General features: G+C 47.4%; 1 protein-coding gene across 1 annotated transcript; it reads left to right on the forward strand.

The window, feature by feature from the left end:
• The first annotated feature begins 1,440 nt into the window (after nt 1-1,440).
• On the forward strand, nt 1,441-32,972 carry Lgi2 (leucine rich repeat LGI family member 2). The gene is made up of 8 exons (XM_052199381.1): nt 1,441-1,783; nt 3,631-3,702; nt 5,555-5,626; nt 7,519-7,590; nt 11,875-11,946; nt 12,985-13,154; nt 20,547-20,711; nt 27,658-32,972. Exons 1-8 carry the CDS (start codon nt 1,596-1,598, stop codon nt 28,473-28,475), a joined length of 1,629 nt encoding a protein of 542 aa, XP_052055341.1. The 5' UTR covers nt 1,441-1,595; the 3' UTR covers nt 28,476-32,972.
• The last annotated feature ends 38,859 nt before the right edge of the window (nt 32,973-71,831 follow it).

Below are 71,831 nucleotides of genomic sequence, written 5' to 3' on the forward strand. Positions count from 1 at the left end.
AGCCCACTTTCTATCCTTTGGCCAGTCTCTTAGATCCACGAAACCATGGGAAGGTCCTTCTATTGGACTATCTGCCCAGCTACACAGAGGGACTGTTTTTCTCCTTTCCCACAGTAGGAAGCCAGATATCCCCCCCCCCACACACACACACACTGAATTGTGCTAAAACGATTCAGGAATAAGAGGCGGTGTCGATGAATCTCCACATCTGCATTGGTTGTACTTGTCTCAGGTGCAGGTTAACATCAGAGTGGTTTGCCCAGGTTTGTAGGCTGATGGTCAGGTCTGAGCTCAGAGCAGTTGCAGGGGTGGGGTGCGGGATCTACAATGCTTTGTTCTGCTTTGGCATCCCCCCCCCCCACCACTATCCTATGACAACATTCAAGCTTCATAAGACAGATTCCAGAAGTAAAGAAGGGTTTCCCTGGGGCCAGTTACAAATCCCCACCTCAGGCTCCAGTCAGTCTTCCGCTTTGGTGCTGGCTGTTACACCAGACTCCACAGATCCCCAGGCCTCCTGGGCTTCAGTTTTCTCATCAGTTAAATTCTGGAAGATGGATAGCATCTGCTAAGGGTTAGAAAATGACAGGCCCAGTGCTCAGAGCAGCAAACTCTGCCTCTCCTAACAATCTATGTCCCCTGTCATTTAATCAGGGCATGGGGGTGGGGCCTAGGTTACCGCGTTGAGCCAGAGGAAACTTTTCACAGGACTCGTTCTTGCAAGGCCCAGCAGCCCGGCAGGGGATACCCTGCTGTAGCAGTGCTGCGATTCTTCTTTCCTTGGGCAACAGAAAGTGGCTGGCTTCGGTGAGCTCAGGTGCAGTAGAGACTCAAACCCCACAGTAACACAGTCCGGCCAGCCAAGGTGGCCCAGTCGGGCCCCTTTGCCACAGTCATTTAGGTCCTCTCTAAGATAAATGAAGTCTGCACAAAGGTCTGTCCTCTTCGGGGCACTCGGGGACAGAGACCTTTCTCCCAGGTCAAGACAGAGAGTGCTTCCCCAATCCTACTTTTCTGGGGGTGTAGAGGCTCCAGTTTTTACTGTTTTTACTTTTTAAAATGTTTATTTATTTATTTATTTATTTTTGCGGGGAAGGAAGCTCACGTTTTGGCCCCGTTGAAAGGAGTCCACTCTCTGAAATTCTTTGCAGCCCACAGAATGATTGCGGGGTCCCTGCTCCCGCTAGGCTCAGTCGGCATCCCAGGGGGTCTGAGCCACGGCCGGCCCCTCCCCCAAGGTCATCCAACTTTTCCCTCCCCCTCCCCCGCGGGGCGGGCCCCCGCGTGCATTATTCATTGGTCCGGCCCGCGGCGGGCGCGGGTGCTGATGTAAGGCCAGCGCGGGTGAGGCGGGTGCGGCGGCCGCCCAGCAGCCCGGGCGCGGGTGGGGGGGCGCCGAGTGGGGGTGGCGGCCAGCATGCTGCTCGGCTGCGGCTCGGCCTCCCACACCCGCGGCGCCCGCGTTCTCGCCAGCAGTGCTGGCGGCCGATCGGCAAGCGGCACCCGCGTCTGCTGCGGCGCTGGGTCCGAGCGCGCGGCGCGGGGTAGCTGCTGCTGCGGGAGTCCGGGCTCGGGCGGGGACCCGGGGACCCGGCATGGCTCTCCGGAGAGGCGGCGGGGCGCTGGGGCTACTGCTGCTGAGCGCCGCGTGCCTCATCCCGCCGAGCGCGCAGGTGAGGCGGTTGGCGCGCTGCCCCGCCACTTGCAGCTGTACCAAGGAGTCCATCATCTGCGTGGGCTCCTCTTGGGTGCCTAGGATCGTGCCTGGCGACATCAGCTCCCTGTGAGTGGGACCCCTCCATCTCCGCCCCGCCCCGCCCTGCGCCGGCCGGCCGCCACTGGGGAGTTGCGGCTGGTGCTGGGGCAGCTCCACCTGACCCTGCTACTCAGTCCCTTTCTTTGCGTTTGGGTTGGGGGCACAGAACGTGGGTGGAGTCTGTGTGGAGTGGAGGATATGGGGACTCTAGACCCCAGAGTACGGGAATCCAGACAGGTCCGCGTGACAGTTTCTCATTGTGGCCCGAGGCCACCTGCGTCAGATCTACCTGGGGGAGCTGATGCAACTGCAGACCCAGGGCCCACCGTGGGGTAGGGTCTCTGCACCGGAGTCCACAGCCTGTATTTCGGGCCTCGGGGTGTTCCTTGGGGTGCCTTAAAGTTTTGAGTGGTTCTGTTGTGTTGTTGAGTGGGTGGGTGTGTGACGAGAGAGCAGCTGTACGCGCCCAGATTGAATGGCTAATTAGGAATGGGTGAGGCCTCACCGCAGCGGGCCTCAGCTATGCTGGGAAGTTGGCCCCCTCCTGACCTCTCCACACTGCAGGCTAGGAAATGCCTAGCCTGTGCAAAGGCACACAGCTTCTGGAAGTAGAGGGGTTGCTCCACGTGGCTTAAAGAGGGGGAAACACAGAGGGCTTCTAAGTGCTTTACCGTATATGGTGTCTAGCCAAGTCTCTAGTGAGGGACACCTCCCAATTTCTTGCCTTGAGTTCAAGAGGGCCTCTCATTTACTACCTTTCTCCACGGTGGGTTGTATTGCCAACACTGACAGAACTAACCAGAGAGATTCCTCTGTCCACTTGCTAAGCACTTTATACTAGGTCTCACACATTGGTAGTGGTGATATGTTATGGAAGGTATCTGAGGGCATTGTGCTTAATTGCTGGGCATCTCTTATTAGGATAGTCTCTTATTCCAGGCTGAGGTGCTGGGGTACCCCTGCAGATGTAGAGGAGGGAATCCTGAGGGCGAGGGAACCCTGGGTATCATGTTGCTTGTGCCTTCTCCTGCGTGTCATCGGCCCTGTGCTTCTTCAAGGAAAAAACAGCATCATTGTTCAGGGGAGGGAGAGGGTCCGGGTCCTGTTTACATCTGTAAAAAGTTGGAAGAGTCTGGTTGTGGGGAACAGCAGGCCTGTTTGACTCTTGTTATTGCTAAATTAGATCACAAGGAGGATTCTAGAATTTCTCTTGTTAAACCCTTTGGATGTGATCAAAGCTGAAGCGTTCTGCATGTTAACTCCAATAATGTCTAGAAGTCCTGCTGTGGCCAGAAAGGGTAGGAGACCCTGAGGCGGAAGAAGCAAGCTGGGTTGACCATTTATCGGGGCAGATGGTCTTACCTCTCCCTTCCTGGGCAAGTTCAGGTATCTCTGAGTTCCCCCCAAGGCTTTCACAGCGCATTTAGTCAGAAGTGCTCCGAGTGTCTTTCAGAGACTTGTGCTTTCAAGGGGAACGCATAATCCTACCCCAGAGTTTAGTGGGCCCACATTAACTTCGAGTCTGCTTAAACGGAATCCTGGGTGAAGCAATTCTCCACCTTCAGTGGAGGCCTCCTGTGGTTAAGGAAGATCGGGAATTGATTTAAACTGACTGAGCTAATGTCTGTGCAGGGAGCCAGACCCCGCAGCACAGGTTTCTGTTAGCCAGACTAGATCTCCTATTGCTCAAGTCTACTGCGGAGCAGCACTCCTCTTCCCATCTTGCTCCCTGGGAAGACGGTGGCCAAACACGCGAATCTTCACCCCAGAGAGGAGGCGTGTGAAGTTCAGGTGGAGGAAATGCCAACTGCCCACTTGGCCTGGCACTTCCTGAAAGAACCCTGGGCCTCACTCTGTCCCTCTCTTGCCCGTAGGAGCCTAGTAAATGGAACATTTCTGGAAATCAAGGACCGAATGTTTTCCCATCTGCCTTCCCTGCAGCTGCTGTGAGTATGGGGCCTTCTCTGCAAAATGGGGGTCCCTGAAGTACGGGCCTTGAAGGGCGGTGTGTGTCTTGCTGGTGTGGTCTTCCTATAATCAACAGCCCTCCGAATCACCCTGGCTGGTTCTTAGCTTTAGTTTATCCTGTGGTGTCCACATTAAACCACTAAACCATTAAACCATTCTCCTGCTCCAGGGCCTTCCCTGACTTACACCAACTTCTCCCCTGAGACTTGTGATAGATCCCAATCACAGATCAGGCAATTGGGAGTTGGCTGCATTGACCATACCCAGAGTTTCACCTCAGAAAGAAACTTATCTTGAAAAGAATCCTGACATTGCTCTTCGATAGCAGCACTTCCAGTTTTGTCTCACATGCATGCAGCAAGCAGCACAGATGTGTGTGTGTGTGTGTGTGTGTGTGTGTATCTCGCTGGCACGGCATCTCTTCCGAAAAGGTACTTTTGTTTTCCCATCTGACAGATGAAGAAACTGATGCTCAGGAAAGGTAAATACCTTGCCTTGATTCACAGAGTCAGGATCTAAATCCAAAGCCCAAAGCTGTGCTTGCCCCAGCTCCTCTGAGCGGACCATGTCCAGGTCACCATGGTGAATGCCCGTAGAGGGACCCCAAACCCAAGTCACTTGATGTATGATAATGAAAATAGTCGTCCCAAAGTCACTTTTCGAAAGTAATTCACTAGGCTGAGGTGTGCGTGTGGAGGGTATGTAGCTCAGTGGTAGAGTGCTTGCCTACCATGAGAAGCCTTGGGCTCCAACCTTAGCACTACACAAACAAAACAAAGACCAGCAGGCGGTTGTGAATATATAGCACAGACTCTTCACCATATTTCTTGGATGTGGTGAGACTATACCTACAGCAAGCAATGCACTGAAGAAAAGTTCAGAGATAGATATCTCTACCTAGTCACAGTATGTTGTCATTGTTAGCTTTGTTTTTAATATGTTGTATACCTACTATAACATTAAACTTACCACTAAAAAAAAAAAAAATCTCTGTTCGTATGCCAGCAAGATGGCTCAGTAGGCAAAGGTGCTAGCTGCCTTGCCTGATGACCTGAGTTTGATCCCTGGGTCCTGTATGGTGAAAGGAATGAACTAACTCCAGCAAATTATCCTCTGACCTTAAGTATGTGTTGTGGCACACTTGTACCCACAGATATGTCTATGGACATACAACTTTGCAATACATACATACATACATACATACATACATAAGCTTAAATCTCAAATCTTTTAGACTAGAAATATAGCATAGATGTTATTTGGTCAAATAAACATAGATTGCTTTGTAAATATTTATCAAATGGATTTACCTAGCTACCCAAATTGAAAACTACATACAATAATCTTCTATAGATCTCTTACCTGTTTAAAAATGATTATTTCTTATAAGAATGTACAGTGTGATAGAAAGGATTTTTAGGTCCCCACTGCGTGACTTTAGTCAAGTCTCTTAGCTTCTTGGGGCTCAAATATCTCTAGAATACAGTTGTAGGTCTGTAAGTCCATGTGGGTTTTTTTTTTGTTTGTTTGTTTTTTGTTTTTGGGTATCATGAAGTATTTATCGGCTGCCCCGTTGTGCCTAGCAGAAAACTGTTTTTAAATAATGGCCATCAGTTCCTAAGATCCTCCAGGAGTGAGACAGGTTGTATTGGAGACAGCAGAAAGTCCCTTCCTTGATGTCCCTAACACAGTGGAGAGTGCTGTAGGGACCTAGGCAGTTGTCCTTAAGCTGAGAATAACCCTCATTTGCATAGGGACCATCACCTAGCAAAAGAGAAATGGCCTCTTCACATGACACTACATCTCTGTTAAAACCTGTCTTGTTTTCAGATTGCTGAATTCTAACTCATTCACGGTGATCCGGGATGATGCCTTTGCTGGCCTCTTTCATCTTGAATACCTGTAAGTGTTGTATGGCGTCTGCTGAAAGTTGGTCACCTCTGAGAGATTTCTGAGTTGTGTCCTGTGGTGGGGATAGGGGGGGCAGCAAACCCCATTCTCATGCCAGCCCTGACCTGTGAGTTGACTTCGCAGCATGCTAGGGCAGGAGGAGGCTGGAGACAGCCCAGGAAGGGAGACACTCACTCATTCATTCTCCGCTGACCTTTAATTTGTCATGTAGCAAGCACGGTTGGAAATCGCGTTGGATATTTTTACCTCCATAACTAGGCATGGATTTGCTGATGGGCCAGAAATAGAGTTGGACGGTTCTGGGGGTTCTGTATTTTTAAACAAAATTTCCCTATTTGGGGGTAAACAGCCTGAGTTTTATCCAGCTGTCCCATATTCCATTTGCTCTGTCTCCTGTGAGTCGTGTTGAAGGTCTAATTAGATTTTTCCTTTTTTCTAAAAATGAAAAACCAAACCAAACCACAACAAGGAAAGCAGGAGAGGGAACTCTTTCCCCTTGAGCAGTGAGCTCAGCTGTGGTTCTTACTTCAGCCTTTCTCACATCCAAACCTTTCTCTCCCCCCTTAAGTTGTCCTAGCCTTGGTAAGTCTGTAATAACGTTAATCCTGCTATCAGTTTGGGATTTCCTTGCTTAGCATTTAGAGGATTTGCAAAGCCTTGTTCCTGCTGTCTTATCTGAGGTGCACAGGTAGACGTTGGAATTCTAGTCACATCCCAGGTAGAAAAAGCTCTCTGCTGATATGAACTCTCGGGGAACGATGTCTCCCCAGGAATTCTTTCTCCGGAGAACCCTCTTATAATCCGGTGTTTTGACATGTGTTTGATGTACAAAGAGTGTCACAGCTGCAGGGTTGAAGCCACCAGGGTCGCCCAAAAGCCCACGAATAGCTGTGGGGTACTTGGGATTTTCTCTGGTGGGGGGAGTTCACAAGCTGCCCAGGCCATCGGGGAGAAAGGCAATTTATCAGGGTACGCTAAAGTCTAGTACTAAACAGACACCAGAGTTTTTTAAAACGGGCATCAGAGAATGCTCACTATGAGACCTAACTCATCAGTTGTGGCCCAGATGTAGCAAAGCCTTTCCTGTGAACCATCTCTTCAAAGACCCGGCTAGCATCTATTTGACTTAGCTCCTTGGCCCTGGAGAGCCGTTACAATGTATCCCTGTCATATCTGGAGAGTTTATGGCTTAGTCGGTGTCATTGCCACAAAGTCTCTGCGCAAGCCCTGTGCCATTTCAGCCCAGAGCAAGTCAGCCTAGCTCCGGATACTGCCCTTTCTGCTCCTCAGCCTTGTCCGGAGCTTGGGAACACCCCTACCTTGTTACCACTTGCCCAGATACGAGGCTGTGTGGGATAGGATGAGCTCAAGGTTTCTGGAAGCCGTGCTTCCTGAACTCTTCTTCAGCAAGAACTAAAATATGGAGAGATGTAAAAGAATGGGCTTTCCTCTAGGGACTACTGTGTTAACAAAAGTGTGGCTAGCAAGGCGCAGGGCTGTGTAAGCGGAAGCGAGGAGATGGAAGCGAGGAGACGGCCTGAAAGCTTTCCAGTGTGGCAGAGATGGGAGAATTCCCGGCCTCAGTGCAGTCTGTTCTCCGCCCTGCTCAAACCCAAGATGTGATTGCCCGTGTTGCCTGCTCTGCATTTGGAGATACCCAGACTGGGCTGGATGGAGGGAGAGCACGTGTTCTTGCTCCCCCCTTTCCTTCCCCCCCCCCCCCCCCCCCCCGCTTCCTCCCAGAGGTTAGCGTAGCTAGCTGTTAACTCTGGAGTGTCTATTCCTCAGAAGTGCTTTCCGACTTTATTGCCAGAGCACACTGCGTCCTCTGTCAGAGATGTTAAGGAGAGGGAATTCAGTCATATTATTGCTTCTCTCCTTAGGTTCATTGAAGGGAACAAAATAGAAACCATTTCAAGAAATGCCTTCCGGGGGCTCCGTGACCTGACTCACCTGTAAGTCTTATGAAGTCTCTCGTACCGGCTGGCTGTAAAAACAGGCTTCTGGCTTGACTTGTAAAACCCATTCAAAGAGACAGGCGTCATGGTACATACTTGCAATCCCTGTGCTAGGGTAGCGGAGACAGGAGGATCCCTGTGACTTCTTGGACAGCTAGCCTTGCCTGAGCAATGATGCCTAGGTCCCAGGGAGGAGCTTGGTCTCAAAAAAGGTGGATGGCTCTTGAGGTCACCTGTGTACACATATATATAAACGCGCGCGTGCACGCGCACGCACACACACACACCACATATACACACACCACATACACACTCACACGTGCACACATGTTCATGAATACACACATGCACACACACAGTTGTTTTTCTTTGGTGTTTCCATATTTACAACATCTCTCAAAGGAGTCTCATTTCCCGACTGCCTGAGAGGTTCCTGTGCTCTCAGACAGCACTTGTTGGGGTGACCAAATACACATTGCTCTCCATCATCCCATGTCACCATGGGGACCACATGACTCCATGTGAAGTGGGAAAAACTTCAGTGCTGTGTGCTCATGCAGGAAGAGGGATAGAGGCATGATTCTTATTATACCCACTTGGTGCCAGCTGCCAGGCCTGGTACCCGCAGGCCTTCCCATGTTTTATGATAATTTGTGAGTTCCCATTCTGCAGACTTGGAAACTATGACTTAAGAGACTCAGCAAAAGACATCACCTAGAGGGTAAAGTGGTATAGAGACTTGGAGTGTCCTCCTTGTAGGATCAAAGTTGTTTTTTCTTTTATGTTGGATTAATCTGCAGTTCCAGCTAAACTCTTCAATTCCTCAATAGCGTGCCAGAGACCAAAGTGGGGGTGGGGGGAGGGGAGGGATTGATCTGAATCAATTGGCATATCAGAATGAAGCAAGCACACACACTTAGAAAAGTTAATAAGATTGGAAAAAATAATGGCTGTGTTTGTGAAAATGCAAAATCAATCATTGTCATGGTAGATGGCATTTATTAGCTAAGATGTGGGTTTAATTTGAATAATCATTTTTGTCTGAGGAAGATGATGGGTTTTATATATATATATATCCATAGTCACATTGTCTACAATAAAAAGAAGAGTTGGGGAAACTGGAGAGCACTGAATGTAGGTGCTGGGCAAAGCTGTGGTACCTTTGAGTGTGACCCTGACCATAGAGTAGGGCCATAGTCCTTTAAAAAAGAGTCTTCTTGTTGGGTGGTGGTGCACGCCTTTAATGCCATCACTCAGGCAGAAGTAGGTGGATCTCTGAGGTCACTCTGGTCTACTGAGTGAGTTCTAGGACAACCAGGGATATACAGAGAAATCCTGTCTTGAAAAACAAACAAAAACAACAACAAAGACTCTTCTTAAGCTGTAAGAGCCTGGTGAAGGCACCTGCAGGCGGGCCCAGTGAGCCTGGGTTCTGGGGCCTCCAGACAAAAGTCCTGCTTGAGCAGGAGACTGGAGGGTAAGGAGGTAGGGAGTGACCATGGCGATCCAAACAGTTGTCAGCACAGTGCACGGAGGAGAATGTGCGTCCCTGGCGACAGTGTTGTTGGGTTTCTTCTCTTTCTATGGAGGTACAGAGTCAACCTGTTTGCTGGAGTCCTTAGTTCCTGTGGACTAAGACTTCAGGTCTGGGTTCATAACCCAGTGATTACTTATTGATAGTACTTAGCTTTTCTGACACTTAGTTTCCTCATTCTCAAGATAAGCATTATTTTACTGACTGTGGATGATAGGATGTACATAATGGGTTTATGATGTTTGGCTCCAAAGACGGCAGCCATATTCTCCACAGTAAATGTCGAGGCCCAGGGTTTGGCTGGTATCACCATCACCACCACCACCATTATCACCTTCATCATCATTGTTTTTCTCCTCCTCCTCTTCCACTTCCTCCTCCTCTTCCCCCTCTTCTTCCTCTTCCTCCTCCTCCTTTCTTCAATGACAATATCAACTCATCCTTCCAGTCATTAAAAAGTCTTGGTTTTCTCTCTGGATTGCTAAATTTTCTTGGTGATTTGAATGTCCAGATAGACTGCTGAAGGACAGATGTGATTGTCTGGAGATGAGCAACTGAGGCAGATTAGTGTGAGTCACAAACCTTGGGAGGGAAGGAGGGCCATTGCTGTCGATCACAGGCTGCAGGCAGAACTTGTGGGTTGTTTATAGATGGACCTGTCACCTTCCTCTTTAAACTTCTCATGCAGAGGAAGCTTCAGCTCTAGCAATCACTCGCTTAGGGAAGTCACTACCCAGAATCTTCTCACTTAGATGAGATATTCCATGTTGGCCTTCTGTGAACTTTCCCAGCATTAGATAGATGCCCACATTCATATTAAAACACAGGTTGGATTCCAAAGCAGAGGGAACGGTGCCAATCTGTAACTAAAATCTAGGACATTTGTGTTCCAGCACTCTTATAGAACCCAGGGGACAGGAAGCTATTAAATAGTTTGAGAAATGAAGTAAGTGCTATGGGTTTGTAGACAAAACAAAATTAAAAGGAAGATGTTAAGCACTTAGCCTGAATAGGGTAGATAACTCATGACAGTAGCGCTGGCTTATGAGATCTAAATTACAAGCTTGGAACAATTGCAAAATATATTTGTTTGTTTGATTTCTTTGACCAGTCTCTATATGTTGTTACATTATTACCATTACAGTGCAACAGCTTCCAGGTAGCCACATTAAAAAACAAACAAACAAGACAACTGAACAATGAACCGATATTTAGCTAAAGTCTTTCTGTGCTTTATCTATATCAAAACAAACACCTCCTTTAAATTTTTTCCAAAAATTACCCCCCAGTGTATGTTCAATATGATTATATAATCAGCTTATTTCCCAACACAACAAAAAGTGTATAAGTACTTTGTTACAAGGTAAAAGCAAGGTAAAATAGCCCATGGAATGGTATTCTAATCCATTTATGGTTACCTGAGTGGGAAGGGGAATAATTAGAAATTACCATTCTCCCCATTCACAGTCAGTATTTGAAGGAAGAATGTTTGCAGTAAAAATGGGCTAATGATTTCTACTAGATGCAGCTGACTGTAGACAGGAGTCTGGGTTGCCTGTCATTCTGGGATGGGCTGTGATCATGCTATGACTGTGAATGACTAACTTCATACGTGTTTATCAGTTATATATGTTGCCATTTGTACTCATGGGTAGAAGAAAACTCTAGAGGAAGGTAGACATTTCTTGACCACATTACTTCAGTGTCTGGGGAACCACAGACTTGGTATGCGTCACTTCCACTCAGTACCTTCCCACAGCATCGGTGGCCACCCATCCTCAGTGGGCTGGCATCAGGGCACTGCAGAATCCCAAACAGACAGGAGCTGAGGCTCTTCACAACCTCTGTTTAGCTGGAGGTGGGTGTGGGCTAGCATCTCAGAAACCTCTGCAACCCTAAGAAGAGGCAGGGAAATGAGAAGATGATATTGATCACAGTCAGTTCTTCACTAAGCTAAGTTCTCCCCCCTTTAGTGAGATTTTAGTGTTATCCTGGTGTGTCAGTGCAGAGTGTCTTCATGTAAAAGAGTGCTGAGTCCGTTTCAGAAGTTCAGATGATCACACACACTTGGGTGGACCACAAGAGGACTTCTTGGATGAAGAGGATTGTGCATCTTCTGTTGTTTGTCTTATATTGATGCTTCATTCATTTTTTAAAAAATAGTATATCCATCTTCTTTATTAGCAAAAGTTCCACAACTTCCTATGGGTGTGCCCTGTTCTAGGGATGGGATAAAACCCTGGACAGACAGCAGTCTCTGGATGTGTGCTGCTTTTGTGTTGAGAAGTTACACAGCCCAGAAGCAAACAATTAAAACATAGTTCTGAAGATAAGATGAGCTGGCCTAGAACTCACCATGTACACCAGACTGGCCTCAAGCTCACAGAGATCCGCCTCCCTCTGCCCCGCCCCAAGGGTTGGAATTAAGGATGTTGCTCCGTTAGACCTGGCTTAGGACCTTGGCTTTTATTCCAGCAACTGTAGAAGCCAACTGTAGTTTAATAGCTGTGCATAAAGAGCTTACTTAATAAAGTGCTTATTTTCAAAGAAAAAAAAAGCTTACATTTGAATCCAGTTGTCTGTGTGTAATGGAATTTGTGTCTCAGTGATAATCAAGCTATGGATCGAGGCATGTTTTGATGAGGAGGCTCAGAACTCTCCTTGAATCATTAGATGTACTTAAAGGGACTTCAGCATGACTGGCAGGAAGGTAGTAACCACATTAAAATGTGACTTTGTTTTTCTAGTTCTTTGGCCAACAACCACATTAAAGCACTTCCAAGGGACGTGTTCAGCGATCTGGATTCCCTGATTGAACTGTGAGTAATGCAATTTAAATTTGTGTATGCTGCCACAGGCCCTAGTCAATTATGTCTTTCAAATCCCTTTGCTCTCGACTGTTGACCACAAGGTAGTATATACCGGGAAAGAGTGTGTGTGGTGTCTTGTGTTGATTTCAGCCATTAGATACTGTACCCTGCGTCTGATAGTAAATTAGGCGTACTGGCTGGCTGGTCCCTATGTAGTCTATCCACCTGCTTTGCCTTCTCAAATTTCACTGGAAACATCGTGACCACAGTACATCTAACTGGATGCAGGTTAACAAGACCTTGAATGTTCCAGTTGTATTTGTGAATACTGTCTTCCTATCATGTCCTGTTTTTATTTATGGGAACCTATGCTGGGATTTTTTTCCTTTCATCCTTTCCCACTTCAAACATTGCTCTGAGACAATTTTAAGAGGGCTGAAGTCTCAGTTTTGAGAACCTTTTGTATGCCATTCAACTAAACTCACCACATCAAGGAATATTCAATAAAGACAATAATATCCATGAAAAACAACTATTTTTTTTAAATTTTACATTTAGATTGTTTTAGATCTATCAGGCTATGAATAACTCCAGTGTTTCATATTACTACTGTCTTAATCAGGGTTTCTATTCCTGCACAAACATCATGACCAAGAAGCAAGTTGGGGAGAAAAGGGTTTATTCAACTTTCATGTTGTTTTCCATTACCAAAGGAAGTCAGGACTGGAACTCAAGCAGGTCAGGAAGCAGGAGCTGATGTAGAGGCCATGGAGGAATGTTACTTACTGGCTTGCTTCCCCTGGCTTGCTCAGCCTGCTTTCTTATAGAACCCAGGACTACCATCCCAGGGATGACACCACCCACAATGGACCCTCTCTGCATTGATCACTAATTGAGAAAATGGAGGCATTTCCTCCAGGAGTATCCTTTCTCTGTGGTAACTTCAGCTTGTGTCAAGTTGACACACAAAACCAGCCAGTACAATTACCAAAACCTATCAGATATGTCTGCTTCCCTGTGCATGTGTATGTGTGTTTTGTATTTCAGAGACTTAAGGGGTAATAAATTTGAATGTGACTGCAAAGCCAAATGGCTGTATCTATGGCTGAAGATGACAAATTCCACCGTGTCTGATGTGCTGTGTATCGGTCCACCAGAATACCAGGAGAAGAAACTCAACGACGTGACCAGCTTTGACTATGAGTGCACCACCACAGGTAGGCAGAGCCTCCGTCCTCAGAGGTGGGTGTGCAGAACAACCCTTGGTTTTCTTTGTAGACTGTTGAATGTGCAGGAAGGAAAGTGAATGTAGATATTTTCTATAAAAATCATTTTAGAGAAAGTGTAAAGATTTTAAAAGAAATTAATTAGGGCCGACAAGGTGGCTCATTGAGTAATGGTGGCCTGAGACCTATGTGACTGAAGGAGAGAACTGACTCTCAACCAGCTGTTTTCTGAGGTACACACGAGTACCTCACACGTATACTCAGGCAAAATAAATCATGTAAAATGTTCTCAACAGTTGGGTAGGATTTTGTTAGCTGTACTGGCTCTAATTTCAACTTTTTAATTTTAATTTTTTCTTTATCTTTTTCCCCCTTTTGAGACAGGGTATTGCTATGTAGCTCAGGCTAGCCTGATTCTTGTTATGCTGAGCAAGACCTGGCTTTGAAGTTGAGACAATTTTGTTTTCACCTCCCAAGGGCAAGGCATCGCAAGTGGTTTTTTTTTTTTTTTTTTCACCAAGCCTGATTTAATTTTGATTCTTTGCTAAATTCCAATTCTCCCGTGTTGTTTTCTTCCCTCTGATTGTATGTTTGTGTGTCCAAGTGTGTGCACGTGTTTTTCTGTGTGCACGCGTGGGTCTGTGGATGCTAGGGATCAAACTTGGGTGTCATCCCTCAGGATTGCTTTCTGAGGCAGCACCTCACCTCTCGTTGGTCTGGGGCCTGCTGACGCACCCGGACTGGATAGCCAGAGACCCAGGGCTCTGCCTGTCTCTGCTGCTCCAGCACGGAGCTTTTGTGTGAAGTTTACCACAACCAGTTTTTTTAAATATGCGTACTGGGGAAAATGATTTGTCTTCACGTGTAGAAAATGCTTTTCTGACTAAGCTAGCTCTCCCAGACTGCCTGTCTGTCTGTTTCTTTAAAGATTAAAATGCAGACTTGAGAATGTGGCATGAGGACCCTCTTCAAACAAGCCTGGCCTGCCTTCTGTTGAAAGCCAGTGCAGGAGGGGTCTGAATATTTTTACTGTCACAAGTTTTTTTTTTTCTCTAGTAAGATGATACTTACAGTAAGTTTAATATCATATTTTTATATCTACAAATTATTTGCCATTTCAAGTAGTCCAAGATAAATGATAGCCAGTGGTGAAGCAGAATATATACTTGAAAAGTGCTTGCTGGGGGGTGGGGGGGGAGAAACAGTCACATGGAGGGGAAACAGTGAAGGCGGTTTGGCTTTGTTTTTTCAGAGCCTACCTTGGGTTTTGCATTTCCACATTTTTGAGGCTATAGAATAAAATTAGAACACCGACTGCCTCCAGGTCCCTGCAGGTAGAGGGCGACTGGAAGGGTGCCTCCATTTGAAATGTTCAAGCAGGTTTCCGCTGCTTCTAAAGCCAGCTTTTCAAGGAGGGTGGATCAATCCACAGTGTGTAGCCGGCTTTCTAGATGTTTGTGGAAATAAACAGTGAGGTTAGGAGTTGCTATCTACAAAGCCCGAGGGCATGTCAAGAGAACTCAGAAAAAAAAAAACATTTAAAGAAACGCAAAAATCATAAAGATCCGAAGGAACAAAGTATTGTATTTAGGCCAAAATATACTACTGCCTTCCAAACAAATGAGTTGAAAGCCACCAAGTAGGAATGAATTCCAGGTGTTTGTGTGCATGTGCCCGGGTGTGTTTGCAGCTAGAGAAACTCAAGTTCTGCTCTCTTATGGGAAACTGGAAATTTCAAGGAAGAAGAGACGGCTATTGAGCTGTGTAATTGGCAGGTACCTTTACTGGACCAGGCCACTAAGAGGTTATTTATCATGCTATCAGGCCAATAAATCAGAGGTCATGGTCAATGACATTTGTGCAGAAAGGTGTCACTCAAGACCATTTGACATGCATAGGAAGGCATCTGAGGCGCCTCGGCCTTCAATTCCTTTCTGGAGAGTTCTCTAAACTCCAGAGTGAGGTTGGCATCTCCTATCATTCCCCTTGACCTGGTCACAGTGTCTCTCTGAAAAGATGACATGGGTTTGTAGAAAGTGAACACTCTGGGAACAGAGCATCATTTATAACCAAAAAACAGGATTTCTGACCTCAGGGCCTTCTGGATGGTTCTAATCGCATTCTGGGATTGAGAATTGTCATCCGAAAAGAGACAGTTTGACACTAGGACAGCCAGGTCCTGAGTCTCAGAACCCATGGGGCAGTGTGAGTGTTAACATTTGGGCCATCTGGGTTTATTTGTCTTTGCCGCGAAGGTTCCTGCTCCACCTGAGGCTTTCAGGTGAGACCTCGCTGACTGCTCTGTCTCTGTTACCTTAAGGCTCATGGATACCCTAGCTCTGCTCCAGTGTTTTTCTGTGTGGTGGGTGCATGGGTGAAATGACACAAGATGACCTGTCCCCAGATACTGTCCCTGCCACATATCTTCAATAAATTATGAAGTATGACTCTCCTGTCTTCTGTTCATATCAAGCCCTGGCTTCTGGTGCTTTACCAAAGACTTTGGAGGGTGGAGAGTAGATTCCTAGAGAGAGAGAGAGAGAGAGAGAGAGAGAGAGATTCAGGGAGACAGACAGAGAGACAGAGACAGAGAGACAGAGACAGACAGAGATAGACACACACACACACACACAGACAGAGACAGAGACAGACAGACACAAACACACACACATACAGAGACAGAGAGAGAGACAGACAGACACACACACAGAGAGACAGAGAGACAGACAGACACACACACACAGAGAGACAGAAAGACAGACAGACACACACACACACACACACACAGAGAGAGAGAGAGAGAGAGAGCACACACGCTCAGGGTCACCTTATGGCTTCCTTACTGTGGAGTCTTTCTCTTAGCTCAGATCTCTGTTTGGCCCAAGAGAGGACGGCATTGTTACCACGCTGTTCCTACACAGAGGAGAGTAATGAGCAGGCAGCCTTCACCTCGCTGCCTCAGCAATTCAGATTAATCACAATTCTTCCACACCCTCCCCTTCAAGTCTATTTTTAACCAGGCAGAGATTCCTGTTACCCATCGATGATCCCATGTTAGGTAGATAATTCGCTAAACTCCTTAGAGGGAGTGAGCTGTGCATCCTAATTGTCCTGTTCCCGTCCCTGTTTCGGGGCTGATGAAAATGCAAAGAGAAATAATGCATTAATGTGCACTCTCTCTCCCCATGGGCTCGGCATCATGTATAATTTATTTTCTACAAGTTCTATAAATAGCTATGTAAAAATCCATGGATTCCAGTGGGAGAAAGGCTGAGATTGTAAGAGACCCACTGACATCATGAACTTGATCTGGTGTGAATGGGAGCGGTAGTGCTCATGGAGGCACATGCCATTAATATTTTAACGCTGGTAAATTGATGCCACTTCGGTAGGCGTGTCCTCTGAGGTCTTTCCACACAATGGCCGTGCCTTTGGCTTTTATAAACAGTTCAAATTCAGATATGGGGTAGGACAGGGTATTTAAATTTGTCTGGTGCCTCTCTCCAGAATGTGTAGATGCCCGCGTCTCATCTCAGTCACTGTCCCTTTGGTGGTCGGCATGGGACTAGGGCTTCTGTAAAGGATTAGTCATTTTGGTGATGAACAGTGTGTGTCATGCCAGACAGTCAGTGTATGGGAAATATTGTGAAGTGATAAATTCAATTTGGGAAAATAAATTAACAGGGCCAGGGAAGCTTGATTTGTACAACAAATCTGTGTTCTGGTAGAACTTTTTTTTTTTTTTAATTTACTTTACTTCCAGATGGCCATTAACTCCCAGTCCCTCCTCTCCCAGTCCCTCCTCCATCCCAACTCCCTTCCTCCTCTGAGAAGGTGGAGGCTTTGCTGGGTATCCCCTCATTCCTCTCCCACTCTCCCACTGAGACCAGGCAAGGCAGCCCAGTTAGGGGACGGTAGTCCACAGACAGGCAACAGCTTTAGAGTCAGGCCTCACTCCAGTTCTTGGCGGACCCACATGAAGACCAAGCTGCACGTCTGTTACATATGTGTGGCGAGGCCTAGGTCCAGCCCGCGTGTGCTCTTGGTTGGTGGCTCAGTCTCCGAGAGCCCCCAAGGACCCAGGTTAGTTGACTGTTAATCTTCCTGCAGAGTTCCCATTCCCTTTGGAACCCTCAAGCCTTCCCCCAACTCTTCCATAAGAGTCCCAGGGCTCTGCCCAATGTTTTGGCTTTGTAACAGAGTATCATTAACAGTGTCAGAGATTGGTGCTTGCCTGTGGGGTGGGTCTCAAATTGGACCAATTATTGGTTGGCCATTCCCTTAGTCTCTGCTTCATCCCCGACCCTGTATTTCTTGTAGACAAGGTAAATTTGGGGCAGGGGGAGAACTATTTTTTAACAAAAAAATAATTTCTTTTTACTTTTTTAAATGTGTATATACCTATGGATTTGTGCATATATTTGTGCCTGTGGAGACCACAAGAGGATGTGGTATCCCTTGGGGGCTGGAATTACGGGCAGTTGTAAGGCACCTGACGTGGGCGCTGGAATTGAACTAGGGTCCTCTGCATGAGCAGGAAGCCCTCTGAACTGGCCCCTCTCTGCAGCCCCTATTCTGGTGGATCCTTTGTATCTCAGGGTTCCTCAGTGGAGGTGGGAACCTTTTGTTCTCCTTAAAGTGCACACATTCTGTAGCAGAGACTTACATCCCGCAGAGACTTACTTACTTGAGAACACAGTTGGGAGAGAAATGGGAGCCAGCAGGTAGATGGCAGGGGGCATTTAGAACCTGTGCCTTCATGATGAACGGAAAGCAGCTTAATAGATAGGAGCTCATGGCTGTCTCTGCAGAAGTGAGACGTGTTGCAGAGTAAAATCCTCCACGATTGGCATGGGTTGGGGGCTAGCTATGCCTGACACCACCTTTGGAAATGCTGGCTCGTCTGATCATACCCTGGAGGCTCCCACGGTTCCATCTTCCACCTTCGGTCACACGGAAGCCTCACCTTCCCATCCTCCAAGGCTGGCCTCTCCTGGACTCTGCTCTCTGTTGGAATATGGGATGGAAGCACCCTGTTCTCTAGAAACATCTATTCCTGTACTACCCCTCTGTCACCCTTCTACCTCTTGGACTACAGAAATGTCCTCCTCTTAGCTCCCAATGACGAACTCCTCTCCTGCCTCCCTCTTCTCACAGGATCTCCTGCTTCCTATATTCAGCCTCCTTGTCTGTCTCCCACAGTCTCTACAACAGACCCGTGTTGAGGCTAAGCCTACCCATTGAGTAAAACAGTGTAGTAAGCACTTATTGGGTACCCCAGATGAAGAAGGGGTACCTCTCACTGGAAAGGTGGATACAACTTCCTTTTGTGTTGGGCTAAGTGGTACTCATAGGCATGCAGATGTGTTACAGATGTTTGCATTCCCCTCCCCCATGCATAGGAAGGGAGAAAGAGAGAGAGAGAGAGTCGTTTCACCAAGGTTACTCAGAACATGAAGAATCGACTCAGCAACAATGTTATTAAGCTAGACACCTCCCACCCCACATAGACTCAGGATACAGGCACAGGTGGGACAGCTTCTGTCTGCATCTGTTTATACTGAGTGTGCTGCTGCACCCTGAGGTGGGCATATTCACCCAGCAAGATATGATCTGTACCCACCATGGAGCTGAGAGGGGGAGCCTCGTTCCTTCATCTTCTGACAGATGAACTGAGACCCGAAAGGGTCCTGGGTCTTTAGGGCAGGAAGTAGCTTCAGGCTGCTTGCCTCCAGGCACAGTGCTGCCCCCCCCCCAGTACCTCACCCAGTCCTTGTCCCCTGAGCCCTGGTTTTCCTGCCACCTGCTTTACCATCCCTTCTCACCCTTCTTCACCCTCAACCCTTGCACAGCTGCTGTCACGTTTCCTGCCTCTTTGATTGAGTGGGTCCGGCAATGCATGACCCCTGTGACGTCTTTGATAAGACAGGGTCCCCAAGTGGGACTCTGACACTGTTGTTTGGAGTTGTATGATTACGACTTAGACATCAGTGTCCAGAAATGAGCCCAGCGAGTGTTGTAGGGGCTGGTCAGAGATGGCTTTGTTGGTGGTGGTGACCTGAACTTTTAATTAAGATTAGGTTAAGATTAGGTTAAGGATTAGATGAAAGCGCTGGGCAAAACCCATGATCTCCTTCTGGGTGTCTAACCAAGGGGCTACACGTGTTGGAACACTTCTGGCCAGAAGAACTGCTTAGTCTGTGATTTATAACCATTTGTTGTAAGGTTTTGTTTGTTTATTTGAGACAGGGTCTCACTGTGTAGCCCTAGCTGGCCTGGAGCTTGCTATATAGACCAGGCTGGCCTTGGACTCACAGAAATCACCTACCTGCCTAGGCCTCCTGAGGACTGGGATTAGAGGCATGCTTCACACATCCTGCCGTGTGTGTGTGTGTGTGTGTGTGTGTGTGTGTGTGTGTGTGTGTGAGAGAGAGAGAGAGAGAGAGAGAGAGAGAGAGAGAGAGAGAGAGTTTTTAAAAAAACTATTTCTTTTCTAGATTTCGAATTCCCCCACATACAGGTGATGCTGGCACTGTGGGCATGCCCTCACCCCTGTGCCTTGGCAGTTCTATGCCATACCCAAACTTTCACAGAGTTGGTTGCCACTTCGGGCTCTATGTGGGTGAGGGACACTCACTCCCCATGCCACTGTGTTGTGCATGTGCCTGCACAGTTCTGTGCCTGCTCACTGCTATGTCGTGATGCCCAGACCCTAGGCAGGGAACATCGAGACTGGTGTCCAGGGAGCTCATTTAGGTTTCCCTCAACTTCCCCAAGGGCCCTTCAGAAACCTCTAAGACCCTGCAGAATGCTATTTTTTTTTTTGCCCTGTTTGGAGTGTAGTACTCTCTATGGCCTGCAGGGGCGCTGTTTCCTGGGAGGGGTTTGTGGAACTGGGTGTAAATCACTGTGGCGACCACAGTGTCCTTGTGTTGAGTGAGTTTGAGAAGAATATCATCAAGCCATATTCAGACAGCTTCCTTCCTGCAGGGGCTGCTCTGAGAGAGCTAGATGCTTAGCATTCTCCAAACTTACTAGAGCACAGCATCCCCTGTCACAGAATAATTTGTGTGCCAGCTTCACGAATTTCCTGCCCTCTTCTTTCCGCCCTGGCTTTCTGAAAGTCAGGTCTCCCACGTTCGCTTAGACCGTTGAGATCTTGTTGGTAACTCGGGAGAGTGTCTCCAGGAAACAGTATCAAAAACTGCACTTATCTGACAGTCCCATCTTTCAGAGACTACAGAGCAAAACCGTCCACAGGGTTGTGTGGCGTTGCCTGGCCCTCCTCAGGTCCCCATGCTGATGCAAAGCAGAGAGAATGGCAGCGGGAAGTCTCACTGGGATTTTATGGACTAATATTTGTTTTTCCACCCCCGCTCTCAGATTTTGTGGTCCATCAGACCCTGCCGTACCAGTCGGTGTCAGTAGACACGTTCAACTCCAAGAACGACGTGTACGTGGCCATCGCGCAGCCCAGCATGGAGAACTGCATGGTGTTGGAGTGGGACCACATAGAAATGAATTTCCGCAGTTATGACAATATCACAGGTGTGTGGCGAAAAGAAACATCCCCAACCATGATGCAGAGAAGGCTCGATGCCCTAGCTGGAGGGGAGGCAGGGACCGCCCAGGCCACGCTCATGGTCCCTCTAAAGTTTTCTCTATATGGTCAAAGATTGGTGATTATAGAATTTGAGGTGGTGATGTCCTGCGGGTGGTGATCCCTTTGGGAAAGAGGAGGTGGCGACTCCATGAGAAAGATGAAAAGTTTCTTCCTTCAGTGGTAAGAAGTCACGTGGGAATCCCATGGCTAATTAAGCTAATTATTAACTAATGTACTAACACACACATATACATATACACATATATACATATACACATATACACACATATATACACACATGCATACACACATGCATATACATACACATACATACACACATATACATACACACACATACACACACATATATACATATACACACATATATACACACATGCATACACACATGCATATACATACACACATACACACATATACACACATGTGTATTCGTACACACACATACACACATACACATATATACACATGCATATACATATACACATATACATACACACATACACATATACACACATGCATATACATATACACATACACATACATATACATACACACACATACAAATGCATATACACACATGCATATACATACACACATACACATACATATACACACATATACATATACACATGCACATACATATACATATATACATATATACACATACATATACACATACATACACATATATATGCATATACACACATACACATATACATACACACATACATATACACACATACATACACATATACACACATACAAATACATATACACACACATATACATACTCCTCCTCCTCCCATTGTTTGCTCCTGTGCCCTTGCTGGGTCTTGATGATCACTGCTTGCACTTGTAAAAAGTTCAGACTTTTGGCTGTCTTTCTTGTCAGTAAAACTGATACTGGTGCTCAGAAGCAGCACTCTGAAAAGCTGACCATAGTCCTTCAAGATACTTCCTGCCTAGGCTCCAGGAGGCATTGAATTAATTATCTCTCTGGAGTAGATCATGGTACAAATTCCGGGTTGGGAAGCTCCTAGGAGTTTCTCAGGCATGCAGCAAATGCGAGCACACAGGTAGGCAGAAACAGTAGCATTTCACCTCTGGGGAACAGGCTCCTAATGAGTCTAATCATGAGCCCTGAGGCCTAGAGATGCCATGAGCTAGTTGCTGCTGCATAGCCACCTGGCCTTCTGGTGTGGTGTGCACTGTCCTTGAAGTAGAGTGTAGAGACGCTCAGTCCCAGTGCAGATCTGCGTGAAGGACCTTGAACCTGGACCGTGGCAGGGGAAAGAGGGTGTATGAAGACCTTGATATCCTGGAGGGGTTGCTTCATGGTTTCAGGGGACATGTGGGCTGGCTCCTGCATTGTGACAGTGCAATCAGCACAGTTTTGCAAGTGACCTACTCTGTTCATTCAGGGACAGAGCCTATCCCTTCGTGTGTCCCGGTCCCAGCCTGATGGGACAGAAAGGCATAGCATTGCTTTTCTCCTGCCCTTGCCACGCACTGCAGCTGGCAATATAGGGGAGACTGGGGTCCCCCTTTAGGGTTCTTAGTCTCATTAAGAAAAGATTTTAAGAATGAGCTCAAATGTAAGCACAAGGGGGGATTTTATTAGTATGTAAAGGAAAAGTACAGGGCACACAAGCTCTGAGTCTCAGCAGCTGCCTGAAGGGATAAATAAATCAAGGAAAGGAGAAAAAGCCATGCCACTTAAGCCGGTAGTCAGGTGAGCCAGAGGCCCCGTGTGGCGTGGTGGCGAGGAAGGCTTTAGAGAAAGGGTAAGGAAGAATGCAAAGGCTCAAGAGGTAAGGAAAGCAGACTTAGAAAAGAGAGAAGAAATGGAAAAGTTAGACCCTTATCTGACCAATTCAGAAAATCAGACTTATAAACCTACTTGGCTGGGGTCTGGGTCTGGAAGCTTTCTGCACTAGAAGTGAGGATTCTGGGAAGGGAAAATCTCATTAAAGGACTAATTAGTCCACCTAACTCATTAGCATGGCTTAAGGTGAGCCTTCCTCTCTAGAGGTGGTGGTCCTTAGCCAAGGTGTTTAACCCAGTCCAGCTGGTAAAGTAGATTCCCCTCCCACCCAGCGATTCTATTCTCTTGGTTAAGAATTGTTTTTTAAACTCTAGCACTGGTGGACTATAAATCATTGGGTCTGTTCTTCATGCATTCATTTATTGGGTGTTTTGCTGAGCTAGCTGCATTCTAACTGGTGGACACATAGTATTTGGGCAAGTTCATTAATGTTCATAGGTTTATTTCTTCTGCTCAGTGGGAATTGTATGGCTTCTGTTTTGTCTATGAAATGGGATTGGTGTAGTATTGGCCTTTGGCAGTCTGGAAAGGATGTGATGGGTATCTGCGCAGTGGGCAGACCCCAAGGCCAATGGTAGCCTTATCCACCAGGGATGAAATGGAACCAGCTCTCCTCCATCAGAGACCCTGCCTTTCTGACCTCAACTAAGACTTCTGAGACTTTTATAGGCACAAAAATGGAAAAACTAGAATGAGCCGCTTTGTCCTGCAGTATAGGATGAGTTAAATAGGTTTTGATGCATTCGTGCAATATAATATTGCATAGTGCTTTTGGGTGTTTTTTTTCTGTTTTAATGTTAGTACACTTTGTTTTTATGAATGTTTTGCCTCCCTCTATGTATGTGCCCTACTTGCATTCCTGGTGGCTATAGAGCCCAGAAGATGGCACAGATCCCTGGAACTGGAATTACAGATGGCCGCAATGTGGGTGCTTGCAACCAACCCTGGGGTCCTGGGGAAAAAACAGCAAATGCTCTCAAACTCTAAGCCAACTCTCTAGCACCAATATATAGTAATTTTTTAAAAATCCAGTTGTAGAAGATAGTTAACAGCATACAGGTTCAGTGAAAAAAGTAGGTTCTAAGGGTGGGAGACAGTTCAGTTGGGAAAGCCTTGCTGGCAAGTGTGAGTTTGGTCCCCAGAACCGACAATGTCATCTCTGAGGAGGCAGAAGCAGTGGCTGCTTGGGGCCTGCAGTAAGAATCAATAACCAGGCACACACAGATACTCATGTGCATACATGTAAAAGTAGGTTTTTAAAAGCATGTATATAGTACAAGCCCCAATGTTTTAAAGAGGTATATTTGGTATAGTGATATATAAATATTGATAATAGATTAAATATTAAGGAATTATATCAAAATATTAATATTTACCAATTGATGTTGGTTTCAGCATAGATTTTAATTTTGGGTATATCTTTAGTGATGGAGTATGGGTGATCTAGATTTAAAACCCAGGCACAATAGTCACATAGTGGCTGTGTGACTATATATGAAATACTTAAACCTTCTGTGTCACATTGTCAAGACAAACGTGCTGGTAAGACTTGTGCTGACTCCAGCGGGGATTGGAAAGAAGCTAAGGTGCTTAGGACAGAGTCTGGTTACAAGCACTTACTTTCTAAGTTTTACCTGTGGTTATTTCAAATTTTGCTTTGGTGAACATCACTTTTGCCCTCACAAAACTACAACAACAAAAACAGTGCTAGAGTTTGTTTCAAACAAAGGCAAGAGATCAGGTTGCAGGAAGTTCAGAACAATAAAAGGGAAAAATAAATACCTTTTTGAAGGCCACTGATTAGCCCAAAAGCTAATCTTCAGGACAGAAACTGACTGGGTCATTATCCTTGTAATTTACAGACCAAATTCACTTTGGTCAAATTACCAGGAAAATTAGAAGAAAGACAAAACTTATGATGATCTCGAAGGAGGGACAGTCATCTTTGGCAGGTGGCCTTCTTCAGTGGAGGATGGGAGTCCAGTGTAGAGAGAATGCCGGTGGCAACCTGGAGCAGAGCCAGAGTGGGTCCCTTGGGATGCTGAGCTGGGTCTCAGACCACCGAAACTTCCACAGGCGTTTCTGCACTGTGGGAAAGCATTAAGAGGTGGGGGCTCGAGAGTGTTGGACAGTTACTTCACTTACCACGTGACACCATGTCACTCCAGGGTGCCGGCACCATGCATTAAGGGTCTGGCACGCCCTTTGACTTCTTCAGAGGCCCTGAGGACCCCACCATGGCGACATGCTGTGCAAAACACCATCCTGACCATGTTCTGCGTACTGTGCTGTTAGGCACACTGGTGTTGTGGGCGACCAGTCTTCATGTCTCTTTCACAGTGTAGCTACTAAGCAGTAGCTCCTCCCCTCCCCCTCCCTCTGTGTCCGCTCTGTGTGCCTCCACCTGCAGGTGACTGACGGCTTTGTACTTTCATTGCTGGCTTCATTCGCTTAGCAGAAAGCCCTCTAGGCCAATCCGTGTTATACCAAGAATCCTTCTTTTTGGAGGCTGAGTACTATTCTTGGTGTTCATGGACCCCAGTTCATCCCTTCGTCTGTCTGCGGAAAAGTGGATACAGCATCCACCTTTCAGCTGCTGTGTGTAATGATGCTTTCAATAAGGCTGCCTTGGTATATTTAGTGCTGCTATTGCAAGAAGGCGTATAAGCCACAGAAATTTCTTTCTCAAGTTCTGGAGTCTGAGACATCCAAGATCAAGATACCAGCAGATTTCATGTCTGGTGCAAGATTACCCTTCATGGCTGTGTGTGTGTGTGTATGTGTATACATGTATGTGGTATATGAGTGCTTATGTGTGTGAGTGTATGCACCTGTGTGGCATGTTGCAGATGTGGGGGTCAGGAGACAACTTTGAATGTCGGTCCTCACCTTTCCTGTTGTTTGAGGCAGATTTCTCTTCTGTTTGTCTACACCAGGCTAGCTAGCCGGAGAGCTTCCCCTGTCTCCATCTCCCATCTTGCTCTAGGAAGGAGCACAAGACTCTAGCACCTGGGGATTTGATCTCAGGTCCTTGTGCTAATGCCCAGAGCCATTTCCCTAGTCTCTTAGTCCAATTGCACCCACCACTGTCCTGCCCCAGTCTCTTCTTCATGGTGAAAGGGCAGAAGGGGGTCCCTAGGGTTTCTCTTGTCAGAGTCGTTCTAATCATGAGTGACCTAGTTACCTCTCTGAGCCCCTACTTCCTGGCACAATTCCCACAACGTTGTTATAGATGGAGAAAGCCCTGAACTCCCCCTAGCCCCAGCCATGGCAGAAATCTTGGTCTCCTGAGGAAGAACTCACAGAGGGGCACAGCTAGAAGGAGCGCTCTGTTTATTTTTTTAACAGGAGCATAAGTGAAAGTAAATATGCTCGCTAGAATGGGGGACAGACCCAGCCAAGCAGCAGGGCAGCCAGCCATCTCCACATCTGGACTTCTAATCCGTCACTTACCAATCTCCAGTTATCCACCCTTGGGGCAGCTTAGAGTAGTCCCTTTTCTAAAATAGTTGTAGATTTTTTTTTTTAATCATGTTTATCCACAATTCAGTCTGTTGTCGTTAAATGTCTTTGCTGCAAGAATGCATCAAAATGCCAAAAAGGCTGTAACTACCAATACAGTTGACAAGTTCACTAGGAGAAAGGGCAATGGTTCATGTTCCCTGTCTTAGCTTGGGTTTCTAGTGCTGTGGTGAAACACTGTGACGAAAGCAACTTGGAAGAGGAAAGGGTTTATTCAGCATATGTTTTATCATCATGGTTTATCATCAAAGGAAGACAGGAGAGGACTTCGAGCCAGGCAGGAATCTGGGGGCAGGAGCTGATGCAGAAGGCAGGAAGGAGTGCTGCTGACTGGCTTACTGGCTTGCTCCCCATGGCTTTCTTATAGGACCCAGGACCATCAGTCCAGGGATGGCCCCACCCACAATGAGCTGGGCCCTCCCCCATCAATCATTAATTAAGGAAAGACCCTACAGTCTTGCCTACAACATGATCTTATAGAGGGGTTTTCTTAATTGAAGTTCTCTCCTCTCTGGTGGCTCTAGCTTGTGTCAAGTTGACATAAAAACTGGCCAGTACATTCCCCAAAGAGGAATCTGCGCGATCTGGCCAAGACAGGCTTGGTTGGTTTTCCTAGGGGCCCGCCTCTCCTCTCCCACGGTCTGTTTGGCTGTCTCAGACTCCAGCTGCAAGCTCTCTCTGTATCTTCCCCAATGTTCCCAGTGACTGTCCTGATTGGCTTTTGTCAACTTGACACGACTCTAAACATATCTGGGAAGAGGAAACGTGGTCCATAAGACCGTCCTGAAGGCATGCATGTCTGGACATCTGTACAGCATTTTCTTGATTGATGACTGAGATAGGGGCATCCAACTCACTGTGGGTGGTACCACCCCTGGGAAGGTGGGCCCGGATGGTATAAAAAAAGCAGGTTGAGCAAGCCATAAGGATCAAGGCAGTGAGCTGTCTTCCTCCATAGTTTCTGCTCCAATTCCTCCCTTCAGGTTCCTGCCCTGACTTCCCTCAGTGATGGGCTGTAAGCTGGACCCATAAGATCAAATAAAGCTTTTGCTCCCACGAGTTGCTTTTGGTCAAGTCATGGTGTCTTTATCACAGCAGTAGAAACCAAACCTAAGATGCCAACCTCACTGTTTCAACCCGAACATTTGTTTTAAACCTAACCAAAGTCAGGTTTCTAGAGCCCTGGCTTTCCTATGGTCTGCTTGGGCGTTTCAGACCCCAACTGCAAGCCGCCGCCTTCATCTTTCCCAATGGTCCCTTTGGAAGGGACCAAGCATGAACATCTGGTCTCTCAATTTAGTATCCAGGTATCTCTTCCATGCCTTGCTTTAAGCTCTTTTGGATTTGTATCAAGAACTAGAATTGTCCTTTGGCACATCTAGATTTAAGTTCACAAGCAAGCGCACGCTGTCTTGCACAGTTCCACAGTGCCTTTGGACCAAGAGCACCTGACCCACGGTCCAGAGGGAGCGTCATCATTCACTGCAGCCACACTAATGTCTTTTTTTTTCTTTTGGCCACAGGCCAGTCCATCGTGGGCTGCAAGGCCATCCTCATCGACGACCAGGTCTTTGTGGTGGTGGCCCAACTCTTCGGAGGCTCTCACATTTACAAATACGACGAGAGCTGGACAAAGTTTGTCAAATTCCAAGACATAGAGGTGTCTCGAATTTCCAAGCCCAATGACATCGAACTGTTTGAGATCGACGACGAGACATTCTTCATCATCGCCGACAGCTCGAAGGCGGGGCTGTCCACAGTTTACAAGTGGAACAGCAAAGGCTTTTATTCCTACCAGTCGCTCCACGAGTGGTTCAGGGACACGGATGCAGAGTTTGTTGACATCGACGGGAAGTCGCACCTCATCCTGTCTAGCCGCTCCCAGGTCCCCATCATCTTGCAGTGGAATAAAAGTTCCAAGAAGTTTGTCCCCCACGGTGACATCCCCAACATGGAGGACGTGCTGGCTGTGAAGAGCTTCCGAATGCAGAACGCCCTCTACCTTTCCCTCACCCGGTTCATCGGGGACTCGCGGGTCATGCGGTGGAACAGTAAGCAGTTTGTGGAGGTCCAGGCTCTTCCGTCCCGGGGGGCCATGACCCTGCAGCCCTTCTCCTTCAAAGATAACCACTACCTGGCCCTAGGGAGTGACTACACATTCTCACAGATATACCAGTGGGATAAAGAGAAGCAGCAGTTTAAAAAGTTTAAAGAAATCTATGTGCAGGCTCCCCGGTCCTTCACAGCCGTCTCTACTGACAGGAGAGATTTCTTTTTTGCGTCCAGTTTCAAAGGGAAGACAAAGATTTTTGAACATATCATTGTTGATTTAAGTTTGTGAAGGTGTGATTGGAAGAATTTCAAAGATGTGTAGTGTTCAAAGATGTGTAGTGTTAGCTCTCACAAGAGAGACAGGACCAAGAAGAAATAATAATACATAATAAAAAAAATCATAAAATAAGCCAGGCTCAGAGCTCTGAAATTAAAATTCATAATGCACTGGGAAAATAGTTAGATATTTTCAAACTTTTAAGATTCACATTTTAACCAGGGATTGCATTTTTCTTTTGGCTGATTGCATGACAGGCCTGTGCTGCTGTTGACAAGTGACATCTTAAAGCCTGTAATTTCTGAGAAAGGAGTGCAGCATCTTTACCATCTAGAAGGCAATGTGCTTCTACTTTATTTTCAATAAGAAAGGATAAAACGGACAAGATGAGCTAGCCCCTTTAGTGAAATTAAGAAAGACAAGAAGCCCCCACCTGGCCAACCCCACCAACCTTTTCCATCCTATCTTAGCAGTCTTTCGGCTAAGAACTGGCAAAGCCACAGTAAGTTGAAAAGCTTTGCTGATCATTTGTTTGAAAATCTTAGAATGCTCCACAGTGCTATTTTGAGCCATCTTAGTTTCCTGAAAGTCACACCAGGTCAGTCTTCCAGAATCTTCCTTGGAGCAGAACCTTGATTTTTGCCCTCATCTGAGTCGGCTCCCTCACGAGCTTACAGCTTCATGTTTGATATCATTTTCTCTGCCACAGAGGAAATATTCTGGTGACACATGTCTAGGCCAGCATGGGATGTGGCCAAGATAAAGGGGGCTTCCCTGTGTTTGGTTGCGCGCTCGAGTGTGTGTGTGTGTGTGTGTGTGTGTGTGTTAAAGGTGACCCTCCAGGTGGCTGGAGCAATCGTGCGTTTGATGTTCTCTGTTGCTCACTCAAATCTCTGAACCTATCCTTTCAGTTTGTGGGTAGCTGGCAGACAGGCCAAAGGCTGAATGGTGCTTTTCATCTGTCCCTTAGAGGGATGGAACAGGTGTTTCCATCTCCTGCACATCGGGTAGGGTTTTTGAAGTGAGATTTTACAGGGTCAGAGGGCACTTTACTCAGATCTCCGTGTACTTTGCGACCCAGAGGGGGTCCTTTGATTGTTACACGTCTTTGCCCTCTGGACAACTTAATATTTCAAGTAATTGATTGAATAGCAACCTGCCTACCTGCCCACCTGCCTCCCTTCCTCCTGGAACAGTCCTTTGTTAAGTCGTAGGTATCACAGTGGCTGGCTCGCGCGGCCCTGCTGAAGTTTCTGAGCATACAAAAGTCAAACCCGCAGCGAGGATGCTTTAGACAGGGGCGCACCTTCCTCTTCCAGCACACTAGCAATAGGGAGCATGGCCACGCTAGTGGTGGGGGATCCCATAGAGCTTCAGGCGGGACCAGCTAGAGCCAGATGGGCTTAATCTCCTAGGCCAGGTCTGTGTGTGGGACCAGGTGGCTTATTTCAAAATAGGCCTCCAGTAGGGACAGCAGGGAAGCTCTTGGGGTCTGATTTTATAGATAGTTGCAGAGTGGATATTCTGTCTAAGCAGCTGCTTTAGGGAAGTGTTATGCAGAGTAACCCTGTCCCGCTGCAGTATAATGTAGTTTTGATGGTCATCCTCACGCTGTAGATAGGTAGAGGGTATGCCACAAATGTGAATGTCTGTTGTCTCCTGGCTGTAAGCATCAGGGGATGATCAGTGTGCCACACTGCAGAGCTATACATTGATGATAATCGGCACCCCTGGCTGGTGCTGCCAGCATAGGGGATCAAGGACTGGAATAAACTCTGGCTCTATAGTGCGATTGCTTAGACCGCTGGTGCTAAATGCCAAGCAAATAGAAAGAATGGTCTTGTTTAATTTTCTAAGCATAAATTGTGCTTTTTTTTTTTTTTTTGCCTTCTTGGTTCATTTGGATTGACCATGAGTTCCCAGCTCTCTGTATTGGAGGCTGAAAGTGTGATGTTTCTGCTGTTCCTTCCCATGAAGAACTGGAGAGCCATGCTCCTCTGTCCCCAAGACAGGCTGGTAGCACTGACGTCAGGTAGAAATAACTCTTTGGCTTCCCACCACTTGTAGAGGAACCCACAGAGGTATCTCTCAGAGTGTCACCTCTACAGAGCCGTGTGTCCGCTGCTCTGTGCTCTCTCACAGAGCGAAGCCAGGGAAGCCAGGGACTCGCCGTTGTCATCACGTTCAGAAAGCCAAGATACGTGGGGTTTGACTTGGGGGTAGGGCAGGCTGTCAGACCCAGATGAAGCATTTGAGGAGCGGAAAAAGACCCCCAGTAGGTGGTGTGGCTGGGGTATGAGAGGACTGGCATTTGGCTCTGCTGCAATCAAGTTTTCTTTTTAAGACAAGGTTTTATAAGACTGGAGCCTGTAGCCTTCTGAGTTCTGTGCTATGGGAGGAGATATTTGTTCTGGCCAACTTAGCGAAGGAACATAGATGTTCTTGGCATAAGGTGGGAAGTTTTGCTTCATTAATCTTACTGCTCTCTCCCAAGAATCCCTGAAGTTTTAAGCAATTTCTGCAAAATGCTTTCTTCCAGTAAAATAACAAAACCCACCCACGCAGCCATAACCAGAGCCCAAAGCAGAGAAATGCATAGGACTGTCTAGCTGAGGGGGACTGGTCCCTCCTTCCCCCTCCTTCCTGCTTTCCCCCTCCCCCTTCCTCCTCTCCCTCTCTCCCTCTCTTCCTTCCTCCTCATTTCTTCTTTCTTTCCTTCCCAACACCCATCCACTGACAGCTGCTGTTTGTCCTTGGTCCATCCCTGCAGCTGGGTTCCTAAGATGACCCTTCCTGTCTTCAGCCATGTGGCTTTAAAGCCATAGCCTGGAAGCAAGGGTTAGTCCTCAGACTCTGTAGGATCGGTAGTAGATTTCTATAAAGACTAAAAATAAACCATAGGACTGACAAGCACTCAGTTCTTGGGCCGTGGATAAGATCAGTGCGCATCCCAGAAGATTCCTGTCATTCCCGCTGCCTGTGCATCTGTGTTCTGCTCCTGTGTCACATGTAGCTCTTTGGTTTACAGAGGGCAGATGTTACTCTAATTTCAGAGAGAAGGGAATAGACAGAGAAGCGAAGTGGATGGCCTGCCTGAGATTATCCAGTTTTAAGCAGCACCGCTAGACCGTTGCCGTGGACAGCAGGTGCTGCATTCTCTCCCTCTAATGCTCTGCTGTGCCCACCCAAAGACAGACTCTGTTACCATGACAGTGAAGATGCCAGCAGCTCTTGTAGATGAAGTCAAAGTACAAGCAGAATGAAGAGCTGCAGGGGTGATGGTGGGGAGTCCTGCCTGACACACACGCCGTTCAGTTGTCAACACCATCAAACAGTTAGCAAGCACCTCAGAGCTCTGGGACTTGCCTAACCGGGCTTGAGAAAGCCTTCCAGAAGTGGTGGATGGCTTCAGTTGTCTAGAAAGGATTTCTAGCAGGCATGGCTGTATCTCCTCACACATAGCCATGGAGGGAATGCTGAGGCTGGACACATCTGGTTCTTATCACGGTGTCTATCAGATATGCTGAGTTCTAGGAGAGAGAAATTAAAACCCCAACTCAGGAGCTGCCATGATGAATTGCTCTGGGCCAGTGCTGTGGTGTTCTTGTGGAATGAGGCTGCACGTTTTTGTGGGGGGAAAGAAACCAATGTGAGATTCAGCAAGTTGATTGCTGGGGGTGCTCATGGTGGAAAGTTCTCTGGCTAAGGGAGCTCCGTGCAAGCCAGATGAAGGTCTGCGGGAGGGGCTCTGGTTTGCGTGCCCCCTTAAAGAAAACCTCTAGTCAGCTTCCTGGTTCTTCTGCAGAAGAATCACTCCTTGGGTGGTTTAACTCCTCGTGCGATTGAATAACTCTGGAAGGAAGTTATTTCCTTAGGCAACGCCAAGGGGTTTCATTCCACGGCATGCTAGAGCGGAGTCAGCAATCTAGCAGCGGGTGCAAAGAACAAGGTAGTTTAGATCTGGGGCACGGTGGGAAAAGTGGGGAGAAATGCGCGGCAGACAGACGGGTTAGGGAGTGAACACGTTGGGGGCAGGAGGAAGAAGCTTGAAAGAGTGATCATGATTTCTGTTGCCTTAGCAGAGGGTAGGATGGCCAGGCCAATCAGCAGCATGCCAGTCTCTGAACAGCATTCACTGTAATGCTGGTTCAAATATCAGTGACATCACTGGGCCACTGGGCTCTCAGCTGGCACTCTGTTCTTTACCCTGTCTCATTGCTTGTGCCAGAAGCCACCTCGTTCTAGTGGGAAACTATGCATTCCCTATCCAACCCCCTGACTATCAGGAATGTATGAGAACTGTGACCAAATAGGCCAATATGCCATTTGGTACTGTTTTTATGTCTTTTAAATGCACAACTTAGGTGAAATAATCCTTTATACATGTATGGAAGTCAGTTTTACAGTAGGCGGACAATGCCCGGATGTGTTTTAAAGCTGTATCTACTTAGCTCTTTTTGGAAATTAGATTGGACACATGATATGCCTCTTAATTCTATATATTCTGTAATCCTGTGAATAAAAAAAGTAGTAAATGCCTAATGAAGCTTTGGTCTCTGGTCTGCTTTAAAAAAAATGAGTGTACCCACTGGAGTCACCGAGCCGAAGGGTGCTGCCAAGAGCCAAGGCCTTCGGGGAGGATGGAGATGCCTCTCTGGCTGCCTTGCTCTTTAAACAGAAGATGGACGCCATGGGGGCCATTTGGTTTTTCACTTGGAAACTAAGAATTCATTTAAAAGCCATTAATATTCACTGAAGAACTTTTCTACCTGATCTGTGGTCTCAGAAGCCTGATGGGTAGGCTGGGAGTTTCAGGGATCTCTCAGGAGTTTGCGATTGTCTGGGACAATTAGAAGGAGGGTATCTAAATCTTGTCGAGCTCCTGGAGGGTGGGACCTCAGTCCTCTGTGTGTCTAGGATCTAAGTGGCACATGGAAGTCTATAACACATGGCTGTCACGTGCACCTTAGCCTCAATCCCATCGGTTTAGTTGGACAAAGGAAGGGTCAACAGCCTAATTTACATAATGGAGACAATACCTACTGTGTGCAGAGCACTCTGATGTGCTGTGAGTTTCATAAAGAGCTAAGGTATAGTTCACTTGATCATAGACAGCTGTGTTGTTAGTTGAATAACAATGACAGATCATCAGGGGTCCTAAGTAAGACAGCTGATGACTGCCCAGGCCTGGCCCAGTACCTGCTTCCTATTGCCACAGTTGTACCCCATCCCCAGGGGCAGGAGCCCAGGCACGGCATAGCTGGTACCTCTGTTCAGGGTCCCCTAGGACTGTGTATGAAATCTCCCAGAAGACCAGGTTGGTCACGTTGTTGGTAGCATTCACTTTCTCGTGATTGTGATGTGGGAGTCCCCATCGGCTTGCTGGTGTTTGGTTGGGGGTCTCTCAGCATGAGAGCCCACCCCCAGGTCCTTGCACATCTTCAGCAATCCTTCAGCCCCATGGCTGTGGCCTTCTTCAGGTCCTCTGGAGCCAGAAAGAGAAAGCCCATCACTTTGGCCTGGTTTTATTGCTTTGATGTGAGTCATAGACTCTGTTCTCATCCCTTGAAGGTCTCTATGAGGACACAATTTATGGCGACTGAGAAGTCAACCTAAAGTGTCTCCTTTCTAGATTGGATGCTAGGCTTATCAGAACAGATCCCAACCGTCAACTGGCATTCGCCCAGACCCAGGGCAACAGGAGCTGTACAGATTGACCTTAGGGACAAGGTCACCGTGGGCCACAGGAAATACCTTTTCGACTGGCAGATGCAGGAGAAGGTCTTTCATAGTCTTATTTTGCAATTAAATCATTGTTTCATGATTGTGACGTGCAGAAAAATAAAGCTCTGCAAGCCTGCAGCACATTAAGGCAGAGGCGGGTCCTGACACCCTGGGGTGGTTGGTCTTGGGTATCTTCGAGGCTCAGCAATCCCTATAGAGGCAAGGACACTTCCTTCCCCATCCTTCAGAGCACTAATTAAAGCCAAACTGTCTGGGAAGAATTGGCGCCCCAAGAAATGTGCCACCTTCACTGATGGACTGGCTGTACAATTGGCCTGTACCCGCCTGCCAGACGGGACACTCCTTTACTACCAGGTCTAATTGGCACAGATGACTTTTTAAAAACAACAGCGAGTTGATAGCAGAGGCAAAACTAGAGGCATCTCACAAGCCCGACCTCCTGGCCTCTGCTCCGGCAGCCTCTCCTTAAGTGTGAACTTCTGGTCCTGCCTGGACTCAGACAGTGAACCGGGCAGGAAGGCTGTGGAGGGTGAAAGGCTTCCTCAGGTGGTAACTTAGCAACCACTGCCATCTCTGACAGCTCCAGAACCTTCTGTACAGACCTCTGGGTGTCTGGTTCAAGGGGCTTCCAACAGGAGGGAAAGGACAGCTGGGTTTCCCTCAGGACAGGAGGAGAAAGTTTAGCTCACCGAATCAAGACTGGCATTGCCCCCACCCCTGAAGATGGCCCAGAGCCCAGAGCGCTGCCTTAGTTCCAGGTTGGGTGAGAGATAGTCACTCCAGACAACCCAATTTACTCAGGGAAGGCATCATAGTCAAAGGCCAACAATGAACCAAGGGAGAGGCTACAAATCAAACAGGGGAGGGGCTTCTGGTAAAGTGCCGCTCTGGATGCTTGTCCTGGCCAAGACTCCCACGTTCATGTTCCTTCAGTCTTTCATGAATGGCGGTCACACTGCAGTTCCATAAAGTTCGTTGTTGAATTTCACATTTGCCTCCTTTCCAAGTCCTTTATATTATATGACACCGTGGATCTGACATCCCACGAAAGTCCCAATTCTCTTGTTCATCCGACTCTTTCTAGCTAATTCTGAGTTCTTACCGTGTGACTAGTGCTGTGTGTGCCCAGAATTCAAACGTCTTAAGAAAGAGACAGAAGGCTGAGCTTGTAAGACCCCAAAAACCCGAGGGTGCCCCAGCACCCCACACCCCGGAAGGCCACACCCAAATCACTCTCGAGAAACGGTCTCGAAGCAATAGCATGAGGATTTCTTTATTCCAGAATTCTGGGTTCCATAGCCGTGCACCACGCAGGGTCCGAGGACTATGGACCCCAAGTGCCGAATTGCGACAGCTTTTATAAGTTTACGACAGAGCCCGTGAATCACAAATCAATCATTTCTTAGCATGGAGAGCCCTCGAAATGTGAGCCAATCGCGACAGCTTTTATAAGTTTACAACAAAGCCCGTGAATCACAAATCAACCATTTCTTAGCATGGAGAGCCCACGAAATGCAAGCCATTTGATTTGTACCACTCCATAATTTTTAGGCCAATCAGTTTAAATTATCGGAGCCCGCGTTCAGTGGACCAATTAGTTTCCTATAATGTCTACAGCTGCATGAACTCCTGCTTAGGGGTAATGGTGTAAGTAAGTTTACAGAAGATAAGCTTAGCCCATTTCCAGTTACCCTATGGGGCCAGGATCACCTATTCAAGGCCTTTCTGCTAGGTCTAAACAAAGGGCAGGCTCTGGAATGTGACCTTTTACCTAGTTTCTAACAAAGCGAGATAGCATTTTAAACTACTAATTTCTTGGGATCATTAGAATTAGGCTGTATTATTTTCTATCCTTTCAAGCTCTGTGGCACACACCTTTAATCCCAGCCCATAGGCGGCAGAGGCAGGCAGAACTCTGTGAGTTTGAAGCCAGCCTGGTGTACACAGAGCCCTAGTCTAGCCAATGAGAGAGAGAGACAGAGACAGATACAGAGACAGAGACAGAGAGAGACAGGGGAGACAGACAGGAGGGAGACAGAGACAGAGATACAGAGAAGAGACAGAGACAGGGAGACAGGAGAGAGGAGAGAGAGAGAGAGAGAGAGAGAGAGAGAGAGCATGAGTAAGGGAGTGAGGGAAGAAGGAGAAAGACTAAATAGAGCACAACCCTAATGAAACAGCCCACATACCTCACAGACAGGCCCGGCTGTTTTGAGCTCTTCTTCTCATGTCCACAGAGGAAGAGGAAGGCCTTGGTCCAGCCTTCCACAGGCCACTTCTGAATCTCTCTCTAACGTCCTCTTTAAGCTCTCCACTCTGTGCAGGCCGGACCCCTTCTCCTTCCTCCACACCCATCTCTGTTGTGATCATAAAAAGAGAAAGCGTTACTAAGATCTGTTCTGAGGCATCTGGTGAGGTATGGGAGAAGGGGGCACCTCAGTGGGCCCATGCCGAGACATCCCTTCCCTTGAGGGACCGACCATACACACAATGGGATAGTACAGAATAGAGTTTATTCAGGACATGGGGAGGGGAGTTAAGAGGTAGAGAAAGGCAGAGAGAAGGACAGAGTAGAGAAGTAGAGGCCAGCCATGACCAAGTGGAGGGGGGGAAAGGGAAGGGGAAGGGAAGAGCCCAAGAGGGCAAGAGAAAACAAGAGAGCCAAGAGGCAAGAGAGAGGGGAGGGGCCAAGCAGCTCCTCCTATAGTGGGCCAGGCCTACCTGGCTGTTGCCAGGTAACTGTGGGGGTGGAGTCCAGACAGGGTACCAGCATTAAGAATCAACACATACATGCCCCACCGCTGAGAGATTCGTTTTCCATAAATAACCTAAACTCAGGCTGGCATATGACACCTCTGTTAGCTTTCTCTTAATGAGGCAAGTCTCTACTGGATGTCATCAGCACCTGATTTGGTGATATTTGTCCATCTTTGGCTACTACTATGCTACATGCTTGAACTCACTCATTGAAACTCATTTGAAGTGCGGCTACCGTAGAGCATTCTCTAGGCCTTATGATGTCCCTGGAGCTCCTGTCCCAAGCCATCTGAGTACCTGAGTACCACATCCCTTGAGAAGCAGGGCGAACACCCACACAGCACCTTTTTAGTAATAAAGATCATACCATGGGGCTTGTAGTGTGCCTCCTGATGCAGACTTGCTGACAGGAATTGTGTGTGTGTGTGTGTGTGTGTGTGTGTGTAGAGGGGGTCTTACTCTCTGCAGGAGGACCAGAGAGGCCAGACTGCACTAGGTATCAAGGACCCCAATTTCCTGGTTCTAAGTGACTCAGCTCACTGTGCAGGAGCTAGAGAGAACAAGGCCCCAAGGAGGATGCTGGGAATCTCACAGCAGGAGTCCCCTCTGGAGAAAGGACTCCTTTGAAGTCGGCGGGTGGGGTGGGGGGGACCCTTTCAGCCAAGGTCAGTTGTCAATTGTGTCCCCTTCTGAGGACAAGACAACACTCCTGGTATCCTTGAGAAGCTTGGGAGCTTGGCTCCTTGTCTCTTGATTCCATTTGCAAACTCTGCCCAGCGACCAGGGAATCTATTTTTACCCTGTTGGAAAAGATCTTTTTTTTTTCTTCTGAGGCAGGTTAGGGAAAGAGAGCAGTTTGGTAAGGAAGGATGTGGGCAGTACAGGTAAAGAGGCCTGTGATGGGGACCCGGCCAAGGTGGCGCCCGTCTCCTCCTCTCCCTTCTCATCAGCCTGCAATGTCCTGATGACAGGGAGCTGCAGTGTCACCGGGGCCTGAAGGAAGCTGGTCAACTCACACATAGAGAGCGAGAGGGTTTCTGGAGACTTGTATCTCCAGCCAAGTGGAGTGTCTGCTCTATTTACTAGCACCACAGCTCCCCGTGGCCTGCCATCTGCATTTACAGTGGCGCAGACTGCTGTGGTGGCGGCTTTCCCTCCCTCTGTTGACTGCCAGCCATATGCACCCTCAGACCCTATAAATAACCCGACCCACCCTCCAGGGTGCAGGTTCTAGCCCAGGCTCCATGTAGCCCAGGAATCCCCTGCAATGATTTACAGTCCTGACACCACGGAGGAAGGCAAAGTGAGTGCGAGAAGAATTCCAGCAAGCTGTTGCAGGGGTGGGGGGTGGGGGGAGCTGGGGCAGGAGGAAGTGAAGACTGCAGAGTCCAGGCCTGGCAGGTTTTCACTGTTCCTCCATCGTGCCCCCCTCCAGGTGGGGGGAGTGCAGAGAGGGGTGGGGATACTGGGCGCCAAGCAGAGAGGGTGACGAGACCTTCCTTCTCTCATTCACTCTCGGGAGGCCTCTGGGAAGTAGATGCTCTCCATCTGCCCATCTTACAGATGAGGAAGTAGAGGCACAGAGAGGGTGAGGGCTTCCCTCAGGTCACACAGCGAAAGGGTGGCAAAACTAGAGTGCTATGGTATATAGAGCGGTGAGGAAATTTATTCGTCTTGGAACCCAGAACACAAATATAACCAATTTTTACCTCCCATAATAGAGTTGCCAGATACAGTGTGGATTGCTCAGTCAAATTTGAATTTCAAACAAGCAATGGCTCATGGATGCAGAGCTCACTAGTGAGGCTGGACCCGCTGGCCAGCAGCCCCAGGGCTGACCTGTCTCCACCTTCCAGCATTGCCGTGGCCCACTTTCTACCTGGGTGCTGGGAATTGAAGCTGGGGCGGGTTAGGGGTGTGCTTGCAAAGTACTCTATTAGCTGAGCCGTCTTCCCACCGCCCTGAAATACAAATTACGGCTTTCCTTCTCTCTATTCTTCCTCACTTATCTAAACCCCATGACTTCACCCCAGCACCCCTACTTTTGATCCTTGCCATGCATTTGTCAACAAGCCAGGAGGGCATCCTGGCAGAGCCGCGCTGGCCTTGGTTTAGCAGGCACGTGTGGACAGTTTATACTCTATTGTGAAGGTTTCCATGAGTACCTTAAATATGATTGGAGGAGTTGGGACTTGGGTTGTGCACGACATTTTCCCAGGGTAAGACAGAACATGGTCGTATGTGACCCCGATGTGGCCCTTGCCTTGTAATAGGCATAAGCGATGCTTTCTGAAGCTGACTCTTTCTCACGTCAGCTGCACTCACCGTCTTGCTACCTCTAGCCAGCCGTTCCCTCTGGTGCCAGGGCATGAGAGAGACCAGGTCTGGTCAGGAATCATGGGCCATATGAGTTTGAGCCTTGGCTGGCGTAGGGAGGAACCTGAAGTGCAGAGATGAGATGTGTCTTTCCTCAGAGCTGACCTGGTCACTTTCTGCTTGTGTCTTGTCCTTACTGTGCAAGGTAAAGTGCACGCTACCCACGGGGAGCTGTCCGCAGTGTCATCATTTCCTTGCTGAAGAAACAGGACCATGAAAGCCCATGGTCTTGACATTTCCTGAGGAGTTCCAGGAGGCTGAGGCTCTTCAAGCTGGAGTGGACTAGCCTGTACCACATCTCCATCTCACCTTGGCACGTCTTTCTTTACTGGATAGGACTTTCATGTAAAAAGTCAACATCTTAAAGAAAGCAGCTCAAGATTCGCTTTACAGCTGACCCCCGGGAATTGGTTCACAATGTACTTCCATAAATTCTTGTGTTTACAGAGGGGAATTCCTGCCCTGTCCACGCTCCCTCTGCAAACTTTTGTTGCCCCACATGTCATAACCTATGCTAAGCAGTATCCTTCAGCGCCGAGCGAAGGACATACAGTTCCTGTGTGTGTGCTTAGCTATTTGTACAACGGCACTCAGAACTCAAGTGTTTCCAGAGGGCTCTGGTCATATCCTAAATGTGACTGTCAAGTGCTTTGTAATTTTTTGATAAGCTGAGCAAAATCACGAACCTTTTGAGCGGGAAAAAAATAAAGCATTTAAAAATCTCTCCAGAATCTGCCTGCTTCTTTCCCAGTCACTGTCTTTCTTGGGTCTCTGCCCAGGCTGTCTTGTGGGTCCCAGCAGCCTCTGTGGCCCCATCGCTGCAGTCTGTTCTCCACCCAGGGTCTGGAGGCATCCTGAGGGAGGCAAGCGCAGGTGGCTCAGGGCAAAAGGACCACTTCCCATCCCTCACAGAGTAGATGCGAACCCCCCACAATGGCCTTCAAGCATTAACCCCTTTCTACACCACTTCTGTGTGTCTCCTTGGGGAGCCACCACATCTGCAGACTTGCCATCTCTACTGCAGTCTCTGCTCGTCCAGCCATGGGAGAGAGAGAAAGAGAGAGAGAGAGAGAGAGAGAGAGAGAGAGAGAGAGAGAGAGAGAGAGAGAGAGAGACTGAGACTTTAGCCTTAGCTGAGGGGTGATGTTTTTAGACACTCTGTAACACAACCAGGGGTGGCAAATGGCTTGTCTTCCTGCTTTTGCAAATAAAGTTTTATTGGCACATTGCACATACTCAGTATTATCTGCTGCCACTTCCTGTCCTGGTAGCAAAGTGGAGCAGCTGCACTGTAGGCTCTGTGAACGTCAAGCCTTCAACATTCACTCTCTGGCCCACTGTGAGGGGTGCTTCCTGGTCTCTGCTCTTCGTGACATGTACTTCTTCTTGTACTTTTTTTTTTTTTAGAATTTATTTTTTATTTATATGAGTACACCATAGCTATCTTCAGACATATACCAGAAGAGGGCATTGATCCTATTACAGATGGTTGTGAGCCACCATGTGGTTGCTGGGAATTGAACTCAGGCTCTCTGGAAGAGCAGTCAGTGCTCTTAACTGTTGAGCCATCTCCCCAGTCCTTCTACTGACTTTTATGTGAAGACAACGAAGCCCCGACAATTAGCTAGTGGATCAAATAGCAAACAGCTCAGCTGCGTTCCAACCTGGAACTGCCTGACTTGCAAGGTCCAGGCCTCAGGTTAGGCTGAGCAGTAATCAGGGCGTAAGCCAATTCAGTGTGCCGGAAATGAGGTTTTTTTGTTTCCCCTGATTGGCCTGCTGGCTTGTTTACTTGAGTATTTGAGACAGTGTTTTGTTAGGTGGCCCAGGATGCTCCTCAGTGCTCTCAGTTCTCCTGGCCCAGTCTCTTGTGCTCTGTGATCACTGGTATGCCAAGTCAGACCTGTGCTAATGTTTCTTTACGTATCCGACAACACCAAGCAGCAGCAAGCCACACTTAAGCCACTTCAGTAATCTGAAAGTAAGCCCCAAACCCCAAACTAACCCGATATTTTAATGATTCCTACTAACTCATTGTCTTCTAGATTCCCTCGCCTTTCCTTGGAGCAGTAGAAAAGAAATCATATATATATATATATATATATATATATATATATATATATATATATATATATATATATATATATATATAACTTTCTGGATCTGGTTGTCCCTTAGCCTTGTCTTGGTTTAACCTTTGACTCAGGGCCACTAGGGTCAAGTTGGTTCTATCTAACCTCTGAATGATCTTGGGCAGGAACCTCAGTTTCCTTGTGTGAAACATGGGTAACACCATTTTTCTTAATCTAATCATCCAGTTCAAAGACCTCCCTGATATAACGGATAGATGGCCCTGCAGTGGTCCTGCAGGCTTGGGAAGGGGCTCCGGGGCATCCAATGCTCTGGACAGCAGCCACTGGCCCCATTTCAAGAACATCCCTGCAGCAGCCTGTTGCCCCCATGCTCTCAGTCCCTGCAAGTCTCCTCACCTAACATGGGCATGCATATACATTCTGAGCTCCATGGAGTCAGGACTTCTGCGTCTGACAATTGGGGACACACCTCTCTTGTTGCCATGTTGAAAGAGCTCACTAGAATTTCTCCCTGGATAGTGTGTGTGTGTGTGTGTGTGTGTGTGTGTGTATTGGGGTGAAGGCAGGGGTTGGACTGATGAAGGAGGCTTCTTCCCCTGGGATGCATGAGATGCTGTGTCCTGGGCTCTGCACCCTGTTGTCCTACCCCTGATCTCCAGGCACACTTCCAACACGCAGAACCCCAGTCAGCTGCTCTCTGCTCTCCATGACTCCCCTCCTGTCCACTCCCATCTTCTGGATGGTGGTCCTACACCCTCTGCACCATCCCATGGATGCCTGTTCCTCTGTCTCTTTGTAGAAGAGACAGCCAAGCTTCAGTGTGGTAATACAAGTGAGGGGTATCTGTGTCTCAATTAACAGGGCCCGTCGTCAAGTCTCCTGCTAAAGAGGTCAAGAAAAGCTGCTCTTAGACTTCAGCTGCCCGCTGGCCTTATTCTTTGGCATTCTTCCCTGGGGCAACTGGGAATCCTTATCCCCTTTGGAGATGCATTCCAGCAGATCCACTAGGTGGGGGTATTGCAGAAGACAACTGAGCGAGCCCCAGCTCAGTCTGTTTGGCCCAAATGTTCTCAAGGTCCTTCCTTACTGAAGGCAGCAGAGCTGGTGTCATAGCTAATGGGCTGTTCTATTGGGTCTCAGGGGCAGTGCGGGGACCAGGGAGCCACTACCTAGGAGTGGTGTAGCCCTGTGGATGCACCCGTGCTAGAGGCTGCTTCACAAGAGGCTGAGAAACACACTTGCCAGTGCCCAGGCGTCTTGTTTTGCCCAGTGAGAACCAGGTGAGAGCGGGAAGGGCCGAGTTTGAAGGAAATTCACAGACATACACAACTGTTTCTGCAGCAAGGGAGCAAGGACTGGAGAAACAGCAAAAATAGCATCAAGGAAGCTAGTGGGCAAGAAAAGACTGAAAACCCTTCCCCATTGGGCTACATACAACAAACAGAGCATGCCCGAGGAAAGCTCTGGGTACAGATGTGGGAGATGTGTTGTGTAAATGACTATAAAGGGATATGGTGGTCCAGGGTTTTGGAGGCAATGCTCTTTCCTCCAATGCTCTTAACTAGCCCTCTCCTATCCTCAGAGCACTTCCTGTCTCAGTAAATGGACTCTAGCTCTAGTTCAGCATGGGTCCCTGGTATAATTCATTGTCCTTGGAACTCAAGAATCTGGAGGCTTCAGTGGTTGTCCTCCAAGCTCAGATCTGTGCCCATCACACTCCTACCTATGAAGACATTGTGTGGCACAGGAGGCACGCTTGGAACAACCTGGTTCACAGTAGATCCTGCCACCATGTGACTTGGGGACTCTACCAAGGGACAGGTAGACACCCTTGAGAAATGCTCACATGGTTTCCCCCACAAAGAACAGGAGTGCAAATTAAGGTGATGTGAATGAATTGAGCCAGCTACACTTTTAATTACGGGCCACAAATTAAAGTTCAATTCTGCCCATGTCACAGGCTGGGTGCTTCCGTCCAATCATGACAATATGTTCCTTCTCAATATTCAGGTATGGGTGGGCCTGTAGATCACTTGTCACACACACAGTGCAACAGAAGTGGTTCTGTGATATCCAAAGTTGCATCACTAAAGCCATGTTAGGTCAGGATGTGGTGTGACAAATGCCACAATGTGGTGACTGAGCATGACACTGTCTCATGCTTTCTGTGTAGACATTAGGAAATTCCACACAATGTAGACAGTAGAGATTATGAACAGGGTAGGTCTTGTTGTACTCAGTGTAGACTTTAGAGGATTATATGCACCCCTGTCAATAAAGGATCATACACGTTGCATTAGTTAGGAAGGTAAGACTCCTGGCGTATCCCTAAGAATGTCCACCACAAAGGATGGGGCAGTTCCTTTCTGGTCCATTAGCTCTTGGCACTCTTGGTGTCTGTGTGTAGAGTGCTACAATCCTGAGGACTGCAGGCTTTGAGGTCAGGGCCAGGCCAAGCAGGGAGATCTCTGGAGAAACCCAATACCTCCGATATGACAAGAGATGCCAGAGCCTGGCCACGTCAGTCTCCCCGTCTTGCAGCTGCAGTCACCACCTGGACACCCAGCTGAGCACCTCCAGAAATGTTGGGCCAACAGAAACACAGGGGGAAAATCATATGATTATGATTTTAAGCTCCAAGCTTTTAAAGTCATTCTTCGAAAGTCTGTGGTAACTGGAGCAGCAGGCATTCCAAATGGGGGACAGTCAGAGAGCAGCTACGCAGACGGGCTTCTCTCAGGGATGAGGTCTGTAGGGAATTTGTTTAGCCATCTCTTCTGTCCTCAGTCATTCTCCAGCCTACCCAACTCATCTCCCCCCACTGTTCCAAGTACTCATCTACTCCCAGGACCATGCTATGTCCCAGTGAGAGTGCCTGACAGGTGTGCACACTCAGGAAAGGCTATTGTATTAATATCCCCACTGTGGATGCCTGATCTAACAGTGACAGAGGCCAGAAAAAGAAAGTGAGTGTCCAGGAAAGGTGGGAAGATTGGAACACTGAAGATAGACCTGGAATGCTTCTTAGACAGCACAAGCACAAGGCCAGTCTCCCACCTGGAGGAGAGGATGCATCATCAGCCCACCTCAGGACAAGTCCACACCAAGGTGCCTTGTAGCCATCTTGGCCGCTTAGGAGACCACGGCCGGGATGGATGTGCTTAGAAAGATATTTACGTCCTTTTAGAACTAGTTGATTTCCCTTTGTCCAATCACACAGAGCATGACTTAGCAACTTCTCTTTCACTGTGACTGAACATTTGACAAAAGTGATCTAAGGGAGGAAGGACAGTGTGAGGATACGGGCCACCAGAGCAGACTGGCTCACAGGTGTGAGGATACAGTCCACCACAGCTGGGAAGATGTGGTGCACGGTGGCCGCATGGAGTTGGGACAATCTCATGTCCTTACATCTGAATGAAACAAAGCGAGAACCGGAAGAAGACCTGGTTTATCAACCTCAAGTGTCCCATCCCAAGGATGCAATTCCTCCAGCTAGACCTCCCCCCACCCCCGACCCCCACCTTCCAAAGATTCTTCAACCTCCCAGAACATCTCTACCAGATGGGGACTGAAATGTTCAAGAATACCAGCCTATGGGAAATATTTTATGCCCAGACCCTAACGGAATATTGATTTAATAAAGTATGTGTGGAGGTAGTTTATATTATATAACAGATAGATTTCCTTTCAGGTGACCCAGAGGGACCGAGTATGAACTTCCAGAAGGCAGGGCCAGGGGTACAGCCCCGGACCTCCAGGATTGCCCTACTGGGCCATTGAATTTGGAGGTGCTGAGGGAAGGCTGGCAGGTAGCCAGTGGGCTGCTGTTCAAGAGATGTAGCTGGACCCCAGGACTCCCGAGGGACTGTGTAGTGATCTGAAAGCTACATAGTAAGGTATGGAAAGAGAAGTGTTTTGCTACCGACTTCTATTCCCTTGTGGCCAGGGGTAACCATACCTATATTTAGCCACCCCACGGCTGGAATGCACAGACTCCCAGGGTGCCTTGCAAGATAACCTCAGGATGTAAATCCTCCTGGTATGGGAGAATAAGGGTGTGAGCTGTCAATGTGATGCGGCTGGTTACACAGATCCAACGTTGGCCAAAGCCTCTCTGCGTCAGGTAACTTTAGAAATGGCTGGCTGGAGAAGGAAGGGGCAGGGCTTAAGGAGCAGTTTAGCCAAGGCTCGCCAAGCCTTCCTGTGCAGACAAGAGTGAGCTCATGGGAGCCGAAGCAGATCGACATTACGACATTATGGTGGTCCTGCTAGTCCCACGGCCACGGCCTAGGTTCCGTGGTTCCGAGTCCTCTAGGCAGAGTCAAGTCACACTGGCAGTTCCACAAGTCTGTGTTTGGGAGCTAAGGAGGGAAGTCCCGATGCCGGGAATTCAAGGTTGCTTCCCGTCTCCTGTCTTCGGTATACTCAGGGCTGCTGTGGGCTTTAGATTCATCCCCACCGCAGCGTACATTTGGCTTTTTTGGGGCAGGGTGTGACGGGACTGCTGAGAAGACACTGTGAGAGAATTAACCTAGCTGACAGGCAACAGCTGTCATTTATAGAGAGCAGAGTATCCCACTTCCTTGGCTACACACTTTCGACCTGTTTTCTTTCACTCCCCATTTTGAGTCTTTGAGGCAAATAGCATTCCGGTCTTATAGAGGAGCAGGGTTGCCCGCATAATGTATAGGACCTGGTACAAAACAGAAATGCGGGCCCTTTACACAAAAACACCCAGTGATGGAATTTTTGATAGCAAGAAAGGAGGCGGCCTTTTTGTAGACAGCGGCCAGGGAGAGGAGGAAACAGAAACACTGAGAGGGCAGGTAACCTTCCTAAGACCACAGGGCACGGGACTGTTGCTGACAGGATTTGAATCTGGTGTGTAACTCTCCGCAAATGTTCTTGGGCAGGAGGCAGAGGATGAACTGGAAAGAATACTTTGTAAAGAAGCCGGAGGCTGAGGAGCCAAGCAGCCCCTCACTGGTTATGTTTGTTCCCTAAGCTTCAAAACGTGATTGGCCCCCAGTAACCTGTGTGTGCTGCGCGCACACTAGGTGTGTGTGCCTCTGCAGACAGATAGACGGATATTCTTTGAGATGCCTTGCATTGTACCCAAGTCGCAGAGGTCCACTGTAAAGAGGTACCTGACCTGGTCATTCTTTGCTGGGATGCTGCTGCCTTCTGGGTCCCTCTATGAGGAATTGGATTATAATAAGACACTCAAGAGGTCAGACCCTGGACAAGTCTCTGCTGAGTCTGCGTCACCTCTAGGGGCATTATAGTTGGCTTTTATGTCAACTTGACACACGTTAGAATCACCTGAGTAGGGACTCTTACCTGAAGAACTGTCCCATCTGATGTGGGAAGACCCGCCCCAATTGTGGGCGGCACCTTTGGGTTGGAGCCCAGATCAAAATGGATATTTCAAGAGGAAGCTCATCCTCCTGCCGTTTACTCCGTTTGCCCAGTCGCCACTGCTGCTGAGTCCTCCACTGACAACAGAACCAATATCCCAAAGCTTCGGAACCAGTTGGGCTCAGAGGCTCCTGGGGCTTCCTTTGCCAGGTCAGGACAACTGAGGTACTGAGTTTACAGACTGAATGACTACCAGTTACATGTGCATGCACACACACACACATACATGCACATGCACACACATACATGCACAAACATGTGCACACATATCCACACACATGCACACACACACTCCCACCACCCTGAGAAACAGCTTTTCTGGGACTATTTATACTACTGAGGCATCCAGCCTCAAGGACCAAGTTTCAGCTTGTCAGAATCTCAGGTATTATTTGGCCATTGTTCCTATTTTAAAGCTCACTTAATAAATTCTGATATATATCTATCTCTTGCTTCTGTTCTGCTGAGGACCTTCTCCAAAACACGAGGGCAGGCAACTGAGTGGACTCAGCAGCTAAGCATTTGGGGTTCACCGAGCAGTGTTTTTTTTATATATATATATATAATTGTATTTTTTTATTTGGTATATTCTTTATTTACATTTCAAATGATTTCCCCTTTTCTGGCCCCCCACTCCCCCAAAATCCCATAAGCCCTCTTCCCTCCCCCTGTTCCCCCATCCACCCCTTCCCACCTCCCTGTTCTGGTATTCCCCTACACTGCTGCACTGAGTCTTTCCAAAACCAGGGGCCACTCCTCAGTTCTTCCTGGACCTCATTTAATAGGTGGATTATGTCTTGGGTATTCAAAGTTTCTAGGCTAATATCCACTTATCAGTGAGTGCATACCATGATTGATATTTTGAGACTGGGTTACTTCACTTAGTATGATGTTCTCCAGCTCCATCCATTTGTATAAGGATTTCATGAATTCATTGTTTCTAATGGCTGAATAGTACTCCATTGTGTAAATATACCACATTTTTTTGTATCCATTCCTCCATTGAGGGACACCTGGGTTCTTTCCAGCTTCTGGCTACTACAAATAGGGCTGCTATGAACATAGTGGAGCATGTGTCCTTGTTGCATGCCAGGGAATCCTCTGGGTATATGCCCAGGAGTGGTATAGCAGGGTCCTCTGGAAGTGCCATGGCCAGATTTCTGAGGAACCGCCAGACTGATTTCCAACGTGGTTGCACCATTTTACAATCCCACCAGCAGTGGAGGAGTGTTCCTCTTTCTCCACATCCTCGACAACACCTGCTGTCTCCTGATTTTTTAACCTTAGCCATTCTGACTGGTGTAAGGTGAAATCTCAGGGTTGTTTTGATTTGCATTTCCCTAATGATTAATGAAGTTGAACATTTCTTAAGGTGCTTCTCAGCCCTCCGAAGATCTTCATGTGAAAATTCTTTGTTTAAGTTTTTAAGTTCTTTGCTTGGGAGAGCTTCCTGCTTGACAGTGGGGCTGGCGACTTTTATGGAGGGTTCTGAGTCAGCCTACACGGTGGTCCATCTCAGCCTACACGGTGGTCCCTCTCAGCCTACACGGTGGTCCATCTCAGCACTTTTCCCAGCAAAGAGGGGAAGCTCAAAGGCTTGGGGAAAACTGAAAATACCAAACCCTCGATGCTCTGACTCCATATGAAGTGGGGCTGTCAGGCAGTAACACGGCTAACATAACAGAACCTTGCTGCGGTGGCCTGACCCTAGGTGGTGTTCCCTCTGCACACGTGACATGGAGCCCCAGATGGGCCGTGATAGCCTGAGGATGCTACTCAAGAATCAGGTCTCCTTCATCCATTCCTACCCTGTGACTGTCAGCCTCATGACTCCAAAGAGGCTGCACCACTCAAGGCTTTGTGTCTGCATTCCAGCAAGAAAAGAGAGGAAGAATAAAGGGTCTCCTCCCCATCCCTTAGAGCTAGGACTCAAACACAGGTCCTTCTACACACAGACAAACTCAAAAGGTCACAGAGACATATGCCTAGCCCTTGTTTGGTTTTGAGACAGGTTCTTGTTAGATAGCCCAGGCTGGCCCAGCACTCACAACCCTCTCTGTTCTGCAGTCCTGGGGATTGCAGGCATGTGTCTTCGTGACCATCTTATTTTTCTTATGTTAGTAACAACTCCCCCAGATCCCATCTAGTTGATGTCTGTATATACTTTTTTGACAAAAAAATAGATTACAGAGTAATCTAAAGATAAGGCTCTCTTAATGCAAGCCCATTGGGTACCCAGCCAAGACTGTCAGTACAGAAGAGAGTTCAGACACTGGTGAGGCCGAAACTGTGCAGACCATAGCAGCTGGATGCTATTTTGGCTCAAAGCCCCTCACCACACCCCACTGTCTAGACCAGCACTGTTCTATAAAACAGAGTGCAAACCCCGAAGTACATTCAGGGTGAACTTGAATACACTGAAAGCAGCAAGGAAGCTGGGTATGTCTAGCCCAACACTTGGGACGCCACAGCAAGACTCACTCTGTCTACACAGTGAGACCCAGCTCAGCATAACCAAATAAACAAACGGCAAAATGAGTCTACATTCTTCTTTAGGTATTATCTTTCATAATCTTATACAAAGTAGCAATGACACTATTGGATGTTGGGTGGGCAATGCCCCCTCCCCAATCCCAGGCTTATATATTTAAACACTAACTGTCAGTTGGTAGCGTTGGATTGTTTGGGTTGGGGCGGCTGCTGGAGTGGGGGATGGAGGGGAAGGGTGGGGGATGGGGACTGTGGGATAGTTAGGAGGTGAGGTCTAGCCAGAGGGCGGGAGTGTCCACAGGGTGGGTGGAGGCTTATGGACCACCCTGTTTCTTGTCTACCCTCTGCTTCACCAGCCACCACGAAGCCTCCCGCTTCTGCTGCCGTGGGGGAATAACCCTGTAGCCATTCCTGTCATATATTTACACACAGCAACAAGAACAGTAGCTAATACTTCTGCACGGGGATGTCACTCAGTCGGTCAGAATGTTTGCAGACATGCCCAAGGCCCTGGGTGGATGACCTGCAGCGCGTACACTGACTGTGGTGGCCTTCTTCTGTAACCGAACACGGTTGGGGTTGGGGTTGGGTGTAGGAGTTCAAGCTCATCTTCAGCTACATAGCAAGTTTGAGGCTAGCCTGGACCAGAGATCCAGACTCAGGAAAGAAAAAGGAGCATAACAATACAGTGCCTTTGCCCATACCCAGCAGCACCATTTATACTGCAATACATTCTGGGGGGGATCCTCCACGACACCCCGATACTCTGTGGCATCTGTGGCTCCAAACACTACACCAGGCACTACATTTCAGCTTGGGAAACTTGTTCTCAGTTCGGCATTGTAATTCTTTTTCCCTCCGTGGGAACGTACATTTCTAAGTATATTTTTATTTTATTTTATTTTTCACTGATATACTAATTGCCTATTTTCATGGGGTAGAGTGTGACATTTCAGTCTGCAGGGCGATCAGAAGTAGTAGCCTTCATCCCAGACAGCTATTATTTCTTTACAGTTCCCACAGTCCCTCCCAGCAGGAGAGGGATTTAGAAAGGGCAGGGAGGTGAGGATGTCATGTGACTACAGCAGAGATACTGAAGGTACAGACTGAGCCCTGGCAGCAGTCACAGGGCACCCAGGGCCAGGAAGGTCCCTGGAGATGAAGAATTGCCCCGTCCCAGGGCGGTTACTGCTTCTGTTGGGCGCTTTGCTTTGGTGCTGGAGAAGAGCTCAAAATGGTGCCTGATTTATAGGACAAGCCTCACGAAGGTCGCTGTTACAGTCAGCTGGGCAGCTGTGACCTAGCACCACGCCCACATGCATGTATGAACAAACTCATTACAATAAGGCACAAAGGTGGGTCCTATGACTAGTCCGTATATTGTGGGTATATACCTGCGCGAAGGTGGATGTTTAAGTCTATAGGGGACTATAACTACCTCTAGGATATTTGTATACTTATTTCACAGGTCCTCAAATCTACTTTGTGAGGAAAAAATTAAATATTCCAATCCCTTTCTACAATTGAGTAAAGCAAGCCAGAAAAATTGAACTGCCTGCTCACGTTCCCACAGCTAGCCTGGCCTCAGAATCTACTGTGCCCCCCACCCCCCGTGGACAGAGACCGTGGACAGAGATCGTGCATAAAAACAGCAATTCTGGGGCAACAGGTGTCCATCCGGAGAGCCTGCTCTTAATCTCCTCGCCAACACCTGCCACGCCCATCCGGCGGGAAGAACCAGTCTCCGCAGCTCCAGGCTCCTCCCGTCCTGGAAACCGGCTGCAGCCAGCCACAAAGAGAAACGTCGAGCAGCAATTGCCGCCTCAACAATGACAAGTGATGAGGCACAATAGGAGGATCGGGCCTGTAATCAGCCTCAAGCTATACTTAGCTATTTACTGAGTCCTGCAGCTCGCTCCCGAGCCAGTGAGAGAAGCGAACACCCTCGGCCCAGCGCTTGCTCATTACCGCTGCGCACCACGCGGAAAAGGACCCCTTTGTGACAGCGCCACAAATTACAGCCCAGGCAATCTGAGTTTCAGTTGGTGGATTCTTCTCTCTCCTAAAAGAAAAATCTGTGTTAAGCTTAATTACAGTCTGTCATTACCCGCAATCTTATAATGATCCAAAGTCCCAGGCAAAATGATAATAATAAAAAAGGAAAAGTGAGCGAGGATCAATTCAAATATGAATAGAAAAGATCTAGACAAACGCTGGGGAAGGGAGGTGATGGGGCATTATTCAGAAACAATCGGGAATGAAGACTAGCATCTCCGGAGGTAAACACTTGTTCCGGCTCCATTGTCAGTGTACCAGGCGCAGGGCTCAGCGCTAACTTTCCCCATTCTTGGCACCTTGCATCCTATCGCTCTAACATTCGCCTTATAAAGTACTGGGAGCAGCCTCTGGGATATGGGAATGCCCATCATCAAAAGACCTGGTTGTAATAGGACAACGCCTCTTGCATCCTAAGAAGGATGCCGGAACAGTCTGAAAGGATTCTCTGATTGCATTCAGCTTATAGCAAGAAAGGGGTGGGCGAGGTGTGGGGGGAGATTGACCCACCTAACCTTTTAAACCAAGTTTTCTTTTGTCAGCTTTTACTGACCCAAGGTGGCTTCCTTCTCAATTCTAGAAGACCACTGAGTGCGCCCTCTTGTGGCCACATGGGGAGTGAAAATGATCTCTTCCCGCCATCCCTCTGCTGTGTAAGTGGGGAGCTGGAGATTGGTCGTCAACGAAGGGGCAATCAGTAGGTCTCAGAAAGACAAGCCAGACTTTCTGGAACTGGGGTGTGTTCTGGACTCCACAGAACTTTTTGAGACCATGTAGATGTCAAGAGAAATCTCTTCTTTTCCTGTTTATTAAATGTATGGAAACAACTATTCTATAGCACATATAAAATAATTCTTAATTATTTCCTACATACTGCTTATGAGAATGTCTTATCTATCAAGGAAACATGTAGGGACCTTTTACAGGGAGACTGTGAGTGGGAATTCTATACTGGGGACTAAACATCAATGCACTGGATCCGTGTTCAGGAGAATGTTTTACTTTTCTATTGCTTCAATAAGACACCACGGCCAAGGCATCTTATAGAAGAAAGAACTTAGGGGGTTTACAATTCCTGAGCATTAGAATTCATGAGCCTTGTGGTGGGGAGCATGGCAGCAGGCAGGCAGGCATTAGGGCAGTAGCTATGAGTTCTTATCCTGATTTACAAACACAAGGAAAAGAAAGGTAACTGGGAATGGCTAGAGTCTTTTTAATCTCAAAGCCTATCTCCAGTGACATACCTCTCTTAATGAGACTCATATGTCCTAGTCCTTCCAAAATAGTCTTACTAAGTGGGGATGAAGTATTCACATGTATTAGCCCTATGAGGGAGGACATTCTTTTTTTGTTTTGTTTGTTTTGTTTTAGTTTGGTTTTGGTTTTTTGAGACAGGGTTTCTCTGTATAGCCCTGGCTGTCCTGGAACTCACTCTGTAAACTAGGAAGCTGGCCTCAAACTCAGAAATCCACCTGCCTTTGCCTCCCAAGTTCTGGGATTCAAGGCGTTGAGCCACCACTGCCTGTCGAGAGAGGACATTCTTATTCAAACCACCATCTTCATTTCCTGGTCCCAACAGACTCATGGCACTGTTGTAATACAAAATAAATTTAGTGAAACTTTCAAGAATCTCCATAGTCTTTTACCATGTCAACACAGTTTGAAAGACTCAAGGTAACTGTGACCCCCCCCCCCTGTAAAATCTGCATAGTTCCAACGTACAGTGATATAATATGCATTACCGTTCCAAATGGGAAGAAAGGAGACACTGTGAGGAAGTATGGAACCGTAGAACCAGACCCAGCAGGGCAAACTGAACCTGTAGCTCCGTGTCTGATGTCCAGGGCTTTATTTACACGACTCCACTTCCATCTTTGCTGACTGCGATATACATTTCTCCTGGGCTGGGTCTGCTCATTGTCTGCACTCTCCTTGACAGATATCCCAAGGCTCGGGCACCTCTGGCACCTCGGGCTCTCTAACACAATCTTACAAAGGTACCTCTGAGCCGTCAGCACACCCTGACACACATCTGACCTCAGCAGCCCCCCTTAGCCTCTCAGGATTCCACAACTCCTCTACTGTGTGCCCTTCATGGTTATGATGCCAGAGTCACCCGCCCGACGCTTCAAGTTTGAGGCCAAGTTCAAGTTTAGGTATCCGGGTTGTGATGGAGCTTGGCCCCTTCTCGAAGCATATTTGCATATGCAAATGAATATGCAAATTAAAACAATAAACAACTGTGTTGTTGCTTTTTAGGGGCAGAAAATTCTCTGCGTTTTGCTTTTTATAAGTTGGAGGCTTAGCTCTGTGGGGTGCTGCCTGGAGGTCTCCCCTCCTTTTATTCCATGTTATAGCAGGTCTCTCCTGACCTCTTTCAGTGTGAACCTTGGCTCCAGTGGTTTCCTGGCACTCTTTTTCACGTCAAACTGTACATTTGATACTAATTTTGTCCAACCTGTTCTTTTGTTTATTGTAGAATTGCATATGAGTAGTTACCAATTACCACACTAAAGAGTCAGTGTTAGGCTGTCTTGAAATTTTCTTTGCCATGATTTCTCAACTTAGTCATAGACCGATTAGATTCTTAGATTATGGGGGGAGGGGCAGAGTCAGCTCCTTTGCCAAAATACCACAAAAATGATTTCTAGCCCAGCTGTTAATATTGCCCCCTTCTGAAGCCTCCACAGTTCACATTGTCTTTTTTAAACAAGATTTATTATATATATATATATATATATATATATATATATATATATATACACTGTAGCTGTGTTTAGACACCAGAAGAAGGCATCTGATTCCATTACAGATGGTTGTGAGCCACCATGTGGTTCCTGGGATTGAACTGAGAACTTCTGGAAGAGCAGTCAGTGCTTTTAACTGCTGAGCCATCTCTCCAGCCCACACATTGTTTTGAAGATTATCTTCCAAGCCCTTAATAGTCCCCACATTCCTTCACAAGCCAGCATGGACCGGCCTATTGCAGCAATAACTCCTGGTATCAGCTTCTGTCTTAGTAACTTTTCTATTGCTATGAAGAGACACCATGACCAAGGCAACTTATAGAAGAAAGAGTTTATTGGAGGCTGATGGTTTCCGAGAGTTAAGAGTCCATGGCCATTATGGTGAGAAGCATGATAGGCAGGCAGGCATGGCGCAGGAGCAGCAGCTGAGAGCTCACATCCTGAGACATAAGCACTGGGAGAGAGAGCCAACTGGGAATGGCTAGAGACTTTTACACTTAAAGCCTGATGCAAGTGACATAGCTCCTTCAACAAGGCTATCCCGCCCAATGACAGTTCCATCACCTAGGGCTAGTGCTCAAATAGTGTACGAGCCTTTGGGGGGCTCTGATGGCTATTCTTGATAGTCAACTTTTGCTATGTCTGGAATGAACGACAATCCAGAAATGGGGGATGCACCTGTGATCTGTATTTTGAAGCTGGATGACACATGCCTTTTATCCAGATCTTGAGGCAGGGAAATGCACCTTTAATCTGGGCTATTCCTTCTGCTGGAAGGCTCTATAAGGCATGGAACAAAGAAGCTTTTGCTCTTTGCCTGTTTGCCCTCTCCTTACTGGCACATCCATTTTTTTTCCACTGGCATTAGAGCCTATGTCTTCACGATTCCAGCATATAGAGACAGCCAGCTGAGACACCCAGCCTTGCAGGCCTGAGCAACTGCTAGCGAGACTCTTGGATTTCCCATTCACAGTTAGCCATTGTTGGATTAGCTGGTCTGCAGCCTCTAAGTCATTCCATATATTTCAGTTGGACTGCAGCCATATATGTGTATATAATATATATATTGTATATTATATATAATTATACATTTTGTGTATATAATATATATTATATGGAATTTATAAAGAGAGAAAGATTTATGCCATATGTTCTGTGACTCTAGAAAACACTAATACAGGGGCCATTCTCATTCAAACCCACAGCAGAGTCAAATCCCCATTTAGGATACTTTGCTAGGGTGACCTGTAGGTTATAAAGAGAACTTAACCACTAGCCTATGTGGTCCCTCACTGTTTTACACCTACACTCTGGTTGCAGAATGAAAATGATGTCTTAGCTTACTCACACACCATGCTTCCTGATTTTGAAGTCCTTCAGAGTCTATTTGGTTGTGAGAACAACTTTAAGGAAGGAATTAGTTAGAAATTAACTACATTGCAAAAGCCAGAAAGCTCAGCCAAACCATTTCTTAAAAAAAAATATGCAAAATTTATAGGGATGGATAAATGAGAATTCTAGACTCAGGCTTCAGGGAAGGCTTGCTCTAGCCGATCAGAACACTTGTCAAGGGCTTTGCATTTCTCCCTGTCTTCTGTGGTGTAGCAGACACCGTCTGGAACCTTCCTAAAGATTACCTGCCTTTATAATCAAGGTTCCCTGCATTTCTTTGCCCCAGGGCATCCTCTGTCCCCAGAGGTATAAACAAGAAGCTGAAAATACCAGAAAGTAAATGTCCTCAGATTGCCTCTCCACCTCAGGGAATAAAATTTAGAGAACAAATACCTCAGCTATCAGTCCTCAATGGGACAATTATGAGCTGTGATTTGCACTGTTTTTCTCAAAGTGTCCCCCAAGGACTGAGCCCTCATTGCCCACTGGAGGCTTGGAATTCCCCTTTTATGGTTCCTGTCTTTCTTCTGTCTCCACCCCCTTTCAGCACCTCCTGCCCCTACTGCCCCTACTGCCCCTCCTGCCCCTACTGCCCCTCCTGCCCCTCCTGCCCCTCCTGCCCTCCTGCCCCTACTGCCCCTCCTGCCCCTCCTGCCCCTCCTGCCCCTCCTGCCCCTACTGCCCCTCCTGCCCCTCCTGCCCTCCTGCCCCTACTGCCCCTGAGGCATTCACACTTTCTCCTTCTCTGTTCCAGGATGAGTGGGACCGGCACAGAGTATCACCAGACCTGGAATCTCTCCAAGGGGCTCTTGTCAACTCATCAGCATCTTTTTGAGCAGAGTATCTTAAAAAGAACTTAACGGGGACTGGCAAGATGGCTCAGAAGATGAGGGTAGTGAAGACCCAAGTTTGATTCCTGGGATCTGCATGGAAGAAGGATCCATCACCAAGCCATAGATTCAGCAGAAACTGATGTAACTTTGAGGAAAGGTACTGGCTTAGTAACTGGCCTGTGGTGAATGACCCCCATCCCTTACCTCTTTTATATTTTTTCAGTCCCAGCACCTTCTTCCCTCCCTCTTATCTCTTCCTCCCTCCCTCCCTTTCTCCCTTCCCTGTCTTTGGGCTCTCACAACAGAACATGGGATTCTGAGTCTTTTCTAAATACAGAAATTTGCTTCTCACAGTTCTGTGGGCTGGGAAGTCCAAGATCAAGGCACCGGGGCCTGTGAGAGCCTTCCAGCTGTAGCCTTGTGTGGAGGAAAGGCAAAGCAGTTAGCCAAGCGCCTTGAAGAAGGCCTTGCTTCAGTTCACACAGAAGTGAGATTCTAGCTCAGCCTCCTCTTAAGAGGCCTAGCCAGCTCTTTGTTTTTGAGGCAGGGTTTCTCTATATAGACACAGCTGTCCTGGACCTTGCTCTGAAGACCAGGCTGTCCTTGAACCCACAAAGATCTGCCTGCCTTTGGCTCCCGAGTGCTGGGATGAAAGGAGTGTGCCCAGCCCAAGGCCCAGTTCACAGTATCTCTCAATCCCATCACACTCTTAGTTCGTGTATTTAGGAAGGTGACACATTAAGCACAGCCTGCCTTGAGTTACCACTGAAGTAATCCCTGCAGTTAGAGGTACTGATGGCTCAAATGCTCAGCCCTGAGCCAGGCACAGTGGCACACCCCGGTAATGACACACTCGGGAGGTAACAGCACGGGAATTACAAGTTGGAGGCTAGCCTGGGCAGAAGAAACAAAAAGTTTCTCTTGGATGTAGGGAGCATGGGAAGGAGGGATGTGATCCCATAGCCTGGGAATAAGGGAAGCTGGCTCCTTCACTTCCCACAAGAGAGCTGGGGGTGGGGGTGGGCAGGCAACATCACCCTGAGAGCAAATAGTCTTCTTCCCACTGAGAAGCTCCATCTCCCCACTGAGCAGCAGGCCCTCAAAACGCCCTGCTGGAGGCCTCTGGTCAGCAGCCTCAGCTCTCAAAACAAGGACCCGAACCCAGGTTCTGAAAGGATTCGTAGCCTCCACATTCACTTACTGAGAAAGTCTTTAGTAGATGACGGTCCTTCCCTAGGCACAGGACATAAAGTCAGAAGAAAAATTAAAAAATAAAAAAAAAAGAAAGAAAGAAAGAAAAGGCAAATATTGAAGTTTGGCCAAGAGAGGCCATGAAACAGGAAGTTCACAAATCCAAAGTGGTCATTTCAGACATTGACAGATTCCCTTAGGGCATAAAATAAACGGAGTTGGGGGGTGGGATGGTGGGGGGGGTCTTATGCATAGGCGGTCAAGCGTGGCAGCTGAGCTGAGCCTGAATGGACTGGAACCCAGAGCCCTGACACACAGGAACCAGGAAGGAGAGAGAGGAGACCAGAAGGACAGAAGGGCCTGGTGGAGAGGGGCTGGAGGGTTACACTATGGCCAACTCCAGTCGCACAGTGTGGTGTATGGACTTTGGTCTTTTCCCCTGAGAAGTGGGCGGAGGTTCCCAAGCAGGAGAGTGGTAAACAGAGGTCTACAGTGCCCTACCTCATCTACTGTACTAGGAATCTGCTGAGAGACCTTGACTCTGAGCTCACATGTGCCCGAGCGGACAGACAGCAATGGAGACCCCCAGGGACTTACAGCTTGTACCAGTTTATGGTGAGGCAGCTCAAACCTGGAGCCAAAACACCGTGGGCAGCTATGGTCAGTCCTAGCTCAGTGGAGTCTCCTGAGAACTTCTGTAGACACGCACTGTTGTTGGGTATGCTGTTGTAACACGTGGCTGGCTCTCTTCTGTATCCTCGGTGACTGAGGAGTTATGATCTCAAACCCTGTATCCCGTGACCAGGAGACACATAGGGCACTATTTCCAGGAACTCAGCAGAGCTACAAATCTGCCACCCTGACTGCCCCCAACTCCACGGCCATGGGGAATCGCTGATGTCTCCTCTGTGGGGCCTATGCTTTTTTGCCCCCTGGCTTTTAGGTTTTGGTGGGGACACAGTCCTGTAGAACCGGGGGGACATGGAGCGGATGATTCCAGACTTGCCCAGACTTGCTTGGGCCGAAAGATCTGAGAGTCTCAAACCCTGTCGGTGGCAAGAAGCCTGCTCCTGGCCACCTTCTGCTCTTGCTTGTGGGACACCATGTGCCTCTTCAGGGCCTAGGCTGACCTAGTTTGAGTGCAGGCTACATGGGAGCGCTCCATTGCAGGATTTGTTCCCGTTTGTTTATCTGCCACTAAAAATACTCCTGAGAAGCAGAGGCACAACTGAACTGACCTTGACTCTCCCCAGACAGTCCAGTGCAGAAGCTCTTGCAGGCTCCTACCCTGGCTGAGCTGTACTACCCGGGGCAGTCGACTGCTTCCTTCCTGCTCTAATAAAGACGCACTTCCAAACCTGGTATGGTGGCTCACCCTTGTAATCACAACCCTCAGCAGGTGAAGGTTGGAGAATGTTGAGGTCAAGGCTAGCCTCAGCTACAACAGTGAATTAGCCTGGGCTAGATGAGAATTTGTCCTCCAGGCTCAGTGGTGAGTTCCCAACTTAGCCCTCCTCAGTGGAAGGCTTTAGGCCATTAGAGGCGTGCCCTCAAAGGGCATTATGGGAACTTGTCCTCTTTTTTTTTCTTTGTCTCTGTCCATGAAGTAAATGGTTTTGCTGAACCATGCACTCCTGTCCTGACATTACCACAGATCTAAAGCAACGGAGCCAATCAGTCATTGCTGAAACCTCCAAAATCGACAGCCCAAATAAAAACCTTTCCTATTTATAAATTGACTATCTCAGGTATTTTTCTTTTTCTTTTTTTAAAATTTGTATTCTTCTCTCATACAATACATCCTGACCACGGCTTTCCCTCCCTCCATTCCTCTCAAAGCAATGGAAAACTGAATAATAAAAACCACTTTGATAGTTTGCAAAATTTCCAGAGGTAGGTCTATTATTGATTTCAAATTTAACTCCACTGTGGTTAGAGGACACATCTGGTGTGACCCGGCTCTTTGAATAGTTTTTAGGTGTTTTTACCATTTCTGTGTGCTAAAGGCTCTCCTTGGGGTCACTGGCTCTGTTCTGTCACCTCCATTGCAGACTGCTGGGGTAGCAAATGTTTTTGTCACTTCTAGTGAAATAGAAAAAACCCTTTCAAATATTCTGATCGTGATGCTTCTCACGGCTAACCAATACTGAAGACACAATCCTGGCTAGGGTGAAGTTGTCTGCTTTGCACCAGAAGGCGTTAGATGAAATCTGTTGGCTTCCAAGTGGCCATTTCTCCTCAAGAAATGGTGCCATAGATAGAGTCAATTGTTCTCTCTTGTGAGGAGTTTACAGATTCAATAGTGTTAGCAGCTGTGAACATCGGTGAGCGATATAACCTGTGCTGCATTGGTCCTAGGCCAAGCTCCTGGCATAGTCATAGTGATTCACATAAACTGCCAAGATCAAGGCTGGACTTTTGTTCCTATGTACTGGCTGAGTCGTTGGTTCACTGATTGTTTAATATCACATCTGCACTCCATACTTTCTTGTGAGCTTTAGTGTAGTCTTCAAAGTTATTTTACTTTATGTGTACTCTCATGGCCTTGTCCACATCTGTCTTCCCCTAAACGTTCCAGTTCTCAAGCTGACTATAGAGCCTTAGCAAATACTTGAGTAAGAAATCAGCAAACTGTAAAGGGCCTAGATAGCAAGTATTTTACCTCTTGTCTGCCATCTGGTCTCTGTGGCAACCACATTGATCTGATATCTATGTGGAAACAAAGCCACACATAATATGAAAGTGAAGAAGTATGGCCGTTTAAATAAAACCTTATTTATAAAAACAAGTACTGGGGGAGATTTGTCTCAGAGACCAGACCTTGCTCACTTGCAATATAAGGCCATTCTCTCTTTCTATTGCTGTAGTCTGGAGGTGGTTTTAGGCTTACACCTACATATTAAGTCAGTAAATCAGTGGGGTGAGTTTGAATTCACTTACCTCCTTCATCTAGTTGTAGAGGTTGCTGCATGAGTTATCATAGGTGTGGGCTGAAGACAAGTCAATCAAGCACTGGTCAGCATTGAGATCTGAGCTAGTCTGTGCAGACTAACACATACCTTCTGATCCCAGAAGGACCTTTTCTGCCTTACAATCGAAGGTCACTGGTGTCTGCCTGATTTTTTTTTTTTTATGACAAGCATTAGTGTGGCCCCATAATTAAGTGATGTCTGTAATCATGGTCTCAGTTTCTTTCAGTGCTCAACTGTATGCTAGGTCTCTATTGGGTCTGGATGGTGTTCTGCTCTCCTCAGTATTGTATGTCTCTACCACTGGATCAGAGGTTTCCTGTCTCTGTCACATATGTGTCTAGCAACATTTCTAACAGCCAGGGTGCTGAAATTATAATCTCACTGATGAACTTTCTCATGTTCTGAAAACCAACCAAATAAAGAAGCTTCCAGTTTCCCATTGGGCTGTATCAACTTTATCAATCATCTGGAGGCCCTCCCAAGTTTATACCTCCTTCTTAATCATAGGTCTAAATTTCACTGCATGGTTTTTTTGTGGGAGGGGATTGTTTATTTTGGAGGGAATATTATGGCCTGTATCCATTTTCTAGTGTGGCAGCACCTCAGTTCTTTGTGGGCTTACTTTCCATTCATGAAGCTTTCTCCTGTGGAGTCTGCAATGTCACTTGCTCACTGGGTCCTGTCGATTTGGCATCAATGAGAGCTTGCGGTAAACTGGGATTGTAAGTGTGCTGGAGAAAACAGGACTGCTGGGTCTAAACAGCTTATTTAACAGGCTGGAGTGGTCAGGTCTGGATGAGGCCTCTCAGCATGGCAGGCTAACAAACTCAAAGTTCAGGTTGGAGAAGGCCCAGCCTCTCAGCAGCCTTTACCAGGACAGGACGGCTCTGGACGTCACTTTGAAAGACGTGCCTTATGTTGATAGAGAGTCAGGGAGGCGGCGAGCTTGGACCATCAGCCTGGGCCAACTCTGGAAAGTCCTTGCTGTTAGTTGGGTTTGATTAACTCGGTTTTCTGTCATCTCTGTGGCACCGAGGAAGCTTTGTCCTCTAGGGCAGCACAGGGAGTGAAAATGCTTCCTGCATCCAGTTAATTGGTAGGTGACGCACAAAGCTACTGCTTTTGCCTCTCGTCATTCTAGCTGCCGTATTTCTGTCATTGCAGATGCTCCTTCAGACTCTGACATGTACAGCTCGGTTTCCGGCTGTGTCTTTGGGCGAATATAAAAACAAAGATTGCCTGAGCCATTTTTTGAGGGTACAATTCAAAATGGTGGATGATTCTTAACTCCATCCATCTCAAGAAAATGTCACTCTGAAACTCTGTATCCGTTAGTTGAAACTCCCCGCATCGCTCTGCCTCAACCTCTGGCAACCACTTTTCTCATGTCTGTCATTTTGAGGTTTCCAGGTTTCCGAAGAAGTGGAATCATATAGTATTGTTTCTGAGACAGAGTTTTAGGTAGCCCAGGCTAGCCTTGAACTCATAGCTACCCAAGGATGGCCTTAAATTCTTGATCCTAATGCTCCTATCTCCCAAGTGCTAGGATTACAGGTGTATTTGTCTCTCTGAGAATGGTCTGTGTCACTTGACCTAAAGTCTTCATGGTTCATCTATGTTACACAACACATATGTAGAGCTGACTAGAATTCTATACAGTGTGTAGTGTACACTTACCTTTGCCACTCATCTCTTGGGTTATCTGTGTGGCTACGATGTGAATGCTCTCCTCTATGATGTAGATGTTGCCAGTGTAATAGTGTTGAGAGGGAGAGCTATGAGCAGTGGTGAGACCCTGAGGGTCTTCCTTTGTGAATGAGACATACTTCACAGCGTTGAATTTTACAGTTAAACAAGTTAAGGTGTCATTCCATATTACATGTATTTCTGACCTTAAAAAGGTCTCTCTCTCTCTCTCTCTCTCTCTCTTTCTCCCCCTCCCTCCTTCCCTCTCTTTCCTTCCTTCCTTCTTCCCCTCTCTCTCTCTCTCTCTCTCTCTCTCTCCCTCTCTCCCTCTCTCTTTCTCCCCCTCCCCTCCTTCCCTCTCTTTCCTTCCTTCCTTCTTCCTCTCTCTCTCTCTCTCTCTCTCTCTCTCTCTCTCTCTCTCTCTAAGTCATTTAAACTTCTAAACCAAGTTAATGCAATGTTTCAGACAGTCAGCAAGTCTCCCTGAGTTCGAAGCCTGCCTTGGTACATAGTGAGTTCTGGACTAGCCAAATCTACCCACTGAGGCCCTGTCTCAAAAAAAAAAAAAAACAAAAAAACAAAAAAAAACAAAAAACCCACAACAAACAAACAAACACCAAAAATCAACAGCAAACACCAACAAACACAAACCTGAACCGAGAAGCATTGGGCACCAGTGCTTTTGCAACCAGGCCAGGGTTAGCACATTAGTGGGGGAAGGAGCAAGGCCTCTCAGACCAAGGCCCTCTCAGACGCTCTTGTCCTCCGACACCTGAGGTCAGGGCTATTGTGCCAGGCACCCAGGGAGCCTTTCCACTGCTTTGTGGGATTTGGATTATTAAGATGTAAATTAATAGGCACAATCCCTGGCCCTTACACTGACTGAACTTCTTTCTGAAAGGCTTCCAAGGGCTCCTGTGTTTACTGCTCCCCAAGGACACTGCAAGGTGCAAATGGCCGCGGAAAGGGCCTGAAAAGAAAACACTTTAAATACAGTCCAGATCGGATGGATCGGATCGCAGGTGCTCTGGGGACGGCAAATGCATTTGGTTGGATAAATTATGATCAGCTACATTTCCCCCTTTTCCTCCTCTTTTTATAAAGCCACCATAAAAACCCAGAGTAAGTCACCATGAAAAGCTATAATAATGCTAATTTTGTTCCCATTTCTTGGCTTTTTCCACTAGACTCGAGGCTCTTTAATATAACTTTAAAATTTTTCCCCATTAATAATGCCCTTTCTTTCGGACCCGGCACTTTTGAAGTCGCATTATTATGTCCCTCCATGACTGACGGCAGCATATTTGGTGTCTAAAATCAACTGCTAATGCGTGACAGCGTGGGCCCAAGGGCCACGCTGTCACCTTCCGACCCCACCCTCCCACCCCCGCTCCCTCCCGAGTTTAAAAGCTTCCAAAACTGAGTGAGGATGAATCATGCTGAATGGAAGCATCGGGGGCAGCTTGCCCCGGAAACTCTTGGCAACAAGCAGCTCTGGAAGATGAGAACATTAAATGAGGAGGCGCGCGTGTGATCTGCCTGCGGTCGGTCCGTGGGCCAGCTAGATACCAGCGGTACCCACAAGTGTGGCAATAAACCACCACAGGGGTCAATGCCCTCTACATCTTCCCAGGCCCTGACCCTGGCTCCTTCCTCTTAAACATAGGCCCTGGTGACATTTTTTTGGGAAAGGCCTTACTATTGTTTCAAAAGTCTTGCATTAGAACTGTAATTCCTTGATGATCTGGTACTGGGGGATGGTGTCTGATGGCACTAGGCGGCGGCTCCGATAAAATCACGCCATGTGACAGACCTCACGTGGGAGGGCTTTTATTAAAGAGGCCTCTGGCAGAGAGGAAAGAGAATTGAGGAAGGGAGAACGTGACTTTTATTGGGGCTCTCGCATATGGACAAGGAGAGATGGGATAGGGACTGTAAGACTCAGGGAGCCTTAACTTACCCGGAGTGAACAACGTGGCGACGGGAATCAATGCAAAAAGCAAGAGGATTTTTATTTAATCCAGCACACTGGGGTCGTCCTGCACACGGGGAGAGAACAACCACATGCAGCCCGCATGGCGGGCCTTTAGACAGTCCTCGGGTCAGCCACCATTAGGCACAGTGTGATTGGCAGAACAGTATTACCTTTAAACTAATTGGTTGTTAGGGAATGAGGTAGGTGGCCAACGGTTTTGGACTGGGAATAACTCTGGGCCTCCGCTAGCCCTCAGAGACCTCCCTGTGGTCTGAGGAATGTAATTTAGCCCCTCCCTTCTGGGAGGGGCAAGTGTTCCATGACCTTTTCCAAAGTTCCTGAGTTAACCCTTTCAGGACGACAATGTGCCGCCTCTTGGGCAGCTGTGATGACATCTTGTCGTGGGGTCCTTCAAAAGCTGGCTGTAAAGATGCCTGATTGTCGCCGAGTCACTTTCAGCTGCCTGTGGATGTGCCTGATTGCCAACAGAGCCTGATGCCAGTGTAGACTGAAATAACCACTAAGGAATCTAGTGTGGGGGTTCCTCAAAAAACAAAAGTTTGCACTACAATGTGACCCAAGCTCTGCCACTCCTGTGCATCTATCTAAAGGGTTCTGTGCCTTACCTTAAAGATACCCTACCTTTAGAGGTACTTACAGACCTAAAAGCTGCTGTCCTAGTCACAATGTTAGGAATTGGAGTCAGCATAGAGGTCCATGGGCATGAAACAGACAAGGGAAATGTGGAAGATGTGCACAACGGGATTCTATTTGTAATTAAAGGAAATGCGGATTTTGAAATTTTCAGGAAGATGAATGGGAATCTGGAAATACAATGCCGAGTGAGGTAACGTAGGCCCAGAAAGACAAATGTCTCCTGTTCTCTCTTATAGTAGATCTTAGATTTACTTTTTGGTAGCTGTGTTTAAATTGGAGTAAGTCAAGGCCAGGTGGCAGGAAAGGAGCCGACAGAGAGAGGGAAAGGGAGATGGAGAGGGAGAGGGAGAGGTATGTGGTCTGGGGAAAAATTTAAAGGCAGAGGGGAAGACAGTGTTTAGTTGGTTCTCTGTTGCCATGACAAAATACCACGACCAAAAGCAACGTGGAGAAGAAAGGGTTTGTTTGACCTTACAGCTCAAAGTTCATCTTTTAGGGAAGTCAGGAAACTCAAGACAGGAACTAATGCAGAGGTTGTGGAAGAGTGCTGCTTCCGGATTTGTTCCCCCAGGTGTCACTCAGCTTGCTTTCTGTAGACCCAAGGAGTGTCTGCCCAGTGATGGCACCATCCAAGATGGGTGGACCCTTCCACATCAATCACTAAAGACCCGCCTACAGACAAATCTTATAGAGACGTATTCTCAATACAGAGTCCCTCTTCCCAAATGATGTCCAGCTGGGACAGATAGTAAGCCACATGCAATATGAAAGTAGAAGAGGCTGAGGGAAACTAAGGGAGATGTCTTAGTTTTCCATTGCTTCAAAGAGACACTGTAACCAAGGGAACTTTTTTAAAAAAATTTTTAATTTAATTTTTTACTTACTCACTTTTTTCTTTTTCTTTTTTTATTACCTTTATTTTTTTTTTACAGTCTAGCGGTTACCCCCATCCCAGCCTGCCCTCCCACAGTTCCTCGTCCCATTCCCCCCAGCCCCCTCCCCCCCTCTGCAAGAGGATATCCCCTCCCCACCCCCAAGCCTCCCCACTCCCTGGGGCCTCAAGTCTTTCAAGGGTTATGTGCATCTTCTCTCATTGAGGCCAGACTGCTGTGTATATGTCAGGGTCCTCAGAGCAGCTAGTGTATGTTGCCTGGTTGGTGGCTCAGTGTCTGAGAGATCTCGGGGTTCCAGGTTAGTTGAGACTGCTGGTCTTCCTATGGGGTTGCCCTCATCCTCAGCTTCTTCCAGAATTTTCCCTAATTCAACCACAGGGGTCCCAACTTCAGTTCAATGGTGGGTGTAAGTATCTACCTCTGTCTCAGTCAGCTGCTTCTTGGGCCTGTTGGAGGAGGGCCATGATGGGCTCCTGTCTGTAAACACACCATAGCATCAGTAATAGTCTCAGCCTTGGAGCCTCCCTCAAGGGAACTCTTATAAAGGAAACATTTAATTGGGGCTGGCTTACAGCTTCAGAGACTCAGTCCATTATCATCATGGCAGGAAGGAAGCATGGCAGCGTCCAGGCAGGCGTGGCCCTGGAGGAGCCCAGAGTTCTGCATCTTGAGCCAAAGGCAACCAGGAGGAGACTGTCCTCTGCAGGCAGCCAGGAGGAGAGTCTGGCCACACTTGAACATATACATGAGGCCTCAAAGCCCCACTTTCACAGTGACACACTTCCTCCAACAAGGCTACACCTCCTCCAACAAGGCCACACCTCCTAATAGTGCCACTTTCCACGGGCCAAGCATATACAAACCACCACAGGAAGGATTATTTAAAGGAGAACAGAGGTGAGTTAGAGAAGGGTGGAGGTGTGGGGGAGGGGTGTCAACAAAAACTAAGAATGCTTGGAAAAGCTATACAGAAACATACTACTTTCTAACCTAACTAAAGCTATGTTTTCTTTCTCCTTCCTTCCCTCCCTCCCTCCTTCCTTCCATCCCTCCCCCCTCTTTACTTCCTTCCTTTCTTCCCTACCTCCCTTCCTTCCTTCCTTCCTTCCTTCCTTCCTTCCTTCCTTCCTTCCTTCCTTCCTAAGACTAAATAGAAGTATTCTGCATAGAGCAATAGTGTTAAAAACTGCATGGTATTGGTACAGTGACAGGCAGGAGGATCAATGGAACAGGATTGAAGATCCAGAAATGAACCCACACACCTATGGCCACTTGATCCTCGACAAAGAGGCTGAAAACATCCAATGGAAAAAAGATAGCCTTTTCAACAAATGGTGCTGGTTCAACTGGAGGGCAGCATGCAGAAGAATGCGAATTGATCCATCCTTGTCTCCTTGTACTAAGCTCAAATCCAAATGGATCAAGGACCTCCACATAAAGCCAGACACTCTGAAGCTAATAGAAAAGAAACTGGGGAAGACCCTTGAGGACATCGGTACAGGGAGAAAGTTTCTGAACAGAACACCAATAGCGTATGCTCTAAGAGCAAGAATTGACAAATGGGACCTCATAAGGTTACAGAGTTTCTGTAAGGCAAAGGACACCATCAAGAGGACAGATCGGCAACCAACAAATTGGGAAAAGATCTTCACCAATCCTACATCAGATAGAGGGCTAATATCCAATATATATAAAGAACTCAAGAAGTTAGACTCCAGAAAACCGAACAACCCTATTAAAAAATGGGGTACAGAGTTAAACAAAGAATTCTCACCTGAAGAACTTCGGATGGCGGAGAAGCATCTTAAAAAATGCTCAACTTCATTAGTCATTAGGGAAATGCAAATCAAAACAACCCTAAGATTTCATCTTACACCAGTCAGAATGGCTAAGATTAAAAATTCAGGAGACAGCAGGTGTTGGAGAGGGTGCGGAGAAAGAGGAACACTCCTCCACTGCTGGTGGGGTTGCAAATTGGTACAACCACTCTGGAAAGCAGTCTGGCGGTTCCTCCGAAAACTGGGCACCTCACTTCCAGAAGATCCTGCTATACCACTCCTGGGCATATACCCAGAGGATTCCCCACCATGTAATAAGGATACATGCTCTACTATGTTCATAGCAGCCCTATTTATAATTGCCAGATGCTGGAAAGAACCCAGGTATCCCTCAACAGAAGAGTGGATACAAAAAATGTGGTATATCTACACAATGGAGTACTATTCAGCCATTAGAAACAATGAATTCATGAAATTCTTAGGCAAATGGATGGAGCTAGAGAACATCATACTAAGTGAGGTAACCCAGACTCAAAAGGTGAATCATGGTATGCACTCACTAATAAGTGGTTATTAACCTAGAAAACTGGAATACCCAAAACATAATCCACACATCAAATGAGATACAAGAAGAAAGCAGGAGTGGTCCCTGGTTCTGGAAAGACTCAGTGAAACAGTATTTGGCAAAACCAGAACGGGGAAGTGGGAAGGGGTGGGAGGGAGGACAGGGGAAGAGAAGGGGGCTTACGGGACTTTCGGGGAGTGGGGGGGGGCTAGAAAAGGGGAAATCATTTGAAATGTAAATAAATTATGTCGAATAAAAAAAAAGAAAAAAAAAAGAAGTATTCTGCATAGGTAGTTACCATTGTTCTCAGAAGTCATAGGTTTTCAAACCCACATCTTGATGCCAGGAGTGGGGCGTTTCCCTGTGAGTTGTTGGTCAGAGAGCCCCAGAGGCTGCCACAAACAATACAGGTTACCATCATTGCTCTTGGATACCCACCAGAACAAGACAGTAAGATCCCGGATACAAGACAGCGCTGGAACTGAGCTGGAAGCTTCTTCCATGGAAACCAGCTTTCACAGTGCCAGACAATGCTGCATGTAAACTGTTGGGAGGAAAAGATCAGTGAACACACCCAGGTGTACCTTCTATGTACGGCAATTTTTAACTGCCTTAGCATGATATGCCTGTGGAGGCAATTCTGGCTCTAATGTTCTGGGATTAATCACCTCTCTCCGATTGGATTTGAGGCTAATTCCATGGTAGAAAATACATGCTTGGTACTACAGAACTGCTTGAAAGTCTATAGCTAGGCAAATCACATGCGTTACAGGCAAAATCACCTACTGATATTTTGCCAAATGGACATGAATTTAGAACTCCTTCTAACTATTTCTGTTTATATCCGTGGACTAGGGTGGCTCTCGGCCTTGGTCAGAGAAGCCTTTTCAGAAGCGAATAATGGTCAAAATACCGACAATGAGTGACTACTGAGGGCTTGGACCCAAAAAGGAGCTTCCTTCTGAAATCCAGGGAACATCATGGGCGAGAGGCTGGGCTAACTGTGGAAGCCAAAAGACGAGAAGAACAAAGTCAGGAGAGGACGGCTGTGGAGTTGGCTCAATGGGTGAAATGTTTCGCTCTAAAGCATGGGACCTGAGCCTGGATTCCTAACACACATGTACCAAGCCAGGCATGGTGGCACTGGGAGGTGTGGACAGGCAGACCCTGGGAGCTTGCTGGTTGCTACCCTAGCTCATCAGTGGGTTCAGATCCGGTGTGTGACCCTATTTCAAAATACAAGGTGGAGAGCGGATAGAGGGAGAGGAGCAGCCACCTCTCTTCTTCACACACGCACAACCCCCTTTGCCAGCCTCTCCTCTGAGCTTTTCAACTTTGTGAGGACATTCCCCATGGTCACATGCTCTCTAAGTGTGGCGCTTGCCACCACTTGCTGATTTCTCATGGTAGGTCCCTTAAATCACCTGCTGTAACTGACTGCCTGCCACTCCTCTGCCTCGGAATTTACAGTCTAGTTAAAGTCACATCCATGAAAGGGGAGGGAACAAAGGCCCTCTCTCTCTCCCTTCAAGCCCCCAAATTGATTTGGCACTGGAAGCCACTGTTATATTTTATACTGAGTCTTCTGAATCAGTTCATTGAATTTTAGCTGTAGCTATATAAAATCCTCTCCAGTGAAGTTATTTGGCCATATTGCGGATGGCTCTGCCGTGATCCATCAATGCCGCTAACTGTCAGCAATAAAGAAACATTCTTTTTCTCTTTTCAGTGTAATGAATTTTCTAAACTCAGACTGAACTTTGGAAGGCACTTTGCTATTCCTTTAATTCTAAAACAGGAACATTTTGAGACGCACTCTGAAACCTTTTGGAGGGTGGCAGCAAAAGTTGCTTGTTTCCTTGGGTTAGGGGAAGATCGTCAAAGGGATTCAGGCAACTGTGGTTTGGAGTTCCTGGCAGGGGAAGTGGGGTCTGGAGAAGGAGCTCGTGGGAATTCCATTCAACAGGTCTGACTATGTGACCAGGTTTAGGAGGGAGGAGTTTGGCAAAGAAGGACCAGGTATGAATTGGGATTATTTCAGTTTATTACATCAGCAAAGGGGGAAAGTTAGCCTAATTTATCCAATGCTTACAAAACATAGCTGTAATGCCCTGCACAGGAAACTGACCTCCAGGGCCGTGAGGAAGCTGTTAACATCAACAGTTGGAAGCTCTATACAGTGGCTCAGGTCAGGGAGGCAGGTGACATCAACAAGAGGTAGTAATTCAGCTCAGACAGAAAACATAGAGCTAAACCTTGATACCCAGAGGCTTCACTATTAGAACTGCAGCTGGGCTTCATACGGTCACAAATTTGAGGCAAACCTTTAGGCTAATCACAAAACTTGCATTAATATCAGGCTACCCAACAAGCTGGTGGCTGTGAAACTCTTGCCCAGTGCTGGGATAAAGGTTGATAGTTTCACCAGTTCTGTGGTCTCCTTAGGATAAACACCTCCCTCAAGCAATCACCTTTAGGGAACCATTATGTTCCTTTTTGCTAGTTGGGTAATGACATTTAACCAAACAAAAGAGAGAGAGAGAGAGAGAGAGAGAGAGAGAGAGAGAGAGAGAGAGAGAGAGAGAGAGAGAGATGTGTGTGCAGAAGAGGCCATCAAGTACTTCAGAGGTGGAGTCATATGCAGCTGTGAGCCACTTGAGGTGCGTTCTGCCTGAACTCGCGTCCTCTGAAAGAGCAGCAAGCACTCTTAATTGTGAGCCACCTCTTCAGCCCTAAAAGCTGAACAAATAAATATTTAGCAGGCACCCTCTCTTTGTCACAATAGTCACATGGCATTTATAACCAGATGTTTGTGTTAGCATTCCATCAGTGGGACAAATCCTGATGCCCCAGAGAGATCAGATCCATGGGGGAAATGCTGATCTGGAGCTCATAGGTTCAGGCGTTGCTTTGTGTTTGCCTTGAGTCATAGCTTAGGAGCATAGTGGTGGGTGTAACCCACGATGGGGCAAAGCCGCTCGAATCATGGTGGCTGGGAAGCAGAAGGAGAGGCCTCATGTCTATGACAAAGCCCCTCCCTTATGATCTAGTACAAGTCCATAAATGGATGAACCTATTTATGAAGGCAGAGGCCTCCACTGAATCAGTGATCCAAATACCTCCCCTCACCCAATGCTTCATTGCAAGGGGGCAGGTCACATAACATAAGCTTGTGGGGAAGCCGGGCAGCATTTTGGAACCAAAGCACAACAATGAAAACTCAGCTTGGCTACATCTAGACCACATCAGGGACATTGGAAGACGAGAGATAATCTGTGTTTGGTTATTTATAGCAAGTTTAGTAAGCAACAAAAGCATACGGTAATGTAACAAAAAGATTTACTGGGAGGATTTTGGAGACTTGCAGAATCTTCAGGAGGCTGGAGAATTGACCTGAAGATGCAAGCTTAAGGCACGGCACCCCAACTCTAACACCCCTTTCATCATAGTGTCTGGGCACAGCAGTGGGAATAGCTAATGCCAGATGTGTGTACTGGCATGGTTTTGAATCTAAAGGTCCAGAACAGAGAGTATAGCGTGGCCGAGACTGGGTCATGCGCTCACTGCTGGTTATATCAGATCAATGAAAGAAAGATCCAACTTCACAGTAGTGTAGAGAATAATCATTTTCATGACCATTTCTAAGGAAAAAAAATCCAGGATGCTTTGTGGCAATCCCCAAACAACATATATCTACTACAGATCCCATATTTTAAAAAAATCCATGTTAGAATGCCCCCTT

This window comes from Apodemus sylvaticus, chromosome 11 (assembly GCF_947179515.1).
Source record: "Apodemus sylvaticus chromosome 11, mApoSyl1.1, whole genome shotgun sequence".
NCBI classification, from domain to species: Eukaryota; Metazoa; Chordata; class Mammalia; order Rodentia; family Muridae; genus Apodemus; species Apodemus sylvaticus.

Bases quoted from the DNA above. Each gene is read 5' to 3' on its own strand.
- Lgi2 (XM_052199381.1), top strand. From the start codon at position 1,596: ATGGCTCTCCGGAGAGGCGGCGGGGCGCTGGGGCTACTGCTGCTGAGC. The intron at 1,784-3,630 runs GTGAGTGGGACC...TCTTGCCCGTAG, and splicing joins CCTGGCGACATCAGCTCCCT to GAGCCTAGTAAATGGAACAT. The intron at 7,591-11,874 runs GTAAGTCTTATG...TTGTTTTTCTAG, and splicing joins CTCCGTGACCTGACTCACCT to TTCTTTGGCCAACAACCACA.